Source organism: Hyperolius riggenbachi, chromosome 2 (genome assembly GCF_040937935.1).
Source record: "Hyperolius riggenbachi isolate aHypRig1 chromosome 2, aHypRig1.pri, whole genome shotgun sequence".
Classification (NCBI taxonomy): Eukaryota; Metazoa; Chordata; class Amphibia; order Anura; family Hyperoliidae; genus Hyperolius; species Hyperolius riggenbachi.
Window position 1 is genome coordinate 298,645,927 of NC_090647.1, and position 72,089 is coordinate 298,718,015.

The 72,089-nt window shown below is 41.6% G+C and overlaps 1 long non-coding RNA gene across 1 annotated transcript; it reads left to right on the forward strand.

Moving 5' to 3' along the window:
• The first annotated feature begins 13,997 nt into the window (after positions 1-13,997).
• LOC137544361 (uncharacterized) lies at positions 13,998-34,339 on the forward strand. The gene is made up of 3 exons (XR_011025830.1): positions 13,998-14,246; positions 19,597-19,656; positions 34,161-34,339. It is a non-coding gene; the product is annotated as an uncharacterized lncRNA (long non-coding RNA).
• Positions 34,340-72,089: the final 37,750 nt, after the last annotated feature.

The following is a 72,089-nucleotide window of genomic DNA, read 5'->3' on the forward strand; positions in this document are numbered from 1 at the left end:
TAAGGGGATCAGTGGGAATAAGAGGAAATTTTTTTTTTTCAAAAAGACCTTATACTTTTTGAGAAAATCGATTTTTAAGTTTTAAGGGCAAAAATGTCTTTTAAATGCGGAAAATGTCAGGTTTTTTTTGCACAGGTAACAATAGTGTTTTATTTTCATAGATTCCCCCAAGTGGGAAGAGTTTTACTTACTTCGTTCTGAGTGTGGGAAATATAAAAAAAAAACAACGTGGGGTCCCCCCTCCCAGACCTCTTTAACCCCTTGTCCCCCATGCAGGCTGGGATAGCCAGAATGCGGAGCACCGGCCGCGTGGGGCTCCGCACCCTGACTATACCAGCCCGCATGGTCCATGGATTGGGGGGTCTCGGAAGGGGAGGGGCAGCCAAGCTTTCCCCTCCGCCTCCGAGCCCTTGTCCAATCCAAGGACAAGGGGCTCTTCTCCACCTCCGATGGGCGGTGGAGGTGGAGGCCGCGATTTCCTGGGGGAGGGGGGGGGTCATGGTGGCATCTGGGAGTCCCCTTTAAAAAGGAGTCCCCCAGATGCCCACCCCCCCTCCCAGGAGAAATAAGTATAGGGGAACTTGTACCCCTTACCCATTTCCTTTAAGCGTTAAAAGTAAATAAACACACAAACACTTAGAAAAAGTATTTTAATTGAACAAAAAACATAACCACGAAAAAAGTCCTTTAATATTCTTAATTAACCATTAATACTTACCTGTCCCTTTAAAAGCCAGTTCCCACGCCATATCCTCAGAAATATACTAATCAGTTATAATGTAACAAAGTTGTTACAATGTAACAACTTTGTTACTTTGTAACTCCACCGCACCCGACGTCACTCGCCGCTCACCCGCCGGCCGCCGCATTCACTTACGCTAAGTCCCCGCCGGCTCCCGCCGTCCACTCCGCCCACACCTGTCACCCATATACATGCTGGCACCCATGGGTGCCAGCATGTATATAAGTGACATGTGGGAGAGGCGGGGAGGGCAGCGAGAGCCGGCGGGACTTAGCGTCCTGCACACCCGACAGAGCTCTGAGCTATATAGCATCTTTGTATTTGGGCTCCAAGGAGCCCCATTGGTCCTTAGCAGACCAATGGGGTTCCTTCTGATTTAAAGGAACCCCATTGGTCTGCTAAGGACCAATGGGGCTCCTTGGAGCCCAAATACAAAGATGCTTTAGAGAGCTCTGAGCTATATAGCTCAGAGCTCTGTCGGGTGTGCAGGACGCTAAGTCCCGCCGGCTCTCGCTGCCCTTCCCACCTCTCCCACATGTCACCCATGGGTGCCAGCATGTATATGGGTGACAGGTGTGGGCGGAGTGGACGGCGGGAGCCGGCGGGGACTTAGCTTGTATGCGGCGGCCGGCTAGTGAGCGGCGAGAGACGTCGGGTGCGGTGGAGTTACAAAGTAACAAAGTTGTTACATTGTAACAACTTTGTTACATTGTAACTGATTAGTATATTTCCGAGGATATTGCGTGGGAACTGGCTTTTAAAGGGACATGTAAGTATTAATGGTTAATTAAGAATATTAAAGGACTTTTTTCGTGGTTATGTTTTTTGTTCAATTAAAATACTTTTTCTAAGTGTTTGTGTGTTTATTTACTTTTAACTCTTAAAGGAAATGGATAAGGGGTACAAGTACCCCTATACTCATTTCTCCTGGGAGGGGGGGTGGGCATCTGGGGGACCCCTTTTTAAAGGGGACTCCCATATGCCACCATGAACCCACCCCCCCCCCAGGAAATTGCGGCCTCCACCTCCACCGCCCATCGGAGGTGGAGAAGAGCCCCTTGTCCTTGGATTGGACAAGGGCTCGGAGGGGGAGGGAAAGCTTGGCTGCCCCTCCCCTTCCGAGACCCCCCATTCCATGGACCATGCGGGCTGGTATAGTCAGGGTGCGGAGCCCCACGCGGCCGGTGCTCCGCATTCTGGCTATATCAGCCTGCATGGGGGACAAGGGGTTAAAGAGGTCTGGGAGGGGGGACCCCACGTCGTTTTTTTTTATATTTCCCACACTCAGAACGAAGTAAGTAAAACTCTTCCCACTTGGGGGAATCTATGAAAATAAAACACTATTGTTACCTGTGCAAAAAAAACTGACATTTTCCGCATTTAAAAGACATTTTTGCCCTTGAAACTTAAAAATCGATTTTCTCAAAAACTATAAGGTCTTTTTGAAAAAAAAAATGTTCCTCTTATTCCCACTGATCCCCTTAATATACCCTGGGAATTTGGTGTTCCTAAACTTTAAGCAGGCTTTGCTATTAACCGTTAAAGTCAGCGGGTTTTTAAATGTTTACATTTTTCCTTTGAAACTTTAACATCGATTTTCTCAAAAACTATAAGGTCTTTTTGAAAAAAATTTTTTCCTCTTATTCCTCCTGATCTCCTTAATATATTCTCCAAATTTGAGGCTCTTAGCATTTAAGGGGGCTTTGCTATTAACCCTTAAAGTCGGCGGCTTTTTTATATTATACGGAGCGTTACGGTTTAACACGAAATTACGGTAGCGTTTAATGTGAAATTACGGCATGATACGACTGTAATGCGAAAATTACGCGAAAATTACGCTTACGCGAAATTTCGCGAAATCCTTCTTCATTACGACTATGTACTTACGGCCATAATCGTAATTACACTAATTATGCGAAATTTCGCGAAATTGTAATTAGGTCATTACGCTCATCTCTAGTTTTGCCGTGTATCCCACTCCACCATGCCCCCCTCCAGGTAATAGGCCTCTTGAAATATCTTTTCCATCACTTTTGTGGCCAGCATAAATGTTTCTAGTTTTCAAAGTTCGCCTCCCCGCTGAAGTCTATTGATGTTCACGGAAGTTCGCATGTTCGCAAACTTTTGCGGAAGTTCAGGTTCGCGGTCCGCGAACCGAAAATCGGAGGTTAGAGCTATCTCTAATTCACATGAAATATCACATAATACAGCATGGATATTTTTCTGATTTTTCTGATTTGCTCCATTCAGAGGTTATACAGGCAACACCCAGAGGCAGATAGCACAACACAGATCTTTGAATGGCAGTTTGTTGACAGCAGTTGCAGGATCTACTGAGAAAGTGTTCAGCTAATTGTAGTATACTGGCTTTCAAGCTCACCACCCTTGAAGCTGTATTCTGTGACCAAAGTTTACTTTTTTATGTTCATATTAAATTAAGCAGAAAAGTTCCAAACAGCCTCTCTGGACCTAGTATGTTAATCATTTCCTTCTGTATCATTTCCTTCTCTCCATGTTATTAGTGTCTAGCTGAATTTCTGATGGACATGACTGAAAATTCAGCTGTACGATATCTGCACCTGCTTATCCATTTTTTTATTGTTCTCTGCAAAATCTGGAGTGATTTCTCAATTGGCAAACATTCAGGGCTAACAGATTTGGCCATATGTGTGCCATGCGTCCAACTAAAAATGATATGTTCCCTCGCTTGAGAAGTGAAGTGTTAGAAGCAGAGCTAGGGCCTCTCCTCGAGATACTTAAAATTGATAGAAGCTGCTTGTCACTAAAATAGAAATATTAAGAGTAGTACAGACATTCTGTTCCAGCATCCCACAGAATCAGCAAAACTGGGCTGTTGATATTGGCAGTTTGTTCAAAAAGCGGGTGTTCATAAGTTGGGGACCTCCTTTAATTAAAAAACATGCACCCCCAACCAAAAACATATTGAAAATCTTTTACTTTTTTTTTTAATAATTTTAAAATGTGCTTTGGTCTTTTCACTTCATTATTCAAGATATCGACTTGTCAAATCTATGGCTGTAGAGAAGCACTCTTCAATAAAAAGCAAATGTCCTGCAACTTTAAGACCAAATTAGCTGTGCTAAACTCTGTTCCACTGACCTCGCGTAGAAGCTGTAAAGTGCTAGTTTGTCCGAGCACATACAATGTTCCTATTAGTTACCGCTGTGAAAAGTTGACTTAAACCAAACTAAGTGAATTAAGATAAGTAAATTCACTGATCACTCCACAGGATCGGTCTTAGCCTCCCTCCCCTGTCAGAGTGAGATTATTAAGGACACTGCTTCTTCTAGGCTGCTTTGATAAATATTCACTCAGGCACCTCGTACAGAATTTGATCCTGTTTTCCAGGCAAGCAGCATTGCTGTGAACTGTAGGTATTCATTATAAGGTAATCAATTTAAAGCCCTTGAATTTTTGGAAAGCATGTTTTTCTTATCTCGAGCAGTTTGAAAGGAGATGGATCATTTCTGTGTGGGTAGCAGGAGTTAGGAAGTGTTGCAAAACCCTGTTTTATTTAAACTTGTACTTCTGTGCAGGATAGGGTAGAAATTTGATGAATATCTTTCTGTAGTATTATTAGCATATACTATAAAGATGGTAAGTATTTTTGAGTGATTTACAAATATAATCCTGGCAAAGCCAGATATATCTACGTAAAAAAGAGTGTGGTATACATTTCAAGTTCATGTGTGTTTGTAATGTGAAAAGGAGGTTAATTTACACAACTTGTTCTGTGCCTTTAATGTCTTTTTTATACCCTTCACTAGTTCTAAACTCAAAAAGATTTAACAGCTATGAGCAAACCTTTGTATCGATTTAGCACCTAATTATGTGCATAAATAAACACATTTAGGCATTTATAGCCACCTCTTACATACGTACATACATACTGTAAATTAGGACCAAGATCGATCATGATGTGAATCAGGTGGATTTTACTCACCAAACTTTTTCTCATTCATGGGCACAGGACAGGGGACACAATTTCATTGGGAAGCACTGAATGGGCATCGGCTGGCCAAATGATTTACTCCCAGGATGCACAGCAAGCTCCAGCAGACAATCAGAACAGATCCCACCACAGCCAGATATAAAGGGGGGTGGGGTGGAGGAGGATGTTTGTTACATCCACAGGGACCAATTAGCTGTTCTTAAACTCTAGGTATATATAATATGCTCATTATTAAGTTTGCCCAGATAATGCTGCCTTCAGAGAGAGGCTTGGCCAAATTATGGTGACCAATTTGGCGATTTTTGGGTCCAGTACAATTTGTGTAAAGTTTTAGGAATCCTTAATTTTGTAACCAAAATGTTATTTTTTTTCAGCTTTGTATACCACATGAAGGAGTTAGATCAACTGCCAGGTTATTATTGTTTTGTATATTTCCACTAGAGAGACTGTCCCTCACTTCCTATCCATAGTGACCCTGCCTCTGGGAAAGGAAATGATCGGAATTTTCTGAAGTTGAACACAGACACCTTATCACTTCCCCAGGCTTCAAAAATAATTCATATTGATGTTATATATCTCCCCATTGATGAGATCTAATCTTATTACTTGCTGCCAGTGAAGGGTGCTGCTGGAAGTGAGGCTGGAACCCTGACAGCAATTCAACCAAATTCTAACCTTATCGTACTGTATCCAAAATCAAAATAACAATAATTTTGGTGTGGGTTGTAAACCAAAACTGATTTTACCTTCCCCAGTTGCTTTCACAATCACAAAATGCTTAAATATTTTTGGGTGAATGTTTTAATGTTGGTGGTGAAGCAAAACCCACAAATGTTGCTCTTCTCTACTACTACTACTACTACTACTACTACTACTACTACTACTACTACTACTACTACTACTACTACTACTACTACTACTACTACTACACATCAAACAAGGTAGCCTAGCCTAGCCTAGCCTAAGTTAGGAACATATGGAAGAAAGGAGTGGATGGAGGTGAATAATGGAAAGTATAGAAGTAGTCATTTGGAAGATGCTGTTTCAATTAATGGTTTGCTATTTATGCACATAATACTATAAAACTATAATGATATCTACTGTACTACCGCTATTACCATTACTTCTACTACCACTATCACCACCACAACTGCTATCATCACCATCCATTACTACTATTGCCACCACCACCACTTCAACTACTAGTAGCATGAAATCTGTACTCTTAGACACAGATGTCAGCATTATATAAATGCATAATAATAATGTTGTATTATGTAACAACGTCAGATATTCCCCATTTCCTGCAAGTGTAATTAGCTGCAGAGAGCAGACTGCATTTCAAGTCCACAGTTTTTGCTGCTTTAAGTAGAAAACTGATGCCCCCAATATTCATAATGCTTACAGGAAGACTGTGTTGTGCATTTCGATGTCTCCGATGCAGTAAATTTGGTTGCCTGCTAGAAGACTTGGGTGCTTCATAGACCACAATACTAATAGCTGTTATAATGCCGTCTGGTTGACAATTTGGGCACAGTAGGCAACGAGTATAGCCAAAGTGCTGGGGCAATGGAGGGACCTAAAGTAGTAGTGGGGCTACGTTAGGTGAGGTGGGTGTTAAAATGGTGGAGGTGGTGGGGGTGTAGTGTTAGGAGAAGGTAGAGGTAGGTTAGTATTAGGTTTAGATAGCAGTAGGTTAGCATTTGGAGTAGTAGACCGATAAATGACTGATATTCTATTATTGTATTTATTGTAAGTATTCAGTGCCTAATTGTACAATATCGGCAACATTGCTGGTATTCTACTAGCTGCTTCACCCTGGGCCCAAATTTCCTTGACACCTTTCTTTGATATACACCCCATCTCTTCTGATTCAACCAAGGTTACAATTATGAAAAAAAGTGTTGAAGTATACCTTGTGATGTATAGATCTGAGTTGAGGGGTCTTCTTTTTTATTTTATTTTTTTATCATTAAGTGCAGTTTAATTTAAAACCATATACCTATAGCGTACAAGTGACAGTAGCTCAGATTGTTTGCAGGCTATATGACAATAAGCATGCGATCAAGCATGCAGCTAAAATACTTTATATTTTTCCATAACATCTTTATGTATTCAATCTATAAATTATTTACCAGGAAATGTCCTAAATGTCAATATGCATCCTTTTTTTAAAGAATATTTTTTTTCCTTGCTCTATTTTCTCTCATTATTATTTTTCATCATGGTAGTCAAAAATACATTCCTGCAGACCCTCCTCCTCCGCTCTGAAATAGTTAAATATACTTAGTAGTAATTCTCCAAATGGAGGAATGTGTGATTATTGTGAGCTCAGTAAGTGCCCTTTGCCCATTGATAATAAGTGTAGTGTCTTTCTGAAAGCATCTGCCATAGCCTTCAGTATGCGTATTGTATGATGTTCCTCTCTCAGCTGAGGTTCAATTCACTCAAATGGCTGGCTCCACTCTATTCTTTAGAAATGGCACTTGACTTGCAATTAAGCTCAGCACAACACAATACAAATGGGATGCTGATGGCACACACTTAGTGCTCATTCACTGATTGCCTTCTACAGGAAGCCTTTCTTTTTACACAATCCTGGATGTCTGTGTGATATCTGTAACACATTACTCTGGGAAGTAAGAGGGAAGTAAGACCTCTGCTCTCTTGGGAGACTCCACACTGTACGTTGCGAGGAGAGCACAGATTTGCCATTTACATTGTCACTGTTGCCAGGTTCCTCCTGACTGATAGAGCTTTTGTATTTAAACAACAAACTTACCTTAAAAAAGACTTTAGTCAGAGAAAGGAAAATATCTATTGTCTTATTAAACCAATTACTATTTTCTATTTGCCACTAAAAATTTCATTATGTTTAGTATACTAAACCTAAGAACAGGTTTTTTTTTCTCACATTTTTTTTCTTTCTCACATCAAGTATTTACCAGCTACTGACTAGAAGAAGGGTCTATCGAATAGATACAATATATAAGGGAATCAGCCACCAACCAACAAAACTGTTGGTAAAGGTTGCCTACATGACAGATCAAACCTGATTCAACATCTTTGAACACTGTCAGCATTAAGCTAGGTACACACGTGTGACCACTGTTGCCTGCCAGTGAATGTGAATCGATCCCTTAGACGACAGTTCGGGCCAAATGCTCTACAGTGCATTGCTGGCCTCCAGCCTAGCAACTCGTTCTGTTACTATGGAGAGGGGTGGAGGGATGGCAAGTGGCACATGATGAAGCTGGAGAGGTAAGGAGGGCCAACAACAGAGCAGCATGTGGCCGAGATAATTCAGCAGGTTGGATCTCTTGCCAACCCATCTTGGAGGATCAGGGGTTGAGATTAATCTAATGCGTGTATGAACCTTTAGTCATAGACATATATTTGGAGGATACAGAAAATAATAATATGCAAAAGTGTCCTTAACCACTTGCTGACCACGCACTCATACCGCGCGTCGGCAAAGTGGCAGCTGCAGGACCAGCGACGCAGTTCTGCGTCGCCGGCTGCAAGCTAATTAATCGGCGGGGGGCTCCGTGAATAGCCTGCGGGCCGCCAATCGCGGCTCGCAGGCTAAATGTAAACACAAGCGGAAATAATCCGCTTTGTTTACATTGTACGGCGCTGCTGCGCAGCAGCGCCGTAAGGCAGATCGGCGATCCCCGGCCAATCAGCGGCCGGGGATCGCCGCAATGTGACAGGGGACAGCCTGTCACTGGCTGCACAGGACGGATAGCATCCTGTGCAGCCCAGATCGCCAGGGGGGACAGGGAGGAGAGGGAGGGGGGGAATCTCGCCACGGAGGGGGGCTTTGAGGTGCCCCCCAGCAACACCCATCAGGCAGGAGCGATCAGACCCCCCCAGCACATCATCCCCCTAGTGGGGAAAAAAGGGGGGCGATCTGGTCGCTCTGCCTGCACCCTGATCTGTGCTGGGGGCTGCAGAGCCCACCCAGCACAGATCAGCTAAAACAGCGGTGGTCCTTAAGGGGGGGGGGGTAAAGGGTGGGTCCTCAAGTGGTTAAAGGGAACCCGAGGTGAGAGTGATATGGAGGCTGCCTGTGTCTCTAATACTTTTAGCAATAGACCTTCAACATGCATACAGCAGATCAGGTACTCTGACTCAGCTGACTCTTGTTTTACTGCATTAGCCGCAAGCTTGTTCCAGGGTTTTAACTCAGACACTACATATGACAGAAGATCAACTGGGCTGCCAGGCAAATGGTATTGTTTACAAGGAAATAAATATGGCAGCCTCCATATTTCTCTTACCTCGGGCTCCCTTTTACGAGCGTACCACCACACTCATAGCAATCTTTTATTACTACATAAGGAGTCAGGACAATCAAATATCCAGAAAACATGAAGACTTGCAGTTACTTTTTCTTTGTTATCAAAATAGTATAAAGCCTATATATTTCTTCAATCAGTTTGAACAAACAAACAAAAATGAGTTTTCAAAGACTATACAGGTTAGACTTGTAGATAATACAAAAATGCTTTTGACATGAAATAACGTGTGTGTGAATAGGCAACACCACTAGTCCATTGTGAGCTTTATAAACTCTTGATCAGGTCTTTAAATAACAAACGTCTAAAATATAAACAAATGTAAAAAAACAGAGCAATACCATACAAAAACATGATCAAAACCTCCAAATGGTCACTAAAGAAACATAAATAGTGAGCCCATAGATTCATGCACAAGACATATGAAGAGTCAGTTTTGAATAGGAAAAATAATCCATGGGCTATTCAGTGTGAATATGCATAAGTATATAAAGTAAGTGGAAAAGTAGAAAAGAGGGGAGTAAAGCAAATGGCAGAACTGAGGAACATACATCAAGGGATGTCAAACTTCCAAATGCAGTTTCAAGCAGCAAATATGAGGAGTGGCAGTAACTGGATTATGGTGTATATTATGGTGTATATTATGGTGTATATTCACTGAACAATGTTAAAATGTATACGTGCCCACATATATATATAACATGTATCACTGGCTGCCAAATGCTGACCAAGTCAGCTAGGAATGGATTGTATACAAGCGACATATACATTGTGTGCATACTGCGAGTTACGCAATAGTGTAACATGCGTTACGGAGTTTGCATAACTCCCGCTAAACCTAACATACACTGTGCATGCACACATCTATAACTCGTTGCATGCTTTTTTTGTATGCAATTTCACTTGCATTCTTCCTAGTAAAAGTGCACCCAGTACCGTTCAGTGTCACCTCACCATGCAAATCATATGTGATTTTATGGTGTAGTTTGTAAAATGCAGTTCAGGAGAGATATATTTTTATTAATTTTATTACAAAATCATTAAAGGCACTTTCACACTACTGCCATTTTTCCACATTTTTCCCAAACTGTGGAAAAACATCTCATGTTAATCAGTTTTTTCACATGCAGATGCAGTTTTGCATGCATGTTTAAAAAACTGAAAACATGCTCCATTTTCCACATACTGTTTGTGTTTTGCATTAACAAGTTTATTACTGCTATGGCGGACACAAATATTTTAAATCATAAGAACATGTATGGTATGCATAGGAAACATGTGTGCGTATTTACGTGCTACCAAGTGTAAATATAGTCACACTGTCTAGTGTCATAGTCAAACACATACAAAAACAAACATTGTGTTTAAAACTTTGCCTGTGTTTTAAATGCACTTTTGAGTGTTTGTGGTGTGCACCAAGATGAGAGCTATATGGAGGCTGACATATTTATTTTCCCATCTTGGGCTCATTTTTCCTTTTAATCTTGGAAATTGTGCTCCTGGTATATAAACTCTTGTATAAGCTTCTATAATGTAAACAATTCTGTAATTCCTTATGCTTTTTTAGACTGACAATCTTAAATGGTCCATATTCCACTCTAGCCTCCAACTAAGTGGATGACACCTTTGCCTGAGGGTTTAAGCAGAATCTTAGATTTCTCCACTTCCAGTAATAAGGGACAAAGCTGCAGGACTAGGTGCAAGAATTAGGGACTGGAATTGAAGTCATCATCTTCATTATGCTCTGCCACTTCAAAGTTTTCTGTTCAGCAACAGTAAGTTTTCTGACTCACTGTTTTTTGAACATGAAAATGTACTCTTAAACCACCCCAGTCCAGTGTCTCATTGCAATCATTGCATAGCTCTTAGTGTTTCAATTGCTATCCTATATCCTGGTAGACACAGCCCCTTCCCCGGGGCCTATGGTATCCCCAATACAATATGTCCAGCCAACATGTTCTTGTTTTTTAAAAAGCCATCCCTGTACAAGCACATGACCGAGAATGTGTCCCTCTTACTGTAGGGTGTTATCAGTGGTATAGTTCACCTAATCATGGATTAACGGTCCAGTAAGCATACCTGCTTACATACCCAGTCCTGGTACATAACTTTACCAGGACACTGGTTGAATCTAGTGCTGGTTGGACAGCAAGCCACAAGGGGTACACCTCCTGAATTTGGAGTACCACCATAAGCTGTAGAAGATTCACCTATCTTTGTCATCTGTACATCCTCCTCTTCATCATGGTTCCTCCTTAGTAATTCTGATTACCTCCCTTACGAGGTACGCCCTTCCTTTAAATTTCAGCATCACAATCTGAACCTCCCAAGTGTCAAAGAGCAACCATTTGTATGGGCAGAGTCATTTTCATGGTCAACAACAACCTAACGTCACAGCAGTCAGGCACGCCTAGTGAACTTGACAGTGGCAGTTTGCTCAATCCCTTTAACTAGGTCATCAAAGTTGCAAGCATGAATAAGTAAAGAATTCTGATTAGAGGCACCTACACTCTATCCCCTATGCTATTAAGGCATTTTGTATTTACCTGAGGAAGTGGGACATGACCCGTGAAATGGGTTGTCAGTTTTTTAAATAAACTTTTTTCCAGTTGAACTGGTGTCTATATCATCTGGAGTGGTAAGAGATTACCTCTCCCTTTTGTAGTTATAATTTGTAAAAGAAACACTAAAACAGAATACACAGTGGGTTTCTCCATCTTGCCCAATACAAGGCATACAGTAGAATAAGTTAAAAGGCGCAGAGCATCATCATTGTGTTCATCATTATACAACTGAATAGGAAGAGGAGACCATGTGCAGAGCTTCTGTGGGATATGGTAACTAGGCAAGGTCGAATTGCCAAATTCTGAATCCTCACAAACGCTGACATTTTGCATGAAATTTTAAATTTCATGGATTCTGAGTTTGCATTAGTAAAAACACGAAATTGTAATTTACTGTGAATAGATGTATGCGCTAACCATAAGGTTAAATATAGTTAGTGCAAATTTGTGAAAATATGTTTATAGTAGATTACAATTTCTCCTAAAATGTTGACATTCATGTCCCAAGAGCATGCTCAGTAGATATCTTTTGACGGTTATCGGAAAATGAGAGCAAAAAATGTCTCAAGGGATATGATTAGATTGTGAGCTCCTCTGAGGGACAGTTAGTGACAAGACAATATACTCTGTACAGCGCTGCATAATACGTTGGCGCTATATAAATACTTAAATAAATAAAATAAATAAATAATAAATGAATGCAAAAATTCTAAATAAAAATACAAAAATGATATGCGTTATTGTTTCGGGAATTCACACATTTACAACACTCCATTGCAAAAGTCAGAATTCGGAATTCTGTGAAATCTGTGCGTTAATCTCTAATGGTAAATAAATACCCCATCTTTACGATTTGCCCTAGGTAACATTCATAGTGGTGTGCTGCAGTGCGGCATAACAGACCCTTTGTAAAATGGCTTGCTGCACTGTAATGCACCACCTATGTCACGTATACAATGCGGCAGGTGCAGTGGCGTAGCTAGAGATCATGGGGCCCCATAGCATAGCTTTCATGGGGCCCTCAGATGGAGACACCTGCCCTTACCCTATGGATGTGAGTGAATTGGGCAGTTTACATTCTCATGCAATCAACACTGCACATAGTTCAAGGGCACTGAGACAAAGTCAGAGGGTGGAGAAACACAAGAAAGTTAATGGTGAATACATTAAGTATTCCCTGGTCCTCATGCTCCAGGGTCCCATAGCAGTGGCTATGGCTGCTATGGCTATTGCTATGCCCCTGGGCAGATACATTGCTAAACAATGGAGCGCGGGATGGTAATGCACTACATGCAGTGCATTACCCCAAAATGTGCGTGTTAACGGTTGCTGTGAAGCATTCTTTTTCAATGACTGCATGCTTCACTGTATTTGATTCAACATACAGATAACTTGTGGCACCACTTTCCAGGTCCGTTGCATTGCATTCCTACTACAAGGACAGCCAACAGCCACTGGGAATGAACCCAACATGAGAAAAAAAGGGTAATTTATTTTACATTGGGCAACAGATTTTATGGCTGGACTCATGAAGTGGATTGTTTGCTTGCCAGTTTGCCAGGTGACTGGTGCATCATGGCTTTGGAATGACTTCTAGGAAGCTATAGTCTTAGCTACATCAGCCACTGTGCACTTTTACAGCCTCTCAAAAGGTAAAATGAAAGATTATCAATCTGCTTCCAGTATGAAGAATGCAACCCAAGCCACATTTTTTTTCAAGGATAAAAGCCATTTTTATTATAAACGCTACAAGAGATAAAATCCACTAAAAAGCTAAGGCCGTTTCATACAGTTACAATGTGCTTTTTCAAGACAGTGGGACTACTTTGAAAAAGAATGCCGTAGATGTGTAAAATGGTCTTAGGCTTTTAGTGGATTTTTATCTCTTGCAGTGCTAATAATAAAACTATTTTATCCTTGAGGAGTGCAGGGAAGATTTCTTCCTTTGTGTTGGAACTCGGTAATATTTTACTTTGAGAGATGAATGCTCACAACATGAACTGAGATCATTGTGAACGTGTCTAACCTGAAGTAGGAAGCCACCAATGTACTACAGGTCCTCATTCTTTACTGCAAACTAAATGAACGCTAACTTTCATGTATTCATACGCACTCAAGATGTACTCTGCATCCATCTGTGCAAGTTTTTCCCAAGCAAAAATCTAGCACTTGGACATCATAACAATTTTCTGCAGCCAAAAGATCTACCAAAGTCATCATTGGTACAAGTATAAGCAGGCAGTAAAGTAACAGACTGTACAAAAAGTACCAACTGTTTTATGCCCCCCCACCAGTTGTATTAGGTAACCTTTGTGTAACACCTCCCTTCCCCACCCACCCAGATATGTATATTAGGTAGTCCATATAAGGTGGTAGCCATGCTGTCACCTCCCTTTCCCTAGCTTTCAAACACAGCAAGAGCACCAGAAAAGTCTGAACTCACCTGTTCTGCCTTGGTGCTCCCATTTCCTGCCTGATTAGCCTGCTCCAGCCTCCTGAGGTCTCCCTGACAACACCATATTCCCATTGGCATTAAGGAATTGACATCTCATACTGGCAGGTCACTTGAGCCGCAAACCAGCTGTGCGGGTAACCATAGAGATCAGACATGCAAACCAGAGTTGAAAATGGAGAAACATATCAACACTGCTGATTAGGCAGGACAGGTGAGCTATTTACCTCTGCTCTACTCACAGCTCTGAATTATGTCTTCAGTGCCCCCCACTCTGATGAGCTTCTTTGTGATCCAGGGCATCCCCATGGTTGCGGAGGTTATTGTTATGCCCCCTTACAGGTAGGTGTCACAATAAAACCAAAGTAATCAACAACTGTCAACTTATCTTAGGGTCTAGAGAATTTTAAAAAGCAATGATCCCATGGGTTAAAGATCAATATGATTTATAAAGTATCAGAATATTGTTCATTTGTCTACATTGATCTAACATCTTTCCAAAAAGAGAATTCAAACAGTGTCACTGTCAATGACGCAAACATCAAACTAATTTCCATCTAGTACAAGCTCTAATTTCCACCAAGACCTCAATTCCAATAAGTAATTCTAATACTGTATTATGCAAATGACATACTTGCTTAGAGAACTGATCCTCACAATACAAAATGTGGAAGTGGAATATGTGAACTATGAGAAATGTGTGTGTGTGTGTTTGCTTCACCCGAGTTGACGTGGTGTGAGTAAGTTTTTGTTTTTTTTATATATATTTTTTTATTCATGATATTTCTGCTGTTGCTCCTCCCTAAGCAACTGTTTCAAGTGTAAAGCACACATTTCACCTTGATGACCAGAATTGAAGCATCTGTCATCATGTTTCGTTGGGGCTGCCAATTTGCCTTTAGAAATTATACAATTTACGTGTCCTAAAAAATTTAGGTATTTCAGATTGAGGTCTGACAAATACTCCAGGCACCAAAAGGTTTTTTTTTGTCTCTGTTTTTTTTTTTTTTTTTTGCAGAAAATCTACTTAAATTGGAGATGCAAAGTGAGGTCAAACATTAAGGCAGTGCTGTCAGCTTCACAGACACTCAGAGAGACTCAGAGAGGGCTGTGCCAATGAAAATAAAGACATCCTACTGAAGAAGATGCTAGATACACAAACAATAATTGTTTGTGCATTAGATGTAGCTTTTGTTTTCAGTGTAATCTCTGAGTTCAGGTACACCTAAGAGCCAATAAAGAGGGGAAGGGGATAGGGCAAACAAAAAAAGCAAATACAAGCTACATAACATATTATCTACTAAATTACACTGAAACCAACTAAAGGCAAAGCAATAACAGCAAAGTTACCAACAAAAAATATAGGCAAGCCTGCTCCTGATCTTCAATTCCTGAATCAGATTATATGCTTTCTCATCTATACTGTATCAACACCAACCATCATATCAAGCTCAACACATACATTATATCTAATTAACATTGTCTCTCAACCAAAACACCTTTTTGTAATTTGCAAAACTTTTTATTTCTGCTCCGAAGCACAGATGTGAATTGTGTAAACCTATCAGCCCCATGTATTCCCATCTTTCCTCTGAAAATTCTCAAAATCGAACAAATATTTTACAAGCAGTCAGGCGTGTAGCATTAGGGGGTGCGGAGGTAGTAACCGCATCGGGGCCCTTTGAATAGTGGTAATCATTAACAAACTTTTCCCCATCCCCTTCTTGTACCTCTGACACTGCAGTTGACATTGGCAGGTTTAGTGCAACGTATCAATTGTTATGTATAGAGTGCTTGGGGGGGGGGGGGCAATGTTAAAGAGAACCCGAGGTGTGTTTAACGAATGTTATCTGCATACAGAGGCTGAATCTGCCTATACAGCCCAGCCTCTGTTGCTATTGCAAACCCCACTAAGGTCCCCCTGCACTCTGCAATCCCTTATAAAGCACAGCCGTGCTGTGAGGCTGTGTTTACATCTGTGGTGTCAGTCTCAGCTGCTCCCCCGCCTCCTGCATAGCTCCGGTCCCTGCCCCCGTCCCTTCCCTCCAATCAGCAGGGAGGGAAGGGATGCAGGCGGGGACTGGAGTTCTGCAGGAGGCGGGGAGAGCAGCAGACTGACACTATAGAGATAAACACAGCCAGCTCTGACAAGCTGTTTGTCAGCAGCACGGCTGTGATTTATGAGGGATTGCAGAGTGCAGGGGGACCTTAGGGGGGTTTGGGATAGCAACAGAGGCTGGGCTTTAACTTGCATCGGGGCCCACAGCTCATTAGCTACACCACTGCAAGCAGTAGTGTGTTACCAAAGTACATTCTTCGCAGCTCCTCCAGCATTTAAAAAAAATGCATAAAGCATATCTTTGTTTACTGTATGTATATATTCTACCTATCAAGTGACCAGTGGCATAACTATAGGGGAGCAGCAAGGGGGCCCAGTGCTGTGGGGGGGGGGGGACCCTACCACTTATCTTTCCTTTCTCTGATACATGAGTCCACCCTCTGCCTCAGGTGTTTCTGTGGCTACTCTTGTTATGGGTGTGAAGATAATGATGGCCACGCTTGTTTTATGTTCCTTGTGAGATGGCCTCCCTAGGCTGTGAGGGTCACTGAGGGGAGGCAAGGGAAGGGGTGTAAACATTGGGGGGCTCATCAAAGTTTTGCTGGAGGCCCCATGAACTGTAGTTACCTCACTGCATGTGAACCCCAGATGGACCAATCTGGAAATAAGTTTGCATAAAACAAATAAACAAACAAACAAACAACCTTTTTGCAATCAATGAAATATGCATACATATGCATCTCAAAGGTGTTGTACATTAAATGTTCTGAAAAATGAAAGACCTTTACAGGGGCTCTTAAAGAGAAACCGTAACCAAGAGTTGAACTTCATCCCAATCAGTAGCTGATACCCCCTTTCCCATGAGAAATCTTTTCCTTTTCTCAAATGGATCATCAAGGTGCTCTGTATGGCTGATTTTGTGGTGAAACCCCTCCCACAGTGTGATGTCAGCCACTCATAGCACTGAGGTACTGACATCACACTGTGGGAGCCTTGTTGCATTGTGGGAAACAACAGCTGTTTCCAACTGCCAGAAAAGCAAGCAGCATCTCCTTCCAGTGACATCACCTGCCAGAAGTAAAAATGACACCATGTGATAAATGTCAGGGTGTAAATCAGGGAGAGGAAAGATTTTACAATGGGCAAACACTGACTAAATCATTTATACATAATTATTGTAAAAATTAAGCACTTTTTTATTACATTATCTTCACTGGAGGTCATCTTTAACTACTTAATGGCCGTGTAATGCCAAGGGGCGTAACTTCGGCTGCAGCCCCATGACAGCCTAACGACAATTGGCATCAAGTCTTGGGGCTGGATTTTGCAGGAGATTCGCTTGAGAGACTTCCGACTTCAGTCTCCCAGCGGCAATCACCGCTCAGAGACTGTTAGCATAGTACAGCGCTGCGATCTAAGGCAAGGTGTGACACGGCTGTCCCCCTGGGACACATGAAAGTGATCGGCTCTCATAGGCTGAAGCCTATGACAGCCGATCGCCGTGATTGGCTGGCTGGGGGGAGGAAGTTAGGAAAAAATAAATAAATAGGGAAATGTAATTAGAAAAAAACAACATAAATATTTATAAAAATAAATAAATAAACACTGGGGGAGTGATTAGACTCCACCAACAAAGAGCTCTGTTGGTGGGGAGAAAAGGAGGGGGGATCACTTGTGTGCTGAGTTTTCCAGCCTTGCAGCGAGGCCTTAAAGCTTCAGTGGACAATTTAGGGGGGTTCAACACTGTGGTCCTCAAGTGGTTAAGTTACCTAAATAGGTCCACAATGCTGTCCAAGTACCTGGTCACTCCAGCTCCTGTCAGTGCCATTTTGTAGAGGGGTACTAGCAACAAACATACTGTTAGGCTAATGTAATGCAAATATATGAGAGATTTATAGCTCCTTTATCTGTGCAACATGGTGCTGAAAATAGGGAGACCAGACATTGCTAACATACTGGAGATCACACAACACTTTCACTCACATAGATACATATACATTCCATGCAGGTTAGTTTTAACTTTGGTACAGCGTTACAGGTATGTGGATGACATCTTGGTGATATGATGTTGTTTGCAGCTAACCATAACTAATCCACTTGTGGTGTTGATACTTCTGGCCTGTAGATGGCACTGTGATATACTGTCATGATACTGCATGAATGCATGTGATCTGTCTCTGTTCTAGACTTGTTAGTGCCTGTCCTGCTGTCTGTGTGTACTAGATAAAAAGTAAAGCGTGGCTTGATGTTTACAGGACTGCAGTAACTTGCAAATAAACCTAGTTCCAGTACTGTAACAAAATCCCTTTCCTATTAACCACTTTCCAACAACTAACCTCTTCCCTTAACCACAATACTTTCTGTACAGAAGCCCCTCCCCCTCACCACCTCACCCACCCTTTATAGTGTTAGCCCCTCCATGATGAACGTTTCCCTCCTGCCTCCTAATCTCCTAGCTTTATTGTCCTAAACTATAACCTTAAACTTCCTAATCTATGACCATTTGGAATTGATGATTAAGTAAAACAGAGAGGGGTACCCTCGATATCTGTTTCCTGCTGTTAGCACAAGCTAAAAATGCATTTCACTTTGGGATGACAGCAATATCTTGGTAAAAAATTATTTCTTTACTTTATACCTTTTCACTGTAACTTCACCATTTGAAGATATTGACTTCTGAATGTAGATACCAACATATGATTATTGTTATTATTACCAATGCTATTATTAATATTAATTTATGTAGCACTGATATATTCCACTATACTATATAAATACATAAGAAACACCAAAGAAAACCTAGAAATTGGACAAACTAATTACGCAAAAGAAGGTGGTCCAACTGTGGGACTTTTTAGGGGTTATGTAGATCAATCAATAGCTTAATACAGTGAAGAATTCGAAGTATGTACCAGTAACTTTACAGAGTATGATGATGGTGAACCTTCAGGCTAGGTGCACATTTAGCGAAAACGCTAGGGTTGCAGGAAACGCTGCATTTTTGCTGCTAATGGAAGTCTATGTGCTGCAGGAAAAAAACGCATATCAAAAACGCATATGCGTTTTTGATGCATGCATTTTCAAAAACGCTAATTTTTTTGCATGGTATTATAAAACGCAGCAAAAATGTACATAATGAAAGTCAATGGAAATGCAATGGTATGCGTTTTCCATGCTTTTTAATGCGTTTTTGGGAAAAAAATGTTTTATGATGTATTTTTACTTCCTGTTGTCTTCCTAGTGATTTGTATAAAATGCGAAAGAAAAACACATGAAAAACGCTTGAAAAACGCATCTGCAAAAAATTCATATGCACCAAAAATGCAGTAAAACGCACACAACATAAAAAAATGACATAAAATGCAACCTTTCTTGTTATTTTGTGTGCACCTACCCTCAAGCTTTGGCTTCAGAGACCGCATTACTAGCGACTGCACCACCCAGAAGGAGGGTGATCCACCTAAGTGTACACTTGTAAGTTATATGGGTTTCTGTTTTATTCCAGGTCTTGCCTGTACACATCTCATGAATCAATGTTAACTTCTACAGGAGCATCTGTGAACAGGTAAGCTATGTACAACCTTTATATACAAAAGGGGGAATAAATCATACCACCGCACAATGGAGGGTAAAGAACGAGGACCGTCTGTTGTAACAGCATCTGCATACAAAAATGTGCACACAATCCGGCATCAACTCAAAATTATTTGCATTTCATTTACCATGCCTATGGACAATTATCAAAGTAAAACACCCCACAATGCCTGTTAGAATTATATACATATGGACTGATTTCTGAACATTTAAATAGACCTTCCACTCCTAAAAGACACATGGTATTTCTATCATTATGTTGTACAACGTCAACTCAGGAGTGCAATTTTAAAACCATTTTTGGGAATTCTGCTTTTACTAACTCGCTTGTAAATATGTTGTTATGGATTCCAAAGATTCTATAATGACCATCAAAGGGATATCAGTTTCATCAGTGGAGGGTAATTAAAGACATTTTACATACAAGACTGCAAACTTTGTTGTACATTTCTACAGTAACATGAAAAAAAGGAAAGAGCTTCCAAAAATGAACAGTGAGTGTCTGGGCCGGTTCCTATTGTGTGTGTTTCGCTTGAAACTTTCGTTTTGCCAGTAGTAATGACATTTTCATTACCATGTACATTTTGGTATTCTTGGAAATACTGTCTGCAATTTTGGTGCAATTGCATTTCTGTGTCTCTCCCTACAATTACATTTTACTTTGCAGCTCACTCATCATCAAGTAGCAAGTGTCCCAAAAATGAAACATGTTGGCGCTTTTTATTCTTATGGGAACAAGCCCTTATTGCTTGGAAATCATCAGCACAACAAGGAAGATCCTTAATTAAGAGAGTCATGTCAGCAGTATTTTCCTGCCCAGAAATGTTATAAAAACTCCCCTGTAGTGATGACAGAAAAAAAGACAGATATCAGCACAATCCTGTAGCAGGAAGTTGTAAAATGAATATCCCTCGTTCAAACTACTCATGTAGCTTAAGTATTTTCTAATATCGCTTAATCTCATAAATGCACATATAACAGATGTTATTTGAGATGGGTACAAATCAGGTAGAAAGTCTCAAGCGGAAAGACTCAAACAACTATACAGTAAATGGAATGACATTCATTTACACATACCCCCGTCCCCATCCTTCAATAACATTGAACAAAACTTTGAAATACCACAGTTTGCAAATTAAGACCTTTAAAATAATTGAATGGCTTCAGTAGCAATGGGATTATTAGGATAATGTGATGTTTAAGAAGGGCTTTTGTTTTGCTTCTCAAAGGAGTTGCTGGAATTTTTTGCTGAGCTCATTCCACTAGGGACCTGCTAGCAAGAGATCAGTTATGACTTTTATTAAAGTCAGCTAGGCCCGATACCTGGATGTGTGAAAGCCTAGAGGAATTTCTCTTTCTGCAGCTCTGATTGAAGTTTAATGGAATCTAGACAAAAGAAACGTTCTTAACCTGCTCACCCACCTCTTCCAATGTAGAAGTATACTGGGGACATGTCCTCGTCCTCAGAGACTAAATCAAAACCGATGGCTTTTTTCCCATCATCTCACAGCCTAGTGGAAGGCAAAATCTGTAAGGATTAACCGCTAAAAGAGAATCCTGACCTCAAGGGGCCTGGATTCTCTATGGATTCACCTTTCCCCTGCCCAGATCAGCCCTCTTATGTTCGCAGAAACACAGAAGTTAATTCTGAAGTTTTATGCTATACAGGAGGAAAAAAAGACAAATGAAAGTAGTTGCTAAGTGACTTTTTATGTTTTTTTTCTGCTAAAATGTCCTTTAAGTAGTTATAAAGTATAATGAAAAAAAAAGAAAGAATTATTTGGATTTTTTGAACACCAATTACACATTTTGATGGACAGTTTTACAGGACTTAAGTGATTTCTTCAACGTCCGATGTTATAATTCATAGACATTTTCCTTGTCAAAAAAGATAGAACATGATAAAGCACATTTTTGTGTTTTTACTTGCCTTTTATACATGCACATTCAATAACTACAAAGGAAAGTACCATGCCTCTGCAAGTTATTTTGTTAATTGCCATTTATGTGCATCTGCCTTTTGTTATTCTCCCCTTACCTGAAACAGAACACATGAAGACATAAAAGTCCAAAAACTGATTTTGGAATGAACAAGGTACATATCAGTATACCATTTTAGAGATGTTGAATATTTAAGTAATTTTTTTCTTCCTAATTTATTTATTCCTATGTATTTGAATAATAATAATAATAATAATAATAATAAACATGTCAGTAATATTTAAAATATTGTTTTCCTACTTTTATTATGTTAATGCAGAATACACAAAATTCCTTCTGATTCCTATAAGGGAAAAGTGGGAGAGGGTCTGGAGCCTGCTTTATGTGGTGTAATTCAACAGTGATCAGCCCCCCCCCCCCCCCCCAAAAAAAAAGAAGAAAAAAACAACAAAGAAACAACATTGGCTCCAGTTGGCTTCAGGCGTCAAGGAAAAACATCATAGACATACCACAGTTTACTGACTTGCCTATCAATCAGATCCAATGGTAACTATCATCTAAAATTTTATTCATACATATTTTTGCATTAAAATTTATATTTTCATCAAATGCAGTATTTTCACAAAAATCTAATGGATTTTTTTGCAAAATATACATTTTCACAAAAATTAGAATTTTCTTTGAAAGGTGTTCTATACTGCCTATTGTAATGCTTACTATGGCTGTTTAATCACTGTTTTTGAAAAAGCAGTAACACATAAAACGCAAATTGATGCAGATGTGACATGTTGCAGTTCTCTGTAGTACCACTATCACATGTCACATCCTGACACACTTTGTGTTAATAATGCTGCCATTCACCTGCATTTGAATTGCACCCAAATGTGTGTGCACATATGCCCCACGCCATCCATATGGATACACGCTGCCACTTAGTCCTGGGTTACCATCACATGGTAACCCATTGGTCTGTTTTGGTCTGGGCAAGTATTGCCCTTTCCCTACTCTATGTGGCTACTCTGAACATCTGGGAGGATACTAATGTGCAATATTTGTATTTTGTGGGTTTATCTCCATCTTCATGGATGTCTACTTGCACTTCTATGCCTCTAAAAAGTAGCAGTAATGCTATGAAACGTGCATTAGGTTTCTGATTGTACAGTGACTCTACATGATCATGGAATCCATGTTTTATTGTTGTTCACGTACCTGATTTTAAGGATGTACAATAAATGTTTTATTTTATTATCTACTTTGTAGATTTACATATCCATCTTTAACCAGTTCCCCACCACTATATCGTAGATCTCCGCTCCTGTGGACTTCAGCACCAGGGGTTTAGATATATGTTTTTTGTTTATTTACCTCACCGTTTCCGATTGTCGCGCCACTGCTGTTCATTCACTCCGGAATCCCGCTGTTTTGGCAATAGTGAAAGGAAACAGCTTGTTCCCAAACCCAATCACAGTGCCTGTGATGAATGAAAAGCTGGTGTTAGTGAGACGCAGGCTTTCATTTACTAAACCAAAAGTAAACAATTACACTTAATAGTTCCGTATACTGTTTACAGTACTCAGCAATTAAGTGTAGCACCAATTTGTGGCCAAAATTGTAAAAATGCACACCCACATACAATTTATAGCCACTTCCCGACCACCTAACGCCATATGGCGGCAGGAAAGCAGTACTGTTGTTCCTCCGCGCCACCATATGGCGTCATCTCGTGAGGAGCGAGATTTGACGGGAGCTCGCGCTCGCACAACCCCTTGATTGGGACTGGCAGGCTGATTTTTTCAGTATTTAACGTGTATTTATTTCTATAGCATTGACATCTTGCACAGCGCTGTACAAAGTATAGTCTCTTCACCTAACTGTCCCTCAGAGGGGCCCACAATCTTCTCCCTGTCATAGTCATATGTCTATATATGTTAGTGTAGTGTTTTGATCTTACTATAGGGCCATTTGGGGGGGGGGGGGGATAAAAAATATATATACAGTATATTTCAAAATACAGGTCTTTTTTTTTATTGAAGAGAATCTGTATTGTCAAAATCGCACAAAAGTAAACATACCAGTGCGTTAGGGGACATCTCCTATTCCCCTCTGTCACAATTTCGCCGCTCCCCACCACATTAAATGTAGTCAAAACTGTTTTTTTTTTTTTTTAAAAAAAACCTAATTTGTGGTGAAAAAAACAATATATAGATAACTTTGGTGTGTGATAAGTAACAATAAAGTTAATGGCGAATGAATGGGAGGAACGCGATGTGAAAATTGCTCTGGTTTTCAAAGGGTAGAAAACCTGTGGTTGGGAAGTTGTTAAACCGTATCCATTTTTTTTTGTTTTGTTGAAATATTGACCATTTGGGGTGGTCAATTATACTAGTGACATGCTAAATTAACTGTCAAATGATGCTACAAAACTGGCTGTACCTTCACAAGTAAGGTTGATTTTGTGCCATGAGGTTAATTTTTTACCATCACTGTGTTTTAAAATCGATGCTTTTATGTGATCTGAGAATTTAGGCCCCTGCTATTATCAAAAGTTTGGGCACTGCCATAGGCACCAAGTTTTTTTTATTGAATTTTCCATTTTGCAGCAGATTGTCATTGGGGGGGCGGGGTGTTAAGGTTAACTGTGGGGGTGGGATGGTTAAGGTCAGCCATGGGGGGTTGGGGGGTGAAGGTTAGCTGTGGGGGTAGGTGGTTAAGGTTAGGCATCAGTAGGGGGAGGGTCCAGTGTGAGAATAGGGTTAAATTTAGCTATTAACCACCCTGGCGTTCTATTAAGATCGCCAGGGTGGCTGCGGGAGGGTTTTTTTAATTAAAAAAAAAACTATTACATGCAGCCAACTGAAAGTTGGCTGCATGAAAGCCCACTAGAGGGCGCTCCCGATGCGTACTTCTGATCGCCTCCGAACTGTTTGTTCCGGCTGCGCTGGCCTCAGGTGGCTGGGGGGACCCTCTTTCGCCGCTGCACGCGGCGGATCGCCGCGTTGCGGCGGTGATCAGGTAGCACACGCAGCTGGCAAAGTGCCGGCTGCGTGTGCTCCTTTTTATTTGAGCAAAATCGGCCCAGCAGGGCCTGAGCGGCAGCCTCCGGCGGTAATGGACGAGCTGAGCTCGTCCATACCGCTAAGGAGGTTAATGCCAAAAACAACTTGTTTCAGCTTTACTTCTGTGCACTTTTGCATAGATGACCCTTCATGACTATTACTATCAACTGCACATGCTCAGTGCAAAGCTAATTAAGTGTCCATCACCCTAGCGGCCAGTGGACTTCCACCAGTAGCATCCCTACTACACTATTACAGATAGACAACTGTCCTGACATTGGCACAGATCATGAACAAGTGAAGGCACAAACAGCAGTGATCAGTGCATCTGGATGCTTCCCTTATACAATTTAAGCACTTATCTGCCCTCATGTTGCCTCTAGCCAGCTAGTCCCTAAGAATTTCACCTTTCTTTGTGGAAAGAATGAGCGTTCACAGTTCAGGTTTGTGCCCAACACAAGCTTTACTGCTTACATTAGAACCTAATAAATTATATCTAGACAACACTGTGTACTGCAAACATTACAATAGCTAAGGTGAAAAAACAGGTGAGAAAGTAGATAAAGTGATAAATAAAGCAATAGTGAAAATTTGTCAAATGCAGTTTATGGTTAAAAGTCACACAGTGTGTGTATATATATATATATATATATATATATATATATATATATATATATATGCAGTATATATATCATTGAAGGTGAAGCTCAAGGGAATACTTTGAAGCTCTATGCAATCACATGATTCAAGGAGAGTTAGCGAGATACAAATAAGTGAGCTACATGGTCTTCCTATTTTAGAGCAGATATGTGAATAACAGTAGTTATATACATTCTGCATGTAGTAGCCTTGATAATCTGTAACTTCCTACAAGGACTTTATTACTGAGGATGACAAATCTCTCCACTCAAGTGTTTCATTTCATCCCTCGCCTGAAGCCTCTCAGATCCAAGGCCGATAGGGAGCTCCTGATCTACTCGGCTTAATAATATGCATGTCCTAATCTGTATCAAACCCCATCTGCAAAGTAAGAAGATTGCATGACAGACACAGATACCATCTGACGTTGTGGAGGACATGATTTATTAATGGCCACCTCACTGGTAGAGAACATGGCAGGATGGCTGGAGCATAAACTGTGATGATATATTGGGCTGGAATGTTAGGGAATGAGTGTTGCCTGCATTAATGGTAAAGTTTGTTCCTGATAGTTTTTTTTCAAACGCAGTTTTCACAGTAAAATAATGGCCCTGCTTTAAAATCCATGTCCATTTAGGCAGCTCAGAGAAAAGTAGCCAGAAATGAGACAGCGGATGTGAACTTCAGAAATCTCAGGCTTGGCCATTTTTCTCTCCCAGATGTAGGCGGAATTAACGAACATAACACAAAAATAATTGTGAGACTACTGGAATTATTTAATATCATAATAATTAAATAATAATTTTTAGGAATAATTTAAGTTATTTAGGAACACATGGAAGGTTTCTGATTCTGCGGTATGGAAAGGTTTTCCAGGATACATTGTCTTTTTTGAATGACGTGATGCTTAGATAGGAACTTGTAACTTCTTTTGCTGATTCTACAGTTTGTTGTTAATATAGTAACAGCTTAGTTGGTATATTCCACATCATGTCAGGGCAGCCAGCTGAGATGTTTTCAGCTTCCCCTCAGTGGCTGTCAGTGGAAATGCATTGATGCAGTGAATTGTTTACCTGCTAGGCAGACTTAGCCACAGAGTTAAACAACCAGCAAATTAGCAACTTTTAAATGCTAGCAATGGCGAGTCTCATACTCTCATCTTTGTGGTTCACTTTAAAGGAGGAGAAGTAGAAATATAAGTGAGGGTTGAGAAAGAAAATGATATATGAATCATTTTCATTTAACCACTTGATGACCACAGTGTTAAACCGTCCTAAAGACAAGGCCATTTTTTGCTAAATTGGCCACAGCAGCTTTAAGGCATAGCTTCAGGGCTGCACAACTCAGCACACAAGTGATCGCCCCCACACACACCTTTTCTCCTCACCAACAGAGCTTTCTGTTGGTGGGGTCTGATCGCTGCCCCAATGTTTTTTGGGGGTTTTTTGCAAATATTTATGTTATTTTTTTTAAATTAAATTTCCCTATTTATTTATTATTTTTTTCCCCTAACTCCTTCCCCCCCCAGCCGGCCAATGATGGCGATTGGCTGTCATAGGCTTCAGCCTATAGAGCTGATCTCTCTCCTGTGTCCCAGGGGGACAGCTCCGTCACACGGCTGTCCCCAGTACAGCGCTGCCTTATATAGCAGCGCTGTACTATGCTAATAGATGGCAGTTTTGCCGTCTAACAGTCTCTGAGTGGTGATCGCTGCTGGGAGACTCTACCAAGTGGAGATGCGCCCACATTGGCGCACGCGATCTCCTGCAAAATCCAGCCCCAGGACTTGACACCAATTGGCGTTAGGCGGTCCTGGGGCTGCCACCGCAGTCACGCCCATTGGCGTGATGCGGTCGTTACAACTTCTAGTATCATCATCAATAATAAATATCCAACATATATTATGCAAAGTTTTACAGCTAATGAGGGATGCAAACTAAAGCATTGACAAAAGCATGAAACGACTAGAGGTTCCTAACCAAAGCAAGACTTGGGGTGACATTAGATACAATAGGTAAACAAGACGGCAGGAGTTGGATGTGAAGGGAGTTAGTTGATTTCTAATAAAAGTTTTATCTAGAGCGAAGGTAACATATGGTATGTGGTATCCCGACCATACTGCATACTGTATTTCAAACCAATTTCAACAGAAAGCTGTCTGATCTTGTTGTACTTTGGGTTAAGCTTTAAGAATTACTCTTGGATTTGCTAAAGAAAAATACCCCACTTTTATACTTTATACTATTATGCAATTCGGCATTGCAAAACAATCAATCCCTCTGATTGTAAACTGTGTAGACAGATATAAATCCCTACACTGAATCTCAATCAAATTCCAACAGAAATTGATCAAGCGTTAGTTGAAACACTGTAACGCATATTTGCAGTGTAGCACTAAGTAGCCATTGGTCCCCATCAACCCTCTTCCCCAATTTTCTTTCTACCAGAAAGTGCCAGCATTTCCAATTACACTTTAGAGCCACAGGTTGCTTGAAATTCATTAACATGCTGGGGAAGGGAGCACAAAAGAGTGAAGATACATTTCTAGCTGAATTTTAAAGATGGTGTATTAAGAGCAAGGATTGGTCATATCAAATATTAACTAGAGACTACTTTCTTTGTTTAAGCATCTTGTAAACTTGTTATTGAGAATGCCGTACAGTCTGTTGCTCGGGTTCGGCATGTAGCGGAAATAATTGACAGATTATTGGGTGGGGCTGGGGAAGACCCAGCTGTCATGGTACACATTGGCACCAATGACAAAGTTAGTGGGAGATGGAAGGTCCTCAAAAATGATTTTCAGGTACTTGGAGATAAACTTAAAGCAAGGACCTCCAAGGTGGTGTTCTCTGAAATACTGCCAGTGCCACGCGCTACATCTGAGAGACAGAGGGAGCTTAGGGAGTTAAATAAGTGGCTGAGAAATTGGTGTAGGAAGGAAGGGTTTGGGTTCCTGGAGAACTGGGCAGACTTTGCAGTCGGCTACAGGTTCTACAGCAGGGATGGGCTGCACCTTAATGGGGAGGGTGCAGCTGCATTGGGGGAGAAGATGGCTAAACGGTTGGAGGAGATTTTAAACTAGGATCTGGGGGGAGGCGGGAGGATAAAGTCTCAATATGTAGACAAGATAAGGTAAAAATACAGTGGGAGCCTAACATTATGGGGGGTGGAGAGGGGGGTGGAGACAGTGTAAAGATTAAGGAGGTTGGTAAAACTTCAAGTAGCCCATTTCGTGTAAACAAAATTGGTAAATGTGTTGGTAAAAATATAAAGTGCATGGTAACCAATGCTCGGAGCCTTGCAAATAAAATAGACGAACTAGAGTTCATTCTGAATGACAAAGGCTATGACATTGTGGGAATAACCGAGACATGGATGGATGAAAGCCATGACTGGATAGCTAATCTAAAAGGATACAATGTGTTTAGGAGGGATAGAACAGGGAAAAAAGGTGGAGGGGTTTGTCTCTTTGTTAAGAATTCTTTTACAGCTGTCCTCAACGATGAGATGGAGGAAGATTGCGAAGATGTGGAGTCCGTTTGGGTAAATATTCATGGTGGAAATAAAAGTTGCCAATTGCTTATTGGGGTATGCTACAGACCACCTCTTATTAATGAAGCTGCAGAACTGCGATTACTACAGCAGATTGAAAAAGCTGCAAGTAAAAACGAGGTCATAATTATGGGCGACTTCAACTTTCCAGACATTGACTGGGGTATTGAGGCTACCCATTCTGGTAAAAACAGCAGATTTCTGGCAGCACTACAGGACAATTACTTGACTCAAATGGTAACGGAACCAACTAGGGGGAATGCGTTACTGGATCTGATCATTTCTAATAGACCAGATAATGTATCAAATGTGCAGGTTCAAGAACATTTGGGAAATAGTGATCACAACATGATAACGTTTGATCTGGTGACTGATAGGCCACGGGGCAGCGGGACCACTAAAACTATGAATTTTAGAAAAGCAAAGTTCAATCAAATTAGGCAGGCACTAAGTTTGGTGAACTGGGATAATGTACTACAAGGGGACGACACTGAAGGGAAATGGCAAGCTTTTAAACGTATTCTCAATCAATATTGTAGTATGTATATCCCATATGGAAACAAAATGTCTAGGAATAAAAAAAGGCCTCTATGGATGAATAGAAAGGTTAGGGATAAAATGAAGAGGAAAAAGAATGCCTATAAGGTCCTAAAACAGGAGGGGACTGAGGCTGCACTAAGCAATTATAAGGAGTGCAATAAAAATTGTAAAAAAGAAATTAGGCTGGCAAAGATCGAAGCTGAAAATCAAATCGCTAGGGATATCAAATCTAACCCAAAAAAGTTTTACAAGTACATCAACTCTAAAAAAAGAAAGGTTGACTGTATAGGAATCCTAAAGGATGAGGGTGGGAACTCAATGGTGGACGACCAAGGTAATGCAGAGTTACTAAATGCTTTCTTTGCTTCTTTCTTCACAAAGGAAACAGCACTGTTGCAAATTACAGAGGCAGAAGAGTCTCAATCTTCTAACTGTAATATTAAATACTTAACGCAGGAAGAAGTAAAGGCAAGACTAAATAAATTAAAAATAGACAAGGCACCTGGCCCGGATGGCATGCATCCTCGGGTCCTAAGAGAATTAAGTTCAGTTATAGCTAAGCCCCTTTATCTTATCTTTTGTGACTCTCTTGCAACTAGCAGAGTCCCAGTGGATTGGCGTACAGCCCACGTTTTCCCATTATTTAAGAAGGGCAAAAAATCAGATCCAGGAAATTATAGACCTGTAAGCTTAACATCAGTTGTATGCAAACTATTTGAGGGGTTACTAAGAGATACTATACATGACTTCATAGTAGAAAATAATCTTATTTCTCAGCATCAACATGGGTTTACTAAAGACAGGTCCTGTTTGACTAACATGCTCAGCTTTTATGAGGTAGTGAATGCTAATATGGATATTGGGAATGCTGTAGATGTGATATACTTGGACTTTGCAAAGGCCTTCGACACTGTTCCCCACAGAAGTCTGGTGCAAAAGTTGAGGATGCAAGGACTGGGGAAGAGTTTGTGTGCATGGATAGGGAACTGGCTAATGGACAGAAAACAAAGAGTTGTGGTCAATGGATCGTACTCAAAATGGGAGACTGTTAGCAGTGGGGTCCCACAGGGGTCTGTACTGGGTCCAGTGCTCTTCAATTTATTTATTAATGACCTAGTAGATGCAGTAGTGAGCAATGTTGCTATTTTTGCAGATGATACAAAATTGTGCAGAATCATCAACTCTCAGGAAGATAGTGTCATATTGCAACAGGATCTGGATAGGATGGCTATATGGGCACATACATGGCAGATGAAATTCAATGTTGACAAATGTAAAGTCATGCATTTTGGCCGTACCAATGGTCTAGCACCATAAAAAATAAATGGGATACAGTTGGGAACATCAAACTTGGAGAAGGACTTAGGAGTACTCATCGACAACAAGTTAAATAATCGTACTCAATGCCAAGCCGCTGCAGCTAAAGCGAACAAAATTTTGGGATGCATTAAAAGGGAAATAAAAACTCGAGATGCTAGCATAATATTTCCCCTGTTTAACTCTCTAGTAAGGCCACATCTGGAATATGGAATTCAGTTCTGGGCACCACATTACAAAAAAGATATTGCAGTTTTAGAGCAGGTGCAGAGACGAGCTACAAAATTGATACGTGGGATGGAAGGTCTCGCTTACCAAGAAAGGTTAGATAAACTGGGTTTATTTAGTCTAGAGAAAAGACGCCTTGGAGGAGATCTAATTAACATGTATAAATACATTAGAGGGCAATATAATAGCTTGGCGGATGAGCTTTTTGTCCCTAGGCCTTCTCAAAGGACTAGAGGACATGAGCTGCGCATGGAGGAAAAACGTTTTAGCCATTTATTTAGGAAAGGGTTCTTTACAGTAAGAGTGGTTAAGATGTGGAATGCATTGCCACAGGAAGTTGTTATGGCAAACTCTATACCTGCATTTAAAGGGGGCTTAGATGCTTTCCTTGCGTTGAAAGACATCCATGGCTACAATTACTAGGTTATGCCTAATGATGTTGATCCAGGGATTTTATCTGATTGCCATCTGGAGTCAGGAAGGAATTTTTCCCATTTGGGGCTAATTGGACCATGCCTGGTGGGGTTTTTTTCGCCTTCCTCTGGATCAACAGGGGTATGTGGGGGACGGGCTGGAGTTGTACTTTGTACTGGTTGAACTCGATGGACGTATGTCTTTTTTCAGCCAAAATAACTATGTAACTATGTAACTATGTAAAATCTATCCTCACCTTGCAGCATTTTTTACAAGTGCCTAAAACGTTTGCACAAGCACAGACGCATGCACGGAAGCACACACACGCCTGGGCGGACACACACCGTACACATAGAAGCATACAGGCAAACACACACACGCACCACACACACACACACGCGCGCGCGCCCACGCACATACACGCACGCACGCACGCACGCAATATGTGGGGCTTGGAGTGTAAAGTATGCAGTCTTTTTAATGTGTGTGACTATGAAAGGCTTCAGGACAGAATGCTATCAGTTCAGTCATGTATAACAATCAGAACCAGTAGGAGAATTAGAACTCTTTATTAAGTGGCACTATTGCAGCGGGAAATATAATACATGACATGGATCATCTGGCAGTTGCTCTCAGCAGTGAGAAAGAACATCAAACTTGTTACTGTGTGGTTGTATCTCCTGCCATGATTGCTCATTGTAGACAGACAGGGTTAAACTATCCCCTTTTTTTACGGCAATGACAATCTGCACAAGAGCTACTCTAATTTCCCATCTCAAGTGATTACAGCTTTATGATCGAATGAATATTTGTAATTAGTGCTTCATAAAAAGCTGCAAATTACTTGGTATTAGTAGAACAAAAAAAAAAACCATTTATTCTTTTAAATCCATGGGCCCTTTACATTTTGCTTGAACAACAATGGTTATTGTTATTTTGTTTAAAAGTTTATTGGCAGTGCTTTGGATAAACTTTAATTTGTATGCTATTTATGCTACATATTTGATAATAACAAGTTACATCCTGTTATATATTTTGCACTTTACCCATAAAATGTCAGTGCAAAAGAAAGCACTGTAGCAAGCAAGTAGTGGCATAAGACAAAAAAAAGATAGTCTAACTTTGATACATCATTTTGGCAACGTTTTCCTTTTTTATTACTTGTACAAATGAGTACAGAAAATATAAAATAAACATAAAATAAAAAATACCCCCCCCCCCCCCCCCATGGTGTAGTTTTTGGAAAGATGGATGGAGCATTACAATATACTATATATATATATATATATATATATATATATATATATATATATATATATATATATATATCTACACATACAGTGTATATATATATATATATATATATATATATATATATATATATATATATATATATATATATATATATATATTCAAGATAAGTGGGTATGATAGTGGGAGGATATTATCATCGATTAGGGTTAGGAGGTTTCACCAAAGCAGGATTGGGGTTAGTGGAATAGTTGGTGGGAGGTTAGTAATATTGATTATGGTTATGAGGTTGTCACCAGGAAGCTATTTCATTAGGGGGGGGGGGGGGGGTTAAGACTAACGCCTGGTACACACCTTCAATTTTAATTTGTCAATGATTGGCCATTTTAACCATCTCCATGTTGTATGAGGGTCAACAGATTTTGATTGCTATGAATATACCTCTGTGCTTACCTTAGGTAGCTTAGGTTGGTGTTAGGTGTCATCATCCTTTTAGCTTCTGCTCGATATTGGGGGAAACCTCAAAATGTGCCTCTGAGACTCAACAGTAAAATACACGTGCTTATTTATCAAGCTGCCACAATCAAAATGATAACTTTAGGTCTCCCTCTTATGAATGATGTGATTAGTTCAATAACTTCTGTGGTCCTATACATACAGAAAGTAATAATAAGAAAGTTCTTCTTACTCCATGCTGGGCATAGATGTACCGTATATCAAATGGAACACATGTACATAGTGCTGAATGGCAATTGCATTTTTTTTTCTCTAATTAACTTGGATTTTCCAGTCTATTCTCCACCTGACCAGATAAGCAAACTGACATGAAGACAAGCTATGCGCTGCTGATCAGTGAATAAAGAAAAAAATTACTATAGGCTGGTATACAAGTGAGTAGTGCTCGCTTGTGTTTCAGAACCATGGCCAGCACAACAGTATGACCTGCACATTCATTGTTTCAGTAAACCGTGTTCTCCCATAGACCCTGCAGTTAGAGGAAAACAAATGTGCATCATATCATTAAAGATACAGTGTGTAAGGAGTGCCCCCCAGTTAATTTATTTTTTGGCGCATGGGAGCTTCCAATCCAATCCCTGAAATGTCTATATTATTTGTCCCTGTCTTGTATCTAATTGATCGTGCATATGTCACCGCATTTGTACTATTTGTTGAATAATACTTTCTGTTCAATAAAAATCTTTGTTGAAAAAAAAGAAAAGGATACAGTGTGTAAACATGTCAAGTAACGTGTATAATTTGCACATAAAGTCATGTTTTAATGTTTTTCAAGCACCACTAGTGATGAGCAAGAATTTCACATAATTGTCATTTTGTGTCATAATTTGCAATTACGATGCAAAATGTAAGGAAAAATCATAATTAATTTTGTTTGTGCCATAATTAAAAACTGTAATTTTGCATACTTATTGCTTACTTTAGTGGTTAATAGCAAAGCCCCCCACATGCTAGTGTCACCAAAATTGCTACCTATGCTCAGGAAATAGTGGAAACAATTCAACAAATGTTTTTTCAAAAGGTTTTTGAGAAAAACAATTTCTACACGGCTGCTGGCGTGATGATGCAAAGCGGCCGGCATGATGACAAATTGCGTCAATAACCAGGAAGAGACGGCTGACACTAGGCCCGGGTGTCGCCGGGTGATGTGGATAACCGGGGGCCGGTGGAGGCTGAACGAGCAGACCCAGGAGGACGCAGTGGGACCTCGCCGCCTGCGGTGAGCTGGAAGAAGCCCCAGGTAAGTGTATTCTTTTAAATTCGAGCACTCCTCGGAGTCCCTTTAAATCTAACCACATCCCCTAGTATAAGCTTCTTTTTGTAGGTTAACTCTAACTGGCTCCCAATATACATTCTCTAACCTCTTAGCCTACCCAATACTCACTTTCTTTACTTCCTGTTGTCTTTGTTAGCATCTGGAATGGAGCACCAGTGTTTGTTTTTAAAGTGCAGCCAATTGATGAATATCAGCTATAGTGCATATATTTTCCCACTGTGCAACAACTGAGCACTGGTATCCAAACATTCCAGCATGCACCAATTAGCTGCATATTGCTGCTTCACACATTTGTACAGATATCAAACTGATCACAAATGATCTTTTGTATGTCAAAAATGTACTGTCTGTACCAGAGCAGGATCATCCACCAGGCACTCTAGGAAGGTGTTTGGGGCCTAGTGGGTGTTAAGGGGCCCACCTGCCACCTTCAGCTTACCAAAAGGACCACAAGGGGGGCCCAAATCTACTACCTTGCCAAGGGTCCTATTTCATCTTAATCCAGCTCTGTTCTGTACAGACCTTAAAGCTAACCTTTACTTACAGGGACCCTGTTGTAAGAGGGATATAGAGGCTGTCATATTTATTTCCTAGTATAGAATGACAGTTGCCTGGTGTCCTGCTGATCCTTTTGGTTGCACTAGTGTCTAAATCGCACACCTGAATCAAGCATGCAACTAGTATAGGGAGACTTTTATCATAGCACTCGACATTCATACTTGCTCTAGGTCATTTGCTGAAAGTATAGAATCATGAGTGCAAACCTGAAATTGGCATAGTTTAAAAGGACAAAACAACAGCCTTCCTCTCACTTCTAGGTTACATTAAAGCATTGCTTAAATAATGTAATTTATTTTTGCAGTGAGCATTTCTAGGGGCAGGCGACAGGTCACTGACTAGGGTGCAGTGTTAGAGGGGGGAGCAGCACAAACATGGAAGGAGGAGAACCCAGGCATATGCAGAGAGAGCTACCTATAATGGGAGTGCTACATCTAGCTACCAATACTGGGGCCTACCACTGGCTACCTATCCTGGGTGGAGAGGGGGGATGATCACATGCTGTATTGGAATCCTAATCATGGAGGAAGCCCACACTGTTAATTGTTAACGTTGGCTCTTGCTTGCTCTTAGAGACCTGCAATTATTTTTTTACATATTTGCTTGAACCTGTACAATTGACCCACTCAATTGTCTTTACCTTTCTAAAACACATTAACACAAAACACCTGTAATGATTTACATATTTGCTTAATCTTGGACTTTGGACATTGTCCTTTCTCAGGTTTTGAGAACTGCTGCCACTGATTTCCATACTGTTTATTTACAGTAAATGTGGCAGAAAGTTGTATGAAGTTGTATGCCGCCTACTTGCTTATAACTGGTTTTCTCTGGCTTCAGGGACTCTGGGTTTCCCTCTTTACAGTCAAGGTTTTCCCAGTAACAAAAGGGGGCAGATAGCTACCGAGCTGAAAATAAAAGCATTAAAGCAGGGTTCACACTAGAGGCAATCGCACATGCTGCATTCAGAATTGCATTAGATGTGGCAGCACATATTCAATAATGGACTGGTTCACATATAATGCGGTTCCCGCATGCAAGGAAAAACACTTGCTGCCTGTAGCATAATATCACACACACTGCGTGTTATTCCCATCGCCCACAATCACCGCTGTCTGATGACCGCGGAAGACGAATGCAGAAAAGCTCATTAAAAAAAAGTGTTGTAAGTGTGAATCCACCCTTATGGTATACGACTCCAAAAGAAGGTGACTCTACCTTCATATATGACTCTTGTAAGTGACAAATAAAAAAAGACTTCTATTAACATGACTTGTTTCACCAATCAAAAGAATTTAATGCATCAAAGCTTTTTGAACAAATCATTTTATTTCTCTATTGTTTGTGTGTGTCTATGTTTTTTTCTTCTTATTTAGGCTGTATAACGGAGTATATATAATACATGCACATCTGCATAAAATCCATTTAAAAGATACTGTGTTATACTGTCCCTCTAACCGACTGAAATAATATGCTGTTAACAAAATTACCGTAAACAATTCTTTGTTTTTGGAATCAGCTGAGTAGCTTTTACTTGTAAATAATATACAAATGCTATTTTCACGGTGCAGCATATTTATCGGCATGTGGTTTTGTTTTCATTTAAAGCTGCACATAGGTATAAAACATACATATCTGAGATAAAATTTTATTGTCTGTTGACAGAACTTCACTGTGTATTCCCTAAATGCTGTATTTTGTTTTCCTAAACTTCTGAAGCACTTGATCTATTGAATTTTTTTTCCCCCAATGGCATCAATTTTATCCTTTCTTTTCTTTTTCCTTCTTCCATCCTCTTCGTCTTCTAAACTATACCTTGTTATCTTTCTTTGGTAATTGGCGACTCGTAATGACTTTGGCAATTTAGCGTGTTCTTGTAGACACTTTCCCTCATTCCCCATGATAGCTGGAGTCAGGAGAGAGGGCTTGTCTGTCAATCTCTACAGCCTGTCAACGTCTTTGATTGACAGCTCCTACTGCCTCAATGGAGACCACTTTCCAAGCCCATCTCTGTTCAGCATATTTCTGTATTTTTTTTTATTTTTCTTTCTTCTTTCCTCTACGATAATACTAACAGGGGTATGCAGTTCACTTTATAATCTGCATTTAAATCCAGCTTGATACAAGGCCATTCTCTAAGAAATGATCACAACGTCTTGTTAGTTTGCATTGAGAAAAAACCCCAGAGGTTTTCCTAAGCTATGATTCCATTGTCAGTTAGTGACCTCCACAAGCACCTAAGCTCTCATCTCCAGCCCCAAATCCCCATTAATTTCTCACAGAATAACACAACATTCGCGTGCAGAAGTCCTTGAACAAGGCATTGAACCAAACTCCTGTCTGTGTTGTCCATTATTTTTATTTTTTTTCTATGCTTTATTTTTCTTCAGTTGGAAAACCTGAGCAGCTAATAATGCAGCAAATTGGTCTCCTAATGGCAGAGATGTTAATGTTAAGAACACTGGTCATTTCCATCTCTAAATCACACCTGGTTAATACATGATGCAGCTTAAATAGGAAATCATGCTTCTAGGAAATCATTTTTACAAAGAAAAATAATGTCTTGTATTTCATGCTATACTGATTTGGTTTCTCAAAGTAATTATTAGCTGCTGCTAAAGGTATAGCATTAAAGCTGGCTGTGTTATTTTGAAGAGCTCCACTTTCTAAACGAATTTAGAGTTTAATTTGGCAGGTAGAATGAAGCCAAATGTGAGGCATGTGTGACATTATTATTACATACTTCCACAATGGACCAGCAGCGTTCCTCATATGATATAAAAACAAATTGACAGGGGCTTCCACATTAATTGCATAAAGTATAATATATACTCACCAGGGTTACCTCCAAGTAACCACTGTACAGGAAGGTGAGGAGATTAGCCTGTCCTCACTCAGGATTCAGAAGTCGCTCTCTGTAGACAGGAGAAAGAAAGGGGTATCCCCCTCCACCAGGGGTGGATATCAATTATAACGTAATGAAGAACAGAGGCGCCAACAGGATAAAATCAATTCTTAAAACTTTTAAAATTGCTTAGGAGGCAGTGGTGGACTTACCACCACTGCAAGCAGACACAAAAACTGTGTATTCAAAACAATCACATTAATTGGTACACTCCAGGGTTTTTTGCAACGCGATTCGCAGGTATATTCCTCAGGCAATAAAAAATAGGAGTACACAAAGTACTGTCCCATGGTCACGATAAGCGTCTCTGTGACACAGGCGCTTATTGTGACCTTGAGACTGTATTGTGTGTACTCCTTATTTTTTATTGCCTGAGGAAGCGGGAATATACCTGCGAAACGCAAAAAACCCCTGGAGTGTACCAATAAATTTGATGTGGCACGCCCACTTCATTTTGATGTGGCACTCCCACCGATAGCAAAGACTAGTTCTAGCCTATGTGTTAAGTAGATTTTTGTCTATTTGGCTATTTTTGGCTATTTTGTGAAGAGCATTTTGGCTGCTTTATAAAATTAAAGGACACCTGAAGTGAGAAGCATAAATGGAGGCTGCCATATTGCCTGGTAGTCCTAGATCATTCTTGGTGTTTGAATCACACACCTGAAACAAGCAGGCTGCAAACATCTGATCTGCATATGCTTGTTCAGGGTCTATTGCTAAAAGTGTTAGAGACAGTGGATCAGCAGGGCAGCCAGGCAATTTTCTTTGTTTAAAAGAAAATAAATATGGCAGTTTTCAAGGTCTCACTTCAGGTGTCCTTTAAATCTGACAATCCTACTCAGACAGAGGGCTCAGAGTCGAATCTGTGTGTGCGCAATATGGAATAGAGCCAATTAAATGCACTTCTTGATTGAATTGGCCCAATTCCAAGCTATGTACAATCTGCATTAAAATGCATGCAACGTAGACAAACTGGGATCTCATTGAGCATCTCTTAACGGTGGCCACTAATGGCCACAATCTTTTTTGTCCAATCTTACCATTTCTATGTAATATAAGAGGCTGCCTAATGTATCCATCCAATATATCCAATCAGTTTATCCTTCTACTACATATATTTGGTAAGAAAGATTGACAGAAAAGATTGGGTCATTAGTGGCCACCACCATTTCCCTGGCATGCCCAGATAAATGGACCCAAATGTCTACATGTTAATGGATTTTCATTGATCATCTTTAAATTGTTGTAGCTGAAATCAAATTATTCAATCGTATTATTTCATTAATTAACAATTTACATGTTTTTAATTAACTGGATCTATCTTCACACATTCATTTATTTATGCAGGATGCAAAATACGTCTATAAATAATATGGTAGAATGTTTGTTATGTGGCAAATCATGTTCTTGATGGCATATTAAATTAATTTGAAGGGAGTTAATGACTTCTGTGCTGAGAACTACTTTTTTAGGCCTGGTGCACACCAAAACCCGCTAGCAGATCCGCAAAATGCTAGCAGATTTTGAAAACGCTTTTTCTTATTTTTCGGCAGCATTTACCCTAGCATTTTGCGGTTTTGGGAAGCGTTTTTGGTGTAGTAGATTTCATATATTGTTACAGTAAAGCTGTTACTGAACAGCTTCTGTAACAAAAACGCTTACAAAACCGCTCTGAACTGACGTTTTTCAGAGCGGTTTGCGTTTTTCCTATACTTTACATTGGAGGCAGAAACGCCTCCGCAATCCAAAATCTGCAGCAGCCCGGGAGTATGCGTTTCTGCAAAACGCCTCCCGCTCTGGTGTGCACCAGCCAATTGAAATACATTACCCAAGCGTTTCCACATCCGCAAGCGGAACGAAAAACGCTGCCGAAACGCTCTGGTGTGCACTAGGCCATAAAATGAATTTTTACTTGCGGTAAAACAGGTATTCCTATCTAGCACAGCAGTAACAAAAATATATTGTTGCGATAGTCAATACTATTTTTGTAATACAATGTTATCTCCCACACAAGTTCATTCTGAATGACAAAGGCTATGACATTGTGGGAATAACCGAGACATGGATGGATGAAAGTCATGACTGGATAGCCAATTTAAAAGGATACAATGTGTTCAGGAGGGATAGAACAGGGAAAAAAGGTGGAGGGGTTTGTCTCTTTGTTAAGAATTCTTTTACAGCTGTCCTCAACGATGAGATGGAGGAAGATTGCGAAGATGTGGAGTCCGTTTGGGTAAATATTCATGGTGGAAATAAAAGTTGCCAATTGCTTATTGGGGTATGCTACAGACCACCTCATATTAATGAAGCTGCAGAACTGCAATTACTACAGCAAATTGAAAAAGCGGCAAGTAAAAATGAGGTCATAGTTATGGGCGACTTCAACTTTCCAGACATTGACTGGGGTATTGAGGCTACCCATTCTGGTAAAAGCAGCAGATTTCTGGCAGCACTACAGGACAATTACTTGACTCAAATGGTAACGGAACCAACTAGGGGGAATGCGTTACTGGATCTGATCATTTCGAATAGACCAGATAATGTATCAAATGTGCAGGTTCAAGAACATTTGGGAAATAGTGATCACAACATGATAACGTTTGATCTGGTGACTGATAGGCCACGGGGCAGCGGGACCACTAAAACTATGAATTTTAGAAAAGCAAAGTTCAATCAAATCAGGCAGGCACTAAGTTTGGTGAACTGGGATAATGTACTACAAGGGGAGGACACTGAAGGGAAATGGCAAGCTTTTAAACGTATTCTCAATCAATATTGTAGTATGTATATCCCATATGGAAACAAAATGTCTAGGAATAAAAAAAGGCCTCTATGGATGAATAGAAAGGTTAAAGATAAAATGAAGAGGAAAAAGAATGCCTATAAGGTCCTAAAACAGGAGGGGACCGAGACTGCACTAAGCAATTATAAGGAGTGCAATAAAAATTGTAAAAAAGAAATTAGGCTGGCAAAGATCGAAGCTGAAAATCAAATCGCTAGGGATATCAAATCTAACCCAAAAAAGTTTTACAAGTACATCAACTCTAAAAAAAGAAAGGTTGACTGTATAGGACTCCTAAAGGATGAGGGTGGGAACTCAATGGTGGATGACCAAGGTAAGGCAGAGTTATTAAATGCTTTCTTTGCTTCTGTCTTTACAAAGGAAACAGCACTGTTGCAAATTACAGAGGCGGAAGAGTCTCAATCTTCTAACTGTAATATTAAATACTTAACGCAGGAAGAAGTAAAGGCAAGACTAAATAAATTAAAAATAGACAAGGCACCTGGCCTGGATGGCATGCATCCTCGGGTCCTAAGGGAATTAAGTTCAGTTATAGATAAACCCCTTTATCTTATCTTTTGTGACTCTCTTGCAACTGGCAGAGTCCCAGTGGATTGGCGTACAGCCCACGTTTTCCCATTATTTAAGAAGGGCAAAAAATCAGATCCAGGAAATTATAGACCTGTAAGCTTAACATCAGTTGTATGCAAACTATTTGAGGGGTTACTAAGAGATACTATACATGACTTCATAGTAGAAAATAATCTTATTTCTCAGCATCAACATGGGTTTACTAAAGACAGGTCCTGTTTGACTAACATGCTCAGCTTTTATGAGGTAGTGAATGCTAATATGGATATTGGGAATGCTGTAGATGTGATATACTTAGACTTTGCTAAGGCATTCGACACTGTTCCCCACAAAAGTCTGGTGCAAAAGATGAGGATGCAAGGACTGGGGAAGAGTCTGTGTGCTTGGATAGGGAACTGGCTAATGGACAGAAAACAAAGAGTTGTGGTCAATGGATCATACTCAAAATGGGAGACTGTTAGCAGTGGGGTCCCACAGGGGTCTGTACTGGGTCCAGTGCTCTTCAATTTATTTATTAATGACCTAGTGGATACAGTAGTGAGCAATGTTGCTATTTTTGCAGATGATACAAAATTGTGCAGAATCATCAACTCTGAGGAAGATAGTGTTATATTGCAACAGGATCTGGATAGGATGGCTATATGGGCACATACATGGCAGATGAAATTCAATGTTGACAAATGTAAAGTCATGCATTTTGGTCGTACCAATGGTCTAACACCATACAAAATAAATGGGATACAGTTGGGGACATCAAACTTGGAGAAGGACTTAGGAGTACTCATCGACAACAAGTTAAATAATCGTACTCAATGCCAAGCCGCTGCAGCTAAAGCTAACAAAATTTTGGGATGCATTAAAAGGGAAATAAAAACTCGAGATGCTAGCATAATATTGCCCCTGTTTAACTCTCTAGTAAGGCCACATCTGGAATATGGAATTCAGTTCTGGGCACCACATTACAAAAAAGATATTGCAGTTTTAGAGCAGGTGCAGAGACGAGCAACAAAATTGATACGTGGGATGGAAGGTCTCACTTACCAAGAAAGGTTAGATAAACTGGGTTTATTTAGTCTAGAGAAAAGACGCCTTAGAGGAGATCTAATTAACATGTATAAATACATCAGAGGGCAATATAATAGCTTGGCGGATGAGCTTTTTGTCCCTAGGCCTTCTCAAAGGACTAGAGGACATGATCTGCGCATGGAGGAAAAACGTTTTAGCCATTTATTTAGGAAAGGGTTCTTTACAGTAAGAGTGATTAAGATGTGGAATGCATTGCCACAGGAAGTCGTTATGGCAAACTCTATACCTGCATTTAAAGGGGGCTTAGATGCTTTCCTTGCGTTGAATGACATCCATGGCTACAATTACTAGGTAATGCCAATGATGTTAATCCAGGGATTTTATCTGATTGCCATCTGGAGTCGGGAAGGAATTTTTACCTCGTAAGGGTTTTTTCGCCTTCCTCTGGATCAACAGGGATATGTGAGGGAGCAGGCTGGAGTTGTACTTTGTACTGGTTGAACTCGATGGACGTATGTCTTTTTTCAACCAAAGTAACTATGTAACTATGTAACTATGTAACAAATTATTTTCATGAGCAGCTGCTGCTGTAGAAAAAAGGTAACATAGCCCAGTGGTCAGAAAATACCACACTTTACAGGTATGTCAATGTCTGCACCTGAACTGTTTAGTCATTGTATATGAATGGCACTGGAGAGCAGAGAATTAGAGGAAAATCTCTGCGTCAGCCGGCAAGATCAGATTTAGGAATATTTTCCACGGGAGGGGAAAGGAGGAGATTCACCGCCTGTCAGCTGCTACCACTCAATGGTCAGGCAGTTGCTAGCACTCAGAATGGGCGATGACTAGGCTGCACTCCTCTGGAGTTGCATCTGAGCGTGGCAATGGCCGGCCCCTTAAATGTGACAAGCTGCATATTTTTACCATCAGGTAATACCACAGTGTGTCTAAAGCCAATACATGTTGTTCCAAACACCATTCAGCTGCATTGAATTGTATCTGGAAGGTGCTCATGACTGGCAGTCGGGGCGCAGCCACCCATGAAAAAGAGGCTTTAATACTAAATTCAATAGAGGGGTATTTACTTTCCACATACAGAATTAAAATGTGATATCATTGCATATATAGAGATGGCCCGAACTGTTTGCCGGTGAGCAGTAATCTGCGAACATCCACGGTTTGCATTCATGGCGGGCAGCGAACATTTGGCGCGTTCGATTCGCCCCTATACATTATCATTGAGCCAAACTTTGACCCCTTACCTCACAGTCAGCAGACACATGGCAGCCAATCAGCCAGCACCCCTTCCTGGACCCCCCACCCCTATCAAAAAGCAGTTGGGGTGGCCATATTGGATTAATTCTCTGCTGGCTGCTGACTGTTAGTGAGAGCAGGGTCAGACTTGCTACAGATAGGTAGGGAAAGCATTAGCTAGGCCTGTGTTCTTGTTCCTCACTTGCTGTGAAATCACCCCAAACAGCCCCTTTGAAGGCTAGCACATCATCCTCCTGTGGGTTTTTTTTTGTGTGTGGCACTCCACAGCCCACTGACACCCAGAGCTGTGTGCACACTACTGCTGTTGCCTCATTAATTTGCAGGCACAGAACCACTCCAATGCATTATTATTTCACTGTATTCTGATAGTACTATTGTATCTCTCTGTGTGAGACATTCCACAGCCCACTGACACCCAGAGCTGTGTGCACACTACTGCAGTTGCCTCATTAAGTTGCAGGCACAGAGCCACTCTAGAGCATTATTATTTCACTGTATTCTGATAGTACTATTGCATTTCTTTGTGTGAGACACTCCACAGCCCACTGGCACCCAGAGCTGTGCATAATGTGATTTCTGCCTTTTAGGGATTAAAACCTGACTTTGCGTCAACTCCGTAATTTTGGGTGGGACTTTTGGCATGGATCCCCCTCTGGCATGCCCCAGTCCAGGTGTTAGACCCTTTGAAACAAGTTTCCCATCACTTTTGTGGCCAGAAACAATCTTTTTAGGTTTTAAAATGTGCCTGCCCATTGAAGTCACCTGTTCACGAACATTTGCGGAAGTTTGAGGAAAATTCTATGTTCGCAACATCTCTATGCACATACATGTGAAGTTAGGTTCCACAGAATTCAAGTGGTATAAGCTTTATTCAGCATCTTTAAGCCTAATAGACACATCAAATTGTGGTTGTCCAATTACTGACCAATTTTACCACCTCCATGTAGTATGTAGCATGAGCGACAACAGATTTTTAATCCAATGTTTTAATATGTACAGATTGTGTAGGTAAGCTATATTACCTTGTCTATATTAAATGGAAAAGGTAAAATTATTCAATTATTGGCCAAGCAATCAAACACTGGATGTGTGCACTCGGCTCAGTTGAGCGGAATTACCTTGTTTGGTTGTTTGCTGGCATTCCTGAGGAACATTTTGGGAGGCTAGCCTTGTCACTTAGCTTTATACAGTGATTGTCTATGGAGTTAGTCAATACACAGGAGCATAACTAGGAGGGAGCAGCTTCTGGGACCGCAGGGGGGCCCAGAGGTGTTTGGGGCCCCTACTACTTACCTTCCTTTTCTCTGATACTCCAGATCAGGTGTTTTGTGGCTACACATATTATGGGTGTGAAGAACCTGATGTCCACACTTGTTTTATGAACCTTGCAAGATGGGCTGCCAAGCTGTGAGGGTCACCAAATGGAGTCAAGGGACGGGTTGTGAACATTAAGGGGGTGCCATCAAACTTTTGTTGGTGTGCACCATGATTTGTAGTTATGCCCCTGTGTGGAAAGAAGAATACATTTTGTGCATATTATCAATTGTTTGAACAATAGCAAACAACTTTTTTTGGTTGTTTCAACTTGTTTCAACAACAAAAGTTGTTTGATAATTGTGCATTTAAAATACTTTTGTTGAGCGTGTGTATGAGCCTTAAAGTGAACCTCCAAACTAAAAATCTACTCAGCAGCACTGAAAAGGCTTGGTGTTTCTTTAACAGTTTCACAGCATCAGAACTTTGTTTTTCTTACCCAACCTCATTTTTAGCTGCACAGAAGAAAACTGCCCGGGCATTTTTCCCCTGATGCTGTGCAAAGCATAATGGGATTTCTGATGTTTTTTGTTCTCCTTCTGCTGTTTTGGTGCAAATTAGTTTTTTTAAATTTTAAATGTGAGATTTGAAGCCTAGTGCGCGCAGCTGGGAGGGGTGATCAGGACACAGGACAGTTGGAAGTGTGTCTCATGCTCCCTGTCACCTTCTTTCAACCAAAAAGATGGCTGCCACCATGAAAAAGATGGCTGCCCCCATGAAATCACAAACATTTGCCTGTTCTTTAAAAACAGGGTGGGTAAGAGATTATATTGCCTATTTTAATTAACATAACTAATGTAACTTAATGACAGTATGATTGTTTAGGCTGAAGTTCCTCTTTAAGACCGCACTTACTCAGTAAGAGACCTTGGGCAAGAGTCTGTAACACTGCTACTGCCTATAGAGCTTGCCCTAGTGGCTTCAGCTCTGGCGCTTTGAGTCAGCCAGGAGAAAACCGCAATATCAATGTTTTGTGTCTTGTCTTGTCTAAAGTGACTTGCTCGTCAACTGTTCACTTGAGCAGTGAGACTACATCTTAACAACACAACAGTTGAAAGTAGAGCGTGTTTTGAAGGACTGAAAGTTCAATTGACAATGAATAAGTGATAAAAAGATAGAGCAGTAGTGTGGTGGTATCTACTGTATGCAGGGAAACTAGAGCCGGTGACATGTCCCTCTGCTGATGCTGCTCTCCCGGGCCCTATACAGAGTAACCACAGTGAAGCGATCTCACAGTCTTACTCAGCTCTCAAGTTGGCATGCTTTCTCCTCTGTGCTGCCCTCATCTCCAATACACTGCAGGCACTGAGAAATAAGGCAGCACAGACGAGAAAAACGTCAGCTGGAGGGGTGAGTGTCAGAGCACTTTGCTGCGGTAATACTCTGCATAGGGCTCTGGGGAGGCTCTATCTTTTGGGTAAGTTGACAGAAGGTCTGCTAGTGTATAGCAGGCTTCAGGCATTCCCAATCTTGATAGGAAGTGAAAACTATCCTGAAAAAAATTGTGAAATAATTACTGCAAGTTTGAAAAGTTGATTAATTCAATACAATAGCATGTTTCTTCCAAGTCTGCCAGCATCTGGATCATTTTTAATATGGAATTCTGAATTCCTTTTAGGTGGCAGTATTCTAAGTGACTAAATGCAGTGTCCAGAGGCACAGCAGTATATGTATGCAGCTTCCTGCGATAGAATTAGAAGCTCACACATATATTAGCTGTATTTTCAGCTGCTGATTATTCAGAACCACCAGCATGAATTTAAATAGTAAAATCAGTTTCTCCATTATTATTATTTTATTTATAAAGTGCCACCATCTCTTGTGACTCTGTACAGAGTACAGTACAGACAACAGTGGATACCAGTAACATACATAGCTAGCTGACATAAAGTACAATCAAAACATCAACACAAACACAAAGTACATACACAGTTCACATAAGGCAGTTTATTCACAAAGCTGTGGTCATTTTGCTGTGTGCAGTCAGCGCATGGCAACATTACCATTAATACCGGCAGCAGGTTACAGTGAGTTATGCTATTAGCGCGACTCACAGTAATGTTATGGTAGTGGCGTTATCAGTAGAGTTGGGCCGAACCTCCGATTTTAGGTTCGTTAACCGGGTTCGCGAACTTCCGCGGAAGGTTCGGTTCGCGTTAAAGTTCGCGAACCGCAATAGACTTCAATGGGGATGCGAACTTTGAAAAAAAAAATAATTATGCTGGCCACAAAAGTGATGGAAAAGATGTTTCAAGGGGTCTAACACCTGGAGGGGGGCATGGCGGAGTGGGATACACGCCAAAAGTCCCCGGGAAAAATCTGGATTTGACGAAAAGCAGCGTTTTAAGGGCAGAAATCACATTGAATGCTAAATGACAGGCCTAAAGTGCTTTAAAACATCTTGCATGTGTATACATCAATCAGGTAGTGTAATTAAGGTACTGCTTCACACTGACACACCAAACTCCACTGAACAGAACAGGTATGCAGTGGCGGGTTCACTAAACAGGTATACAGTGGCGGGTCCACTGAACAGAACAGGTATGCAGTGGCGGGTTCACTGAACAGGTATGCAGTGGTGGGTTCACAGAACAGGTATGCAGTGGTGGGTTCACAGAACAGGTATGCAGTGGCAGCAGGATCACTGAACAGGTATGCAGTGGTGGGTGGGTTCACAGAACAGGTATGCAGTGGTGGGTTCACAGAACAGGTATGCAGTGGTGGGTGGGTTCACAGAACAGGTATGCAGTGGCAGGATCACTGAACAGGTATGCAGTGGTGGTGGGTGGGTTCACAGAACAGGTATGCAGTGGCAGGATCACTAAACAGGTATGCAGTGGCAGGATCACTAAACAGGTATGCAGTGGGCTGAGGGCTCACTGAACAGAACAGGTATGCAGCCAGGAAGAAGTTAAGCCTAACTAATCTTTCCCTATATGAGAGACTGCAGCAGCTCGCCCTACTCTCACTAATGCAGGCACACGAGTGGCCGTAATGGCCGCCGCTGCCTGCCTTATATAAGGGGGGTGGGGCTCCAGGGGCTAGTGTAGCCTAATTGGCTACACTGGGCCTGCTGACTGTGATGTAGAGGGTCAAAGTTGACCCTCAGGTGCATTATGGGGCGAACCGAACTTCTTCCGCAAAACGTTCGCGTGCGGTACCCGCACGCGAACCACCTAAGTTCGCGCGAACCACGTTCGCCGGCGAACCGTTCGGCCCAACTCTAGTTATCAGGCTAATACCATAACTTGTGGTAACCATGATTATGCTAAGAGATACCACAAGAGAGAGAACTAAGTGGTGGTTTCCTGTTTCAAGGTACTTTATCCCAAGCTTGTACTTATTGGGGGTAAGGTCTCCCATTAAAGTGCAAAGAAAGTGTTGGGTAGTGTCTCTCGCTGAAGTGAGAGGATAGTGATGGTGGTTTTTATGGTGGTAACTTATGGTGGTTCAAGCAAACAGTTTATCAGCGGCAAGGAAATAGAACATATGATCACTGCTGAGAATGAACAATGTCCAAAGTCCACAAAATTAGTATTAAGAAGTCAGCGCAGATCAAAGAGGAATAAATACAGTCAATAAAACTTCACCACGGTGATATTCCAACCTCACATGGTCTCGTGGCCAAATATCACCAGAAAAGAAAAAGAGGCAGTAGTGGACAAAGCCAACAGCAGGCCCCAGTGCAGAATAAAATAAAGGGGCCCCATGTGAGTGGCCATAATCATAACAGATTATGGTTGGATCCAAATAATGTAAATAACATAAAAGTACATGAATCTGGGTTACATTCTGTAGGCGCTGTGTTATTGTAACACACATTTCATACTTGTGTATGACTGGGCCATAAGCAAATATCACTGTTCCCCCTGGGTTTCAGAGAAACATAGACAAAGAAGAGCAAACGGAATAATCATGCCTTAAGCCCCTAACTGTGGTGCAGCTGCATGGGCCTTAGAGAGCATGGGGCCCCTGTGCGGCTGCACGGCCTGCACAGGCCTATGTCCACCTCTAAGAGGGGCTTACCAGCTGCCAACAACCCACATTATAAGGTTTTATGTCTCGCATTCGGTGGTAATCCTAACGAACTTCAAGCAGATATGGATCCAAACCACCATTCCCTCACTCCGATATATGGTATGGTATCCAGGAAGGCCAATATATAAACACAACAAAAAATGGCAACTCTAAATGTAAACCGTTTATTGTAAAAACAATCGGTATAGACCATAAAAAACAAGATAAAAACAAAGACTTATAGTACATACGGGGCCCAGGAACTGGGAACCCCTAATAAAAACTTGAGCATGTAAGCTGGTCCACAGCCAATAAGACATTAAAGGTGCCGCCTGTCTTCTTTCTTTCTTCTTTGTGTTTATCTTGGTTTTTATGGTCTATACCGATTGTTTTTATAATAAACGGTTTACACTTAGAATTGCTGTTTTTTTGTTGTTTTTATATTTACCTTATATCGGAGTGAGGGAGTGGTGGAAGTTTGGATCCATATCTGCTTGAGGTTCGTTAGGATTACCACCAAATGCAAGACATAAAACCTTATAATGTGGGTTGTTGGCAGATGGTAAGCCCCTCTTACTCTTCTCTGGTGATGTTTGGCTACGAGACCATGTGAGGTTGGAATATCAAAGTGGTGAAGATTTACTGACTGTATTTATTCCTCTTTGATCTGCACTGACTTCTTAATAATAACTTATGGTGGTTGCTTGAGTCATCTGAAAAAGCACTTGGTGAAGCACTTCTGTTTGTGGTTGGTTAATAATGGAAGATTATATTCTCATTTATGTTTGGTAAACTTCAATAAGCAATGTCCCATGGCCTATAAATGTGTGGGTATAAATGTTATTTGCACTAAGAATTATACACATGCATGCCCATGAGCATTGCTGATTATTATTATTACCAGTGATGGGAATGCAAAAATTATTTAAAATTTTGATTTTCGAGCGAAAAATTGCATTAAAAATAAGTTTCTTTGTTTTGTTGTTTTTGTGTCCTTGTCGTGAATTTTCGTGGGAAATATTGTATTTTGCATTAAAAAAGTTGCTGTAAAAATTTAGTTTTTCTGCATTTCCATGCTTTTCACAGTAAAAATATTGGTTTTCCAACACAAGCTATTTTTGTAAAAATGTTCTCGAAATCAAAAATAGCATTTTCAATGCGGAAATGACCGGCGAAAATTCACAAGCAACACTGATTATTACATCAGCTTGAATGCGAGAGCTTAGATTAGTAATCTCACAATAAGTAATAAAGGTTCGAGCAGTTAGCATGGTGTGGTAAAATTCAATTTATAATAATACTGAGTCAACCCCACAGTTTTGAAAGGAAAGGATTAGGAGCTCAAGCATTGTGAAAGGTATGGTGCATAATTTATGCAATTGTTTTTCAGTAAAAACAACATTTTCACCATAGAAAACACTTAAAAAAATAATTTTCATATAAAAAATCCCTTTCTCCATTGCCTTCCATACTTTTTTGAGAAAAAAAAAATCAACAGAACACCTAAAAAAATGAAAACTTTTGCCATACTTTTGACAAACTTAAAATATTCATTTTTTATTATTTCATATAATCTTTCCAACATTTTCAAATCCCTTAACAAGTACAAATCAAAGCCCCTGTAGAGCACATCAAAGGGAATGTCAAAAATGCTTACACTCTGTTCAGACTTCTGGGACAGAATTGTGCCTGTCTTAATGGATTGTATTTTCACCATGCAGCCCTGAATTTAATCCCCTTAACCTCCCTGGCGGTAAACCCGAACTGAGTTTGGGCTATGCCGCTGTGGAGGATTTGCATAATTTGTTTTTGTACTTTACGATCGTCGGCGCTACCCGCCGTGCCTCCCTCCCTCCAGACCCCTTGCGCAGCATGGCCTATCAGCGCCAGGCAGCGCTAAGGGGTGGAGCGGGACTCCCTAGTGCGCCATGACGTGGATGAAGTCGATGACGTCATCCCGATCATCGCCATGGTGACGGGGGAAGCCAAACAGGAAATCCCGTTCTGAAAGGGATTTCCTGTTTGCTCTGATCACCGGAGGCGATCAGAAGGGGAGGGGAATGGGGAATGCCGCTGCACTGCGGCTATCATGTAGCTAGCGCTAGGCTAGCAACATGATTTAAAAAAAAAATTAATGTGCTGCGCTGCCCCCTGGCAGTTTTAATAGACCGCCAGGGAGGTTAAAACACACCATCTGCATGGAGTTTGTATGTTCTTTGGGTTTGCATAGTATAAGGCCTTGTTCAAATTACAAGTCACTAATGCAATCGCAAGTGCTGACTGCTGAGCGATTTGGTTAGTGTCTTTCCCTGTGCTTTGTGCTTAGAAAAGCGATTTTCTCAGTTCTTTTGTGGAGCGATGATTTTTACCCTTCCTGACGTCAGTCAAGAAGTGAACTCTTTGAACCAGAAATGAATAAATACAATGTATTTATTAATAAAAGCACTTGGGAAATCGCTTTTCTAAGCGCTTTTTCAATTCTGATTTCCCTATCCTTTCTATTGAGTCACAAATGCTCAGAAAATGGTGCAGGAGCTGCATTTGCGATTCAATAGAAAGCACATCGCTCATGTGAGAACACTCACATTGAGCATCATTGCACTAGCGTTTTTAAGGCGATTTTTAAAATTGCCAGTGCCTAAAAAAGAGCGAAATCGTTCTTAGTGTGAACAAGCCCTCACAGTTTGAGCAGACAGATTGCTGAATGACTGCACAGACATGTGGATAACAACGTTTTGCAGTAATATACCAAATCCCAAACACTGGGTAAAGTGAAATAATAATTGCTTTTTGAAGTTTAGTGCACTATTTGCAAGTGAGAACAATGCAAGCATAAATGAAACCAGCATGCTCCACAGCACGACAGCAACCAATGGCACAATCCTTAATCACTAACTAACTAATAAACAAGTGGGCCTCAAACACAAATATAAACAGCAATATACAGGGATGCGCAGTACAAAAATTAGCAGGCAAGTAGCAAGGCCATATGGCAAAGAAAGAGTTAAAACCAGGTGAATCAGACAAACATCAGTACAGGAAACAGGAACAGGAGCACAAGCTGCCAAAATAATCTGGCAAGAGGGCCACCTGCTGGTGAGCAGTGTAAGTCCGCCACGGTCCAAAGGAGGTTACACATGGTCCTGACACATGAATTGTCTTTCCCAATATTATAACAAACTGGTAGCATAATGGGCTTCATCATGCTGTGGAATAATTATTAAACTGCAATATTCTAAGGAAAATAAATCAGATGCCGGTACCATGTAACTTGCAAAGTATGTAAATGTAGTGGCTGGATAGTGTAGTGGTAGGGCTCTGCCTCTATCACATGAGATCTGTTCAGTAAGCCAGCATCAATTCAGTAAGAAACCTTGGCCAAGACTCCTTAACAGTGCTACTGTCTACTAAGAACGCCCTTGTGGCTGCAGCTCTGGTGCTTTGAGTCCACCAGAAAAAAAAACGCAATATAAATGTTCTGGGTCTTGTCTTGTCTTAAATAACTAATAAATAAAAGCAGTAAGCCGGTTAGAGAAAGCATTTTGGGAGGTGTACATTTAAACAAAAAGCATCTACAAATTTGGGCACAGTTTGAAGCCACTAGTAGAATACTGGCAATGATATGATATTCTACTACTGGGTAACTATTGGGCACTGGAAATGCCGATAGTAGAATATCAATAATTTTACTCTAAAGCCTCCCAACCAACACCTAACACATCAGTACCAATGTGGGTTCGGTTACAAATGTAATAGCCAAACTTCAGAGCCCAAATTGTGCATTGGCTGCCACTATAGCTGTCATTAACACTGTGGTCTATGTCGACGCCCAAATTACCAGGTGGCCGTGAGCGCCCAATTTTACTGCTAAATTCTGGGAGTCCTTGTGTGCAAAAATAGTACTGGTGGCAAAACTGAAAGCATTCTTGGCAGTCTTAGAAACACACAGTTGAAGGGGAGGCCAATTATGGCAGCTTTAAATTACAAAACAACTTGTGTACCTATTAAACAATTTACATCACATGTTTAATAAGCACATAGTTATCCTTTAAGAATGAAATGCACTATTACATCCTTTTAATGCGTCTTAATTCCCCCAACAGTCAGAAATGCATGTGAAATAGAAACCTGATGTAAGAAAAATAAAGTATTTCTATGGACTGTAGATCTCTTCCAGTGGATAAAATTACATCTGACATTCTTTCCTAAGGTACATAGCAAATAAAAATGCTAATAATAGAGGCAAGTGATGAGTGTGTGTGTTCCTTAAATTTATAACTCATATTTGAAGCCGACCTGCTTTCTCTTAAGTGAAACACCTACTAATCATACTTTCAGCAAGGGATCCCCACTATGACATTTTAATTATGGCACCATTCTTTTCCAGGCTTGCTGTTTTAATAAAGGGCTTTTCTGTTGCTTTAAATCTAAAATTAATTAAGTCAATGTACTCCTCGGTAGCATATGGATCATAGACAATGGACAAGAATGATCTTAGAAAATATAGAGTGTGTTAGGAAGTTGTTTGACAAGGAAATGACAATAAGCCTGCAGCAGAAAAGGTTTCCGTCACAGAAAATGTGCGCATTGCTTGGCTGATTTGTAGGATATTACAGTGAAATGCAAATTGCTATAAAAAAGGTTTGCTTGTTTTTTTTGTTTTTTTATATTTCCGAGGCGGTCAAACACTATTTTCCTCATTTCTACAACAGGTAATAGAAGTAATGACCTGAATTAGGAACATTTGAACTAATGGCAATCTGAGCATAAATTAACCGATAGCTTGTCCATAAAAGGGGCAAGAAAATATTGCATACATCTAATTTGTCAGTGCCTTTTTATATGACTACTGGGCTACCTGAACTTTTCAGCCAAAATACAAATTAGCCATTAAAGAAACCCAGTCACAAATAGATTTATGTAACAACAAACATATTACCATAGCAATAGCAGCCTAAGCGACTGCCATGGATGCCCAAAGTATATAGGGATACAGCTGTACCTAGCTAAACAGTTATTATTTGTGCCAATAGTAGTGGAATTTGGAAGATATCTTTGGCTATAAGTAAGTGTGATGCATTCCTCTTGTTGCCACACTTACTTATAGCTTACAAGTAGATTATCAGCACATTGTGAGAGCACCCTCAGTGCAACTATGGAGGAGATTGACGTGGAAACCCTGATATTCTCATATACTCCAGAGGAGACGACCAGGATCATGAGACAGGTCTCCAAGGAGGTGGCCTTTCTCAATATGGCTGATGACAAAGCAATACGGAGACAGATTACAAAACTTGCAAGAACCCATATTGCTTTTGAATTACATGCAAGGACCCTAGCAGAATATCACAGGGTCAAACGTATACCTCGAGGAATGCGATCTAACGTCTCCCCTATAATGTTTCCAACTTATAAAACGTTCTGTGACAAATAGAGCAGGATATGGAACAGAGCTTCATTCGATTCGATGGTTTTGACTATAGAACGCATACAAGAGGAACTACCCAGACTGGAGGCACAACGTATGGAACTTAAAACCAAACTTAAACAGCTCATCCCAAGTGTGGAATATGAGGCATTTGAAGAAGAATTGACAACTAATCTTGAATTACATGAGAAACAGATACAAGTCATCAAACGAGAGAAATATCAAAGAGATGAACATGACTATTCTATTGGGTTTATCTATAACTGGCAGAGACCAGCACAAAATCCTCGTCCCCCTCAGAGACCGCGGCAAGGGGGGAGACCTGGCAGTAAGCCAAAAAATAACCAATCAGAAACATCTGAAATCCCTACTAGTTCCTCTCAAGAAATGTCGTCGGATTTAGCTTCAAGCCAAGAAGGAAACGTAGGGGTGGACGTAAGAGACGGGGGAATCAAGGAGCAACTTCGATCTCGACAAAATCGGCCGTATCGGCGAATATGATAGTCACTAATATCTCCTCCTATGAACTCTCCCCAACGCAACTCTCTGCATTGAATTATGGACTATCATTTGCACCTACTAACTCGCCTAGTCCGTTGGAAGTGGACATAGAGCTACAGCGGTTTTTCCGCGCTATCAAGCTGAAATATTTTTTCTCATCACCTCGGACTTTGGACTTTGCCCCTAGGGAAGTTGAGATAGATCAGTTACAACTTAGGGACACCGGCCTACGTCTTAAAAGTAAATTCCAGCCTCCATCTTGCCAGATCATAGATATTTATATTAAAAAAAGTACAGAATGAGATAGATGAACTATTAAGGAAACCGAATTTGACGGGCCTTACAGTACGCAAAAATATTAGTAGGCAAGAACATCGAGCATTGAGAGAACTGGCAGATAATCGGCTTGTTACAATCAAACCTGCGGATAAGGGTGGGGCAGTGGTGGTAATGGATACGTCGATGTATCGGAGTGAGGCCTTACGGCAGCTCTCTGATACATCGATGTATCGGATGTTGGATAAAGATCCATTATGTGATATACAACAGTTGATTAGTGGTGTTGTACAGCTGGCAGTGGCTAACAATATAATTGATGATAAACTTGCAACTTTTCTTTCACAGGATCATCCGATAACTCTGGTTTTCTACACATGTCCCAAAATTCATAAAAGGCTGGAGAACCCACCCGGCCGACCTATAGTGGCTGGGATCTGATCGGTCCTAGCCCCTATAGCGAAATACCTTGACCAGTTACTAAGACCATTCGTAGTAGGGATCAAATCCTACTTACGAGATACACAAATGTTTTTGAATATAATTAGAAACTTGGAATGTTTGAGTGGTCCTTGTCTATTGGTGACCCTAGATGTGGAGAGCCTCTATACCTCCATCCCACATGATGGGGGTATAGAGGCGGTCCAATACATACTGGAGACAGCTTCTGACTATGATCCTGATCAGATTAAGTTTATCTGTGAATTATTGAAGATAGTGTTGAAATATAATTATTTTCGTTTTGAGGATAAATTTTACATGGAGATACAGGGTACAGCTATGGGGTCGAATGTGGCCCCGTCCTACGCAAATATATATATGGGCATCTATGAAGAGATGTTTATTTACACAAATGAGATATTAAGAAACATGCTTTGCAATGGTTTCGATATATAGACGGTATATTTTGCGTGTGGGCGGGGTCACATTCAACCCTACAACAATTTGTAGAGGAGGTGGGGACACCATGTAGAGATATAAGATTGACAGTACACCATTCTGTGGAACAGGTGAGCTTTTTGGATACCATGGTTATGAGACAGGGAGATCGATTGGTTACCGACCTCTACGTTAAGCCCACGGATGTGAACTCCCTTTTACATTATGGGAGTTTCCATCCGTGGGCTACAAGGAGGTCGGTCCCAATCAGCCAATTTCAGAGAGTTCAAAATATAGTAGAAGATGAGACTAAACGGGTGGGGAGGATGGAGGAGATACAGGACAAATTTATAACGAGAGGATATCCATTAACAGTGATTCAGAGAGCATGTGCCAGGGTGGGAACACAGAATGGGAGACAGAAATCCAAGAGATCGATACATAATCGAATTCCATTCATAACTAAATACAACACCCAAAGCCATAGGATTGCTAAAATTATTAAACATCACTGGTATTTATTATTAGACAGTTTACCTGAGATTTAATATTTCAAACACCCTCCATTAATATCCTATAAAAAGGCACCTACATTGCGAGATCAATTGGTCCATGCCGATATGGGTGGCAAGAAACTATCTGCTAGTGTAACAGTTAGGAGAGGCACATATCCATGCCTTAATTGTGTACACTGTAGCTCGGTAATCAAAGGACAGGAGATAGTTCATCCCCATCGAGGTATTAAGTATAGGATTAGAGGATGTCATACTTGTGACTCCTCTTATGTGGTATATGCCCTCAAATGCCTTTTTGGGCTATTGTATGTGGGACAAACAACACAAAAGTTGAAAAAAAGACTGTCATCACATAAACATGCAATTCGAGAACAATTTGTGGATCAGGCAGTTGCATATCATTTTGTCCAGGCCAGACATAACGTTAGCCAATTGAGATTTATGGTTATTGAACAAGTGATGCCTTTGAAAAGAGGAGGGGACAGGATAAAGAAATTATTGTGGAGGGAGGCATTTTTGAATTAAAACTCTGGATACACTGGAGCCGAGGGGTCTTAATAGAGAACTAGACTTGATACCGTTTATTTAGGTGGACCCAAATGGCTGCATTGTATCCAGATTTCCAATTAAAAATCAAAAATTGAGATATTTGATCAGAGTTCCCATTTTGTAATATCATCAGGCACATAGAATAGCTCCTTCCCCTAATTCGTGTACCAATGTACTAATACAGTATAGTATAGAATGGATTTATTTTTGTATTATTGTTCTATATGCTATTATGCATCATTTATGATTATGTTGATAGTATGAATTTTTTATTTTTTCATTTTTTATTTTTTATTTTATTTTTATTTTTATCATTATTATTTAATTAGATTGTTGAAATTCTGATATAGACATGCAAGATATATGTATGCAGTTGCGAGCATAAGAATTGACTCGCACATGACAATGTTTACATGGTGGAGAATGCGTGCCATTGGCCGCATGCCACCATGTTTTACTTCCTGGTCTCCGTTTATTGGATATGGCCGCATCTCCGCATAACAACATGTGACGAGAGGAGGCGGGCGGGTCCCGCAGCACTCATCACGAAGAGTAAGCATGACGCGCTGTAGCTGCATGCGTGCGGCTAAGAGCGCGTCATCACGCTAGTCTCCAGTCAGGTCCGCAGCAGCGTCCAGGCAGGGGCGGCGGTGAATGCTGACTCTTAGGGGATGCGACTATTATTCAAGGTGGGTGTGTGTGGGAGTGGGAGGGATCCATATTCGAATGCACCAATGGGTAGGAGATAGTGTAGTTCCCCATCAGGTCCGATGCATACAAGGGCCATTTTGATTGGAGATAATGAAACTGAAAATTGATTGGAGGGTGCACTTCATAGGTAGTATATAAAGAGGTGTATAATGGTGTTTTAAGTGTACTTCACAGCAAGAGCTTGATAAAGAGGTTACTCTCGAAACGTCGCTACTATGTTTGCTGTGATGGATTGACAATAAAGAGCATTATAAATACATCTGATGGTGCCGGCCTTTTTGCATCTACCAGAAGATATCTTTAGCAACATCTGTACACCTGTTGTAAAAGCTATTAAAACACTGTACTGCAGCGAGCATTTTTACCGATTTAGAATGGAAAGAATGGATTTGATTCAGATTATGGTGGCTTCTCCAACTAAATCAAGGGACAGAGAGACTCAAGAACTATAACTAGATGGGTATGTACTATGTAACTATGTTCAGAGGTCTCAGGCCCTGTAATATGTTTTTGTATAGGTATTCATAATCACCATATATTGTTAGGTCCTTGTGTTAGCATCTGAATATTACTTTTTAGATAATTACATCTGAGGGCCAGATATCCTCTAAGTAGATGAAAGAAGGAAAGCTCCACAAATGTCCATATGACACACAATGTCATATGACTAAGAGCCATTGTGGGTCCAGACCAAAACATGTCAGCTGTTCAGCTGTGCTGGTTATACCTGATCTAATAAAATTGGAAGTTTTAAGATTGTGCTACGGACATTGGCCCATATGCAATTCACTTTTTCTCCTAAGTTTCCTCTTTTTTCTTTTCTGTTTAAAATAACTTTTCAGCATTTTACAATTGAAAACGTACACAGAAGTTGGTGAAAAAGTACTATCAAAATTATTTTGAGTATTTTCTTGCTTTCTGTAGGCTTAAAGGGAATTTATTGACAAGTTCAAAAATATCACCTAGGAGAAAAGTCGATTGGCTCCAGCACTGTCTTGGCGAGTGGAGGTTGAGCGGAGTTCACTTTATTTTTCTGTTCATCTAAGGAGTTTATAGGTGCAGAAGACCTGGACCTTTAAAGTGAGCCTAAAGAATAAACATATTGATGATCCATTGTATCTATTGAACTTATCCTAAAAAGGACTTTCCTGGAATCCCATGTTTTTATTTTTGTTTTAGGCCTCATTCACTGTGCTTCTGACTGCTTATTATCAGCACATCAATGTTACAGATTGATATGCATTGCTGAAAAGCAGACAGAAGCCGACAGAAGTGCACTAGTGTGAATGAGGTCTTAAGAGTTCAAATCTAGTTTTGAAATGTTGGTTGTCTCACTGTCATTTGCTTTTCAGTTTTATGTTTGCTTCCACACATAATAACAATGACAAATTTAGCTTTTCATATCTTTTTAGCCCTAAAACTGTTTGCCTCAATCCCATACAGGTTATATACACTCCAATTAGTCATTAATGAGAATTGTGCTGCAGTCCAATGTCATTAAATTGCAGAGAGATTGTGATTTATAGCACTGGTTTGTTAAAACAGGAACACATTAAAGTTCAAAGCAGGATTGGTACTATATACACACATACTGTATTTGTCTCACTATGTGATATGTCACTTCAGGTGCACTTTTATCTCTGCCTTAAGGTAGCCTGTTTCCAACTGTTTTTGGAGTGAGCCTCACCTTGCCCACCCTCTCTACTTCCTTCACTAAACTGATCCCAGAGGAGTGAGCCTCACCTTGCCCACCCTCTCTACTTCCTTCACTAAACTGATCCCAGGGGCCAACTATTACCATCTCTAGTCATACAATTTTGGTGAGAGGATTAACTCTTTCCTTTTTCTGGATTACCCACATCCCCCCAGCACCTGGGGACGAGAAGCCCCTATACTCTAGCTGAGTGCCCATTGCTACTCTAGCTGAGTGCCCATTGTATAGCCAAACAGAGTTTGGCTATACAATACAATCTGGTGCCTCAGATGCCCTAACTACCCTGTTTGCATTATCATAGCCGCAAACTGCCTTGTGGCCTGTGGAGGCACCCAATTTGCTAGGCACACATTAAGCCCAATTTAGCTGTTTTTCCCATAAACTATTGTTAGAAAGCACATGCATTATTGTGGGCAGTGTGGAGCTCAGTAGAAAAAGGATAACAGCAGTGAAGTAGAGACCTTACATGATTTACTTTTTGTCTCCTTAGATTTCTCCCCAGAGATATTTGTACATCTTATCTAAAAATAACTTTTCAGCACCTAGCAATTAAAAAAGTACTAAAAATTAAGTGAAAAAGTAATACCAACTTGTTTTGAGTATTTTCATGCATGCTGTGAGCTTTAAAGGTATTTTATTGGTAGGTAAGGTTTAACCCATTCGCGTTCAGTCGTTTTCACATGAGCAATGTTCACCTCCCATTGATTAGCCTATAACTTTATCACTACTTATTACAATGAACTGATCTATATCTTGTTTTTTCCGCCACCAATTAGGCTTTCTTTGGGGGGTACATTTTGCTAAGAGCCACTTTACTGTAAATGCATTTTAACAGGAAGAATAAGAAAAAACGGAAAAAATTCATTATTTCTCAGTTTTCAGCCATTATAGTTTTAAAATAATACATGCCTCCATAATTAAAACTCACGTATTGTATTTGCCCATATGTCCCGGTTATTACACCATTAAAATTATGTCCCTATCACAATGCATGGCGACAATATTTTATTTGTAAATAAAAATAAATAAATAAATTTCCGTTTTGCATCTATCACTATTTACAAGTTTAAAATAAAAAAAAATATAGAAATATTTCATCTTTACATTGATATTTAAAAAGTTTAGACCCTTAGGTAAATATTTACATTTTTTTTATTGTAATGGTTTTTTTTTTTTATATTAAACATTTTATTTGGGTATTTTTGGGAGGGTGGGATGTAAACCATAGTTTTTTTTAATGTAATTGTGTGTTGATTTTAATTTTTTTTACTTTTTGTTGTAGTTTTACTTTTTGGCCACAAGATGGCCATGAGTTTGTTTACATGACGTCACTCTAAGCGTAACACACGCTTAGAATGATGCATCGGGGAGGGAACGGCCAGAAAAAGTGAAGCTTCCGAGAGAAGCTGTCGCTTTTTCAGCGGGGGAGAGGAATCAGTGATCGGGCACCATAGCCCGATACATTGATTCCGTGGCTACCGAATCCATGGCCGGGAGTGCGCGTGCACGTGCGTGATCGGCCACGGGAGCGTGCGGTAGCGCGCATGGTTCCTGGACGTAGTTTCTACGTCCAGGAACCAAAATAGGTTAAATATAACTTCTTAGAGATAACTCTTGAGAAAAGGTAATAGGATATGGCCCATATAGGGATAGATAGATGGATGGATGCATGGATGGATGGATAGATAGATAGATAGATAGATAGATAGATAGATAGATAGATAGATAGAGTGCTGCCCATAGTTATTCATAGCCCTGGCAAATTTTGACTTAGATACTTTTATATAAGCAGCAAGTATTTTTTTTTGACGGGAAATTACACAGGTGTCTCCCAAAAGATAATTAGACGATGTACAAGAGGCATTATTGTGGGGAAAAAAAAAAAAAATCTTAGCTTTTATTTACATTTGAGCAAAAAGTATCCAGTCCAAAATTATTCATACCCTTCACAAACTGTCACAGTCTGTGGAAAAATCCAAAGTTCTGTACCATTCCAAATAGTCCAAACTGTTCTAAAGTATCCTAATTACCCTGATTAATTGGGAACAGCTGTTTTAATTAACTCAATAGGTGAAAAACAGCAGCTCTCTAAAGCTGGTTTGTGGACAGTCATGGCTAAAACAAAGAAGCTCAGTGAGGACCTGCAGCTGCGCATTGTAGCTGCTCACAAGTCAGGAAAGGGCTACAAGGCCATTTCTAAATGTTTTCAGGTTCCAGTGGCTATATGGTATAAGATATTCCGCATTTAGATTGTAAGCTCGCAAGGGCAGGACTCTCACCCTTTTGTGTCATGGAATGTTATTAATTTAATTGCTTGCACACTGTTAGACATTTATACATTTTAGTCATCATGTTAAATCAATTTGTAATCAGCAGTGCTGTATTTTGTATCAGTGTTCATATTTGGTGTATATCATTGTCTGTATCATTATGTATCCCTTGTTTGTTTTCTTAAATTGTACAGCGCCATGGAATATGTTGGTGCTTTATAAATAAACAATAATAATAATAATAATTGTGGAAAATCTCAGAGGACTTGGTCAGAAGCCAAAAGTGACACCTGTGCTGGCCAGGAGGATAGTGAGAGAGGTGAAAAAAGAATCCAAAGAATCCAAGGATTACCACCAAGGCCATCCTGGTGAATCTGGGCTCTGCTGGTGGCAATGTCAAGGCTTGGTTCCATGGCTGCAGACCAAGGATGCCACTTCTCCAGATAATGCACACAAAAGCTTGCTCGGCCTTTGCAAATGCTTATCTGGACAAAGAATAAGATTTCTGGTCTTCTGTGTTATGGTCAGCTAAAACAAAAATTGAATTGTTTGGTCACAATGATGTTTCCTTCATTTAGTGTAAAAAAGGGAAGCCTTCAACCCAAAGAACACCATCCCTACTGTCAAACATGGTGGTGGGATCCTAATGCTTTGGGGGTGTTTTTCAGCCAATGAACCAGAGAATAGGGATGCTCACCGCGTTCCACGGAATTCATTTTTCCGTGATTCCGGACGGAATTTGGTGGTTCCGTCGGATCGGAACTGAATTGCTATAGCGCTATAGCGGAAATTCCGCGGAACGATGTGCAATTCCGGCGGAATGCGGAATTTTGTAAGCCAATCACAAGGAAGCCCCTAGAAGAAGCTTAAAGTGAGAACAACAGGATTTCTTCATGAAAATAGGCATTTCAGCACCAATCAGAGGCTTACAAAAACCACCCAAATGGATTTCTGCATGAAAATCAGAATTATTTCAGCACCAATTACAAAAAACAATCAATCCTATGTTAGCAACCAGCTCCCTAGCTATCTCACCTATCCCAACCATTTTGTATAGGTCCCATAGCCTATGCGACACCTCCTGCGGCGCCAAAACCACCACCATTGTACCACCGCCAGGTCCCAAAGCTTACGCGACACCTCCTGCGGCGCCAAAACCACCATCATGGGACCACCACCAGGTCCCAAAGCTTACGCGATACCTCCTGCGGCGCCAAAACCACCGCCATGGAACCACCGCCAGGTCCCAAAGCTTACGGGACACCTCCTGCAGTGCCAAAATGACCGCCATGGGACCACCGCAAGGTCCCATGGCGTAAGCGACACCTCCTGTGGTGCTAAAACGACCGACATGGGACCACCGCTGGGTCCCATGGCATAAGCGACACCTCCTGCGGTGCTAAAACGACCGCCATGGGACCACCGCTAGGTCCCATGGCATAAGCGACACCTCCTGCTGCAAAAAAAAAATTAATCAAAAAAAAAAATGGCTGGTGGAACAGCCACTAGGTTCCATGGGCTACCATTTAACAAAAACAAGGTTTCATTTGCGATTACTTACATTTTTCCGCCGGAAGAAAATTGCAAAATTCCACGGAAATGTAATGTCGACGGAATTTAGCGCTGGCATAATTCCACAATTCCGGCGGAACAGAATTTGCTCTTTCCGATCATCCCTACCAGAGAACATAATCACAGTAAACTGCACCATGAAAAAAGAGCAATACATTAGTATTCTCAATGGCAACATCAGGTAGTCTGCAGAGAAACTTGGCCTTGGGCACCAGTGGACATTTCAGCATGAGAATGACCCAAAACACACAGCAAAAAGTGGCCAAGAAATGGTTAGCAGACAACAACAAAAGCTGAGTGGCCCAACCAGAGTCCTGACTTGAATCCAATTGAGAATCCGTGGAGGGAGCTAAAGATCAGGATGATGGCAAAAAGGCAACCTGAAAGATTTGGAGCTCATTGCTAAAGATAAATGGGCATAAAGACCTGTGGGAACATGCAAAAAAAACAGTAGCCAATCAAGGCTTTTCTATTGATTATTAAGAAGGGTATGAATAATTTTGGACTGGACACATTTTGCTCAAATGTAAATAAAAGCTGAGAAATGTTTTTTTTCCCACAATAATGCCTCTTGAACATCATCGTATTATCTTTTGGGAAACATGTATGTCATTTCCCGTCAAAAAATTACTTGCTGCTTGAATAAAAGTAACTTAAAGTAAACATTAGTTTGCCAGGGGGGTATGAATAATTATGGGCAGCACTGTAGATAGATAGATAGATAGATAGATAAATAGATACAGGGGCGTAACTAGGCCCCACCGGGCTCTCTGCAGAATTTCTGAGCGGGCCCCCCCCGGGCCGTTTTGTGGGGGTTGGAGGGGACGCAGCATGAGGGGAAAGCCATGCAGCAATTTGGCGGGGAGGGGGGAAGGTCCCCCCCCTCCCTCACCTCGGGGCTCTCCCCTCTGCGCTCCCCTCCGCCTTCAATCTAAGTCCGGGCGGTGTCTGGGCAGCGGCGGGCAATCTTCGGGTGATCCGAATAGTAGTTATCCGGATGACACCCAGTACTGCTGTGCGGGCTGGGCGGAGGATCAAGCTTACCCTTCTGACGTCTTCTCCGGCCATCCCTCGGCGCCTCCCACGATGCGTTCCACTCAGCGCTCACGTGACTTCACACACTTCCTCCTTCAACCCGGAAGGAGGAAGTGTTTGAAGTCATCGTGGGAGGCGCCGAGGTACGGCCGGAGAAGACGTCAGAAGGGTAAGCTTGATCCTCCGCCCAGCCCGCACAGCAGTACTGGGTGTCATCCGGATAACTACTATCCTGATCACCCGAAGATTGCCCGCCGCTGCCCAGACACTGCCCGGACTTAGATTTAAGGCGGAGGGGAACGCAGAGGGGAGAGCCCCGAGGTGAGGGAGGGGGGGGACCTTCCCCCCTCCCCGCCGAATTGCTGCATGGCTTTCCCCTCATGCTGCGTCCCCTCCAACCCCCACAAAACGGCTCCGAGCGGGCCACAGGGGGGGAGCGGGCCCCCCCGCGGGTGCAGGGGCTGCAGGCCCTATTGTTACACCAGTGGATAGATAGATAGATAGATAGATAGATAGATAGATAGATAGATAGATAGATAGATAGATAGATAGATACAGTTTGCATGTTTAATGATTTTTTGTGTGGATCTTTGCAACTCACTCTATTAGATAACCCAGAAGAAGCTGACTGTATGGAGTATTTGTTTGAATTCCCTTAGTAAAAATGAATGCACTTTTAATAGACCTTTTATAAAATTATGCTTCAGAGAGAGACCTCAGATCAATACACTCTTTAAATTTTTATCCTAATAAGTCATGGCACTTGGTAGACCACATTGAGATTTATACACACATAACTGCTTAGATATGTCCCTTTATTTCCTGTTGTTAAGCTAAGTGATTTTATTATTATCTCTCAAAAATAACACATAGCAAGAACCTTTTTTTTATATTATAGGCATCTTGAAAAGACAACATGTCACCACTGTAGTGTCAGTTTAACCCCCACAAATATGTGGAATGTACCAATTGTAATGTAATATACAGTGGGTTGCAAAAGTATTTGCCCCCCTGAAGTTTTCCACATTTTGTCACATTACTGCCACAAACATGCATCAAATGTATTGGAATTCCACGTGAAAGACCAATACAAAGTGGTGTACACAGGAGAAGTGGATCGAAAATCATACATCATTCCAAACATTTTTTACAAATAAATAACTGCAAAGTGGGGTGTGCGTAATTATTCAGCCCCTGAGTCAATACTTTGTGGAACCACCTTTTGCTGCAATTACAGCTGCCAGTCTTTTAGGGTATGTCTCTACCAGCTTTGCACATCTAGAGACTGAAATCCTTGCCCATTCTTCTTTGAAAAACAGCTCCAGCTCAGTCAGATTAGATGGACAGCGTTTGTGAACAGCAGTTTTCAGATCTTGCCACAGATTCTCAATTGGATTTAGATCTGGACTTTGACTGGGCCATTCTAACACATAGATATGTTTTGTTTTAAACCACTCCATTGTTGCCCTGGCTTTATGTTTAGGGTCATTGTTCTGCTGGAAGATGAACCTCCGCCCCAGTCTCAAGTCTTTTGCAGTCTTCAAGAGGTTTTCTTGCAAGTTTGCCCAGTATTTGGCTCCATCCATCTTCCCATCAACTCTGACCAGCTTCCCTGTCCCTGCTGAAGAGATGCACCCCCCGAGCATGATGCTGCCACCACCATATTTGACAGTGGGGATGATGTGTTCAGAGTGATGTGCAGTGTTAGTTTTCCGCCACACATAGGGCTTGATTCACAAAGCGGTGCTAACCTACTTAGCACGTCTAAAGTCTTTAGACGCGCTAACCAGGGTGCTAAGTAGGTTAGCACCGAATTATCTGATTCAGAAATTCGGTGCTAACCTACTTAGCACCATGGTTAGCACGTCTAAAGACTTTAGACGTGCTAAGTAGGTTAGCACCGCTTTGTGAATCAAGCCCGTAGAGTTTTGCATTTTGGCCAAAAAGTTCAATTTTGGTCTCATCTGAGGCTTGTGGCAAACTGCAAACGGGACTTCTTATGCTTTATTATGCTTTCTGTTAACAATGCCTTTCTTCTTGCCACTCTTCCATAATGGCCAACTTTGTACAGTGCATGACTAATAGTTGTCCTATGGACAGAGTCTCCCACCTGAGCTGTAGATCTCTGCAGCTCGTCCAGAGTCCCCATGGGCCTCTTGACTGCATTTCTGATCAGCGCTCTCCTTGTTCGGCGTGTGAGTTTAGGTGGATGGCCTTGGTAGGTTTACAGTTGTGCCATACTTCTTCCATTTCTGAATGATCACTTGAACAGTGCTCTGTGGGATGTTCAAGACTTTGGAAATCTTTTTGCAGCCTAAGCCTGCTTTAAATTTCTCAATAACTTGATCCCTGACCTGTCTTGTGTTGTTGCTCCCAATATTTTCTTAGACAACCTCTGAGGCCCTCACAGAGCAGCTGTATTTGTACTGACATTAGATTACAAACAGGTGCACTCTATTTAGTCATTAGCACTCATCAAGCAATGTCTATAGGCAACTGACTGCACTCAGATAAAAGGGGGCCGAATAATTATGCACACGCCACTTTGCAGTTATTTATTTGTAAAAAATGTTTGGAATCATGTATGATTTTTGTTCCACTTCTCATGTGTACACCACTTTGTGTTGGTCCTTCATGTGGAATTCCAATATAATTGATACATGTTTGTGGCAGTAATATGACAACATGTGAAAAACTTGTGTATGTATCACACCCTAAGGCCTCTTACCCACATACTTCGATTTTGGCCATGTTTTGGTGTGATCCGCAGGGACATCAGAAGTGCTTAGCCTGCATTGTCTGATGTCCCCAACCATGCATTGTGATAAACCAAAGAATCATAACGTATGGTTTATGACAAAAATATGCAAATGCATTGCTATTCCCATTCATTTTAATAATCAATAGGAATCTACAAATACCTATCTAATCTATACTGGGGGCACCTACCTATCTAACCTATACTGGGGGCAACTATACTGGCTATCTATATTAGAGGCACCTACCTATCTAACCTATACTGGGGGCTCCTACCTATCTAACCTAAACTGTGGGCACCTACCTATCTAACCTATATTGGGGGCACCTACCTACATATCCTATACTGGGGGTGCCTACCTATCTAACCTATACTGGGGGCAATTATACTGGCGATCTATATTGGAGGCCCCTACCTAGCTAACCTATACTGGGGGCACTTACCTATCTAACCTATACTGGGGGCACCTACCTGTGTAACCTATACTGAGGAAACCTACCGATCTAACCTATATTGGTGGCAACTATACGGGCTACCCTACACTGGAGGGCACCTACCTATCTAACCTATACTGTAGGTGCCAACCTTTCTAACTTATACTGGGGGCAACTATACTGGCTATCTATATTGGAGGCACCTATGTAGCTAACCTATACTGGGGGAAATTATACTGGCTATCTATATTAGAGGCACCTACCTAGCTAACCTATACTGGGGGCACTTACCTATCTAACATATACTGGGGGCACCTACCTATGTAACCTGTACTGGGGGAACCTACCTATTTAACCTATATTGGTGGCAACTATACAGGCTACCCTACACTGGAGGCACCTACATAGCTAACCTATACTGGGGGAACCATTAGCTGGCTAACCTATACTGCGGGCACCTATACCTGGCTCCACGAGGGAGGGAGACACGATTTTTACACCCTCGCCCTGGGTGCAATCTAACCTAGAAACTGCCCTGTTCTGACGCTTTGAGTCTGCCAGGAGAAAAGCATGATATAAATGTTCTGTGTATAAGATAAGTGATATGAACTAGTATTTCCTTTAGGTTTCCCAAAAGCAAATTATATACTTAAAGGGGCACTACAGCGAAAAACTGTAAAATTTAAAATATGTGCAAACATATACAAATAAGACGTACGTGTTTTCCAGAGTAAAATGAGCCATAAATTACTTTTCTCCTATAATGCTGTCACTTACAGTAGGCAGTAGAAATCTGACAGAAGTGAGAGGTTTTGGACTAGTCCATCTCTTCATAGGGGATTCTCAGCAAGGCTTTTATTCTTTATAAAGATATTCCCAAAAAAGGATTTAAACAATGATGCTGGCCGGCTTCCCTGCTCCCTACACAGTTTTTGGGAAGTTGGACAGAGCAACTGCCATTCACTGAGTGCTTTTGAAAATAAGAGAATGAGAATCCCCTATAAAGAGATGGACTAGTCCAAAACCTGTCACTTCTGTCAGATTTTTACTACCTACTGTAAGTGACAGCAACATAGGAGAAAAGTACCGTATTTTTCGGACCATAAGACGCACTTTTTTACTCCCCAACAGTGGTGCTCATCTGAGCTAGGATATCCGAGGTACTCGGATATCCTAGCTCTTTTTTCACTATTCGAGCTTGAATACCGAGCTCGAATAGTATTAGCTATCCAGACTGTGCTATCCGAGCGCACTCGGATAGCAATCAGCTATCCGGAGATATCCTAGCTATCCGAGCTCGGATAGCGTAACGAGCTCGGATAGCGTCACGACAGACGTCACCTCGAGTCCTCACAAGCGAATCAGAGGGCTCCCAGCCCTCTGACTGCAGCCAATCACAGAGGGGGAGCCTGACCAAACCCCCCTCTATAAATACCGGACGCCATCTTGCCTCACTCGTCCTGCTTGCGACTTACTGACTGATAGTACTGAGAGACTGCTCCAGTGCTTTTTGTCTGTGTGCAAGTGCATTTCTATTGTTCTAAACCAAGCGTTTTTACACTGCAACACTTGATATTCAACTGTATTGCTTTGTTTTGTAGATAGATTGTATTTTAGGCAGTTTAGTTTGTGTGATTAATAGGGACTAGGGAGGGAGACAGTCTGTCACTGGTGCTGCTGCAGCCAGCAGCTAGGCCCTGTGCCTAGGCAAGGCAGCCTGCCCTGCTCTGTGCTCTAGTCTCTAGTTACCTGTGCTCTCACCTGTCCTACTCTACTCCTGTACTACTACTTCTGTGTTAGATAGATTATTGTACAATTTTGTAGTTAGCAAGGCCCAGCTTTACTGCTATACCTGTCCTGTATCTGCTCTCTGTAATCTAGTCACACCTGTTCTATTATTTAGCTAGATTCTTCTATTGTTTAGTTAGTAGTACTGTAGTGTACTGTACTCTAGTCTGTGTATAGGGACCGTCCGTCACCGCGTTACCTAGGGTCTTTGTGTGCGCAGTGCACATCTGCGCTGTCCGCACCCTCTCGTTAGTGCTACACCCGTCCTATTGTTTATATATTACTTCTATTGTGTATTCGCTGAATTGTACTGTAGTCTGTGTATAGGGATCCGCACCCTCTCGTTAGTGCTACAACCGTCCTATTGTTTATATATTACTTCTATTGTGTATTCGCTGAATTGTACTGTAGTCTGTGTATAGGGACACCGTCAGTCAGCGTCAGCTAGGTTCTTTGTGTGTGCAGTGCACACTCTCTCGTTAGCGCTACACCGATCTCTGCTGTAGAGTACACCTGTCCGTCACCTCACACACCCACCACCACTAGTCCCACTCCATTAAAGTACCCCACTTGTCCCACCCGCCTTTACATACATACGTTTTTTTTTTCATTTGTATAATATTAAAAATATACGATGTCTGGCACTGGCAGCCGCGGTTTGGGCAGGGGCAGCAAGGGCAGCAAGGGCATCGCCAAGAGAGGAGGTCGTGGGCGTGGCAGCCGCGCCACCACCACCATGCGCAATTCTGCGTCTGCACCAGTAGCTATTCCGCCATTAACCACTGGCCGTGGACGCCTTGGCCGCCCAACAGCTGGGAGTCACGCTGCAGAGACACAGCAGCAGCAGCAGCGTGTGGCCCAGATGTTCCTCCCACCGCCAGGTCGTAGCCGTCCTATTGAGGAGAAGGACGCAGACTCTGTGGTGGAACTGATGGTGGATGAGCAGGCCACCATTAGCTCTGGAACCGAGTCCTCCACCTCCGCCACCACTCCTGTTCGCAAGAGCAGCAGCAGCCGACCAGCACTGCCTGGGGAGCAGGAGGAGGAGGAGGAGGAGTGCAGTTCTCCAGCCCCAGCGGGCGACACCAGCACCCTATCACTCAGCACCTTCTTATCCCCAAGCGCAGTGGGGTTATGGAATGCTGTTGCGGCAGAATTGGCGGAGGAAGGAATGCTTATGGGCACTTTGGGGGATGATGCTTTGGACAGTCAGACAGTGGTGACTGTCCATCCGCCCATGTATGCAGAAGGGGAGTTTGTGGGATCCCAGCAGGACATGTTTGCGGAGGGGGAGGATGATGATGACAGGGTGAAGGACAGAGACTGGGTGCCAGGTCCTGAAAGTGGGGATGTCATCAGCTCTGAGGAGGAGGAGGAGGATGCGTCTGTGGGCCTTGCTAGAAGGATCAGCATTGCAGGCATGGGCAGGATCACAAGTGGGCGTGGTATGCAGGCCACACAGCGTGCTGATCCGGAGACGAGTTCTGCCAGTGCCGCCACCAGCAGCACCAAGAACCCCCCCCCAGCCACCACAGGGAGACCAGCGGCAGCAGCACCTTCCAGCCGAAGGGGCAATTTCACCTCCCCAATATGGATTTTTTTCACCCTGCCATATGTGGAGTGCAAGTATGCCACCTGCAACCAGTGCCGCAAGCAGCTCAGCAGGGGGAAGGAGCCCTCTGCGTTTGACACCACCTCTCTGGTCAACCATCTTGCAGGGAAACACTTTCACGAGCATGAGGAGTTCAGGAAGTTGAAGGAAGCTGGCAGTGGCAGCGGCAGACCCGCCACCACTACGAAGCCATTGGCAGCAGCCACCCGCCTTCCTCCACCTCCTCCAGCAGCACCAGCAGGAGTGCGTCAGCAACGCACTGCTCCTCCTCCCTCTGCAACTCCTGCCACCGACACTGAGGCCTGTTCTGGCAGCCAGTCCTCAGTGGCCTCCTCTGCTCCCTCCACTGATTCCCGTGCCAGCAAAAGGCGTCGCCAGACCCTGCTTAGCGACACCTTCCAGGGGGTGGTCAGAGTTCTGCCTCCCAGCAGCCGTTGTGTGCGTCAGCTGAACGGCTTGCTGGCATGGGCCATGTGCTCCCAACTCCTGCCTTATTCCCTTGTGCAGGAGGGAAGCGACATGCGTGCGCTCCTGATGTGTGCAGCCCCCGATTGGCCAATCCCCAGCCGACATTTTTTCTCACGCACGGCCATCCCTGCACTTCACCGCTCTGTGATGGCCAATGTCGGGAGAGGGCTGGAGCATGCGGTGGGTCAATGGGTCCACGTCACCATGGACTCATGGAGCAGCCGGTTTGGGACAGGCCGCTATCTGTCCTTCACCGCGCATTGGGTTAGCTTGGTGGAAGGGGGTGAGGATGGGGGAGCAGCATCGGGCACTGTCAGAGCAGCAGCAGCACCAACAACGCAGTGGGTGGTGCCACCATGCAGGGTCAGCAGAATTGCAGCAGGTTCCTCTGATCCGCTTCCATCCTCCGGCACACCAGTCCAAACCCCCCGCCTCAGCAGCAGCGTAAAGCCCCGCCACTGCCAAGCACTGCTGGAACTGGTCAGCCTGGGGAAGACCAAACTGACGGCGAACCATGTCCTGGCCAAACTCCGAGAGCAGGAGAGGAATTGGCTGACTCCCAGAGGCCTCAGAGTCAGAGAGGTGGTGTCCGACAATGGGGCAAACCTGGTTGCTGCAATCAGCAGGGGAGACATGACCCACATCCCCTGCCTGGCGCACGTCCTGAACCTGGTAGTCCAAAAGTTCCTGCGGACC